Here is a 72089-nt window from a genome sequence, read left to right as displayed (position 1 = left end):
GTACAGTAGCCTGATGCTTGTGTTCTTTGTCTCCCTCTACGCAGCGGCTAGTGAAGAAGAGGGCGGAGACGGCGCTGTGGAGCAAGGCGGCGGGGATGCCCCCACGGCTGCAGCGGAAGGGGTGGGTGAGCCCCCACAGGGGCCTGCTACGGCGGGAGACGGTGAGGAGCCATCCAGGTTGGTGGTTTGCACAGAGGAGGAGGAGGCCGACACTGGTGCACACATGGGCCCTGGTGGGAGCATCCCTGCTGGTGCAAGTGGTGCAGTCCAGGGCCAGGGGCAGGAGGCAGCACAGGTCACCGTGGAGGGGCCTGTGCATGTCGCTGTCCCTGACCCTGTGAGTGCACCACCATGCACCAGCAGGGATGCCCCGTCCCAGGCCCGTCCGCAGGTAGAGGGGATGTCCATGTCAACTGACTCCCCTCCACCTGCGGCCGTGGGAACCCCTGGCCGCGTGGAGCAGGTCCTGATTGGGGTCGCGATGCGCACGGCTGTGATTCGTGATGCCGTGCGTGCTTCCCGGGAGGAGCACGCACGTCATCACGAAGTGCACCGTGCCGACGTGGCCCAATTGGGATCGGCCATGTTCGGGGGGTTCCTGCATGTGTTGGCCAATCTGACGGCCCTCTCCTCCTCTGTGCAGGCTATCCACCAGTCGTTCTCCTTGCCGTCTTCCGGCCCAGATGCCACCATGGCCCCCTGTGGACCTGCCCCGACCAATGCAGCCATCTCGGTGGGGATCCCATCCCTGCCACAGTTGGGAGTCGGAGGTCCAGCAGGGGTGGACGACACAGCAAGTGGACCCCAGCAGATGGAAGATGTGCCGGCATCATCGGGCAGGGCACGTGCACGACGGCGTCGGTGGTTACCATCAGCCTGGATGCCGTCGTGCTGGCAGAGGCAGTGGCGTCGCAGGCAGCAGCGGGCTCGACGTGGGAGGCATCATGGCTCAGGGCCATCAAGATCGGAGGGGCAGGCATCGGCCAGAGGGCAGGGCAACCCTGGCATGGCGGTGTGTTCCGTGTGGGAGGAGTTTGGCCAGCGGATAGGTGCGGAGCGGCAGCGGGCGGAAGAGGAGCGGCTCGCCATGGCCAGGGCGGAGATCTCCATGCATCAGGCATTGAGGCGGGCTGAGTGCCTCGAGGAGGCTCGCAGGGAATTTGGAGAGCACATGGGGTTGTCCCTGCGAGACCTCGGGGCCAGAACTGAGTCCCGCCTCCAGGACATTGACGTGGAGTTCGAGGATGCCCTGGCCAGCATCACCAAGTGAGCCGCAGGACTAGCCCGCTGCCTTTGTATATAGTTTTTTAGTTAGTTAGTGCTAGGTTTCCTTTATTTAATTTTTTTTTTTTGGACCGCTTGGACAATGGCCACTTCTTTGTACATATTTTTTTAAATAGTTAGTATTAGGTTTAATTTGTGGTGTTGGGCTCATGGACCCTTGAACAATCCTGTAAATATAGTTATTTTTTGTGAGATAAATTTTTTAACTTTCATATTGGTCACACCATGTCGTAATGGTTTATCTTTCATTTCATTCTACATGTGTTTACTTTGGACAAAATCTATTCATTTTTCTATCCTTTGTTTTTTGGTTTCTCATTTTTGTTCCCGGACATGGACCTTTTATTTGCTTTACCAGATAGTTGTCAGAGTTTACTTTATTTTTATTTTTTAATACATTTTGATATTATCTTACACTTGTGTCATTTTTTCTTTGGTTTCTTACATGCCATGATATGGGTTTTGACATTGACTTGCACCCATTGTGTATGTGTGTGTGGCGGACATGTGTTCTTTTGCTTACTTGCCTTTGGGGTTGTGTCATGTGATTGCATTCACTATGTGGGTGCATGCAATCCTTGCCTGGGTGTTTGTGCTGGGTATGCTGGTCATTACTGCCATTATTGTGTATCGTCAGGACCAGGGGCCAGGGGGACATGGGTGGGGGCCTGCTGGCAGGTTCCCCACAGTGCTGGGGGTGGGGGTGGTGGGAGACATGGGTTGGCCATGGGTGGGGGCCTGCTGGCAGGTTCCCCACAGTGCTAGGGGTGGGGGTGGTGGGAGACATGGGTTGGCCATGGGTGGGGGCCTGCTGGCAGGTTCCCCACAGTGCTGGGGGTGGGGGTGGTGGGAGACATGGGTTGGCCATGGGTGGGGGCCTGCTGGCAGGTTGCCCACAGTGCTGGGGGTGGGGGTGGTGGGAGACATGGGTTGGCCATGGGTCGGGGCCTGCTGGCAGGTTGCCCACAGTGCTGGGGGTGGGGGTGGTGGTAGACATGGGTTGGCCATGGGTGGGGGCCTGCTGGCAGGTTGCCCACAGTGCTGGGGGTGGGGGTGGTGGTAGACATGGGTTGGCCATGGGTGGGGGCCTGCTGGCAGGTTCCCCACAGTGCTGGGGGTGGGGGGGGTGGGAGACATGGGTTGGCCATGGGTGGGGGCCTGCTGGCAGGTTCCCCACAGTGCTGGGGGTGGGGGTGGTGGTAGACATGGGTTGGCCATGGGTGGGGGCCTGCTGGCAGGTTCCCCACAGTGCTGGGGGTGGGGGTGGTGGGAGACATGGGTTGGCCATGGGTGGGGGCCTGCTGGCAGGTTGCCCACAGTGCTGGGGGTGGGGGTGGTGGTAGACATGGGTTGGCCATGGGTGGGGGCCTGCTGGCAGGTTCCCCACAGTGCTGGGGGTGGGGGTGGTGGGAGACATGGGTTGGCCATGGGTGGGGGCCTGCTGGCAGGTTGCCCACAGTGCTGGGGGTGGGGGTGGTGGGAGACATGGGTTGGCCATGGGTGGGGGCCTGCTGGCAGGTTCCCCACAGTGCTGGGGGTGGGGGTGGTGGGAGACATGGGTTGGCCATGGGTGGGGGCCTGCTGGCAGGTTCCCCACAGTGCTGGGGGTGGGGGTGGTGGGAGACATGGGTTGGCCATGGGTGGGGGCCTGCTGGCAGGTTGCCCACAGTGCTGGGGGTGGGGGTGGTGGGAGACATGGGTTGGCCATGGGTGGGGGCCTGCTGGCAGGTTGCCCACAGTGCTGGGGGTGGGGGTGGTGGGAGACATGGGTTGGCCATGGGTGGGGGCCTGCTGGCAGGTTCCCCACAGTGCTGGGGGTGGGGGTGGTGGGAGACATGGGTTGGCCATGGGTGGGGGCCTGCTGGCAGGTTGCCCACAGTGCTGGGGGTGGGGGTGGTGGGAGACATGAGCAGGTGTGCAGGGTAGTTCCCTGTGGTGTGTGCTGCCTGCAGGGGCCGTGGAGGGTGTACAGGTAATGCCTGGGAGCTCACAGCCAAATCGCGTGTGCAACTTCCCGCTCACCCCTCAAATCCACGTTCCCTGCCATATCGCGTGTGGAACTTCCCGCGCGCCCCAGAAATCCACGTACCCGGCCATTTCGCGTGTGCAACTTCCAGCGCACTCCTGCAATCCACGTACCCGGCCATATCGCGTGTGGAACTTCCCGCGCGCCCCTGAAAACCATGTACCCGGCCATTTCGCGTGTGCAACTTCCCGCGCACCCCTCGAATCCACGTTCCCTGCCATATCGCGTGTGGAACTTCCCGCGCGCCCCAGAAATCCACGTACCCGGCCATATCGCGTGTGGAACTTCCCGCGCGCCCCTGAAAACCACGTACCCGGCCATTTCGCGTGTGCAACTTCCCGCTCACCCCTCAAATCCACGTTCCCTGCCATATCGCGTGTGGAAATTCCCGCGCGCCCCAGAAATCCACGTACCCGGCCATTTCGCGTGTGCAACTTCCAGCGCACTCCTGCAATCCACGTACCCGGCCATATCGCGTGTGGAACTTCCCGCGCGCCCCTGAAAACCACGTACCCGGCCATTTCGCGTGTGCAACTTCCCGCGCACCCCTCGAATCCACGTTCCCTGCCATATCGCGTGTGGAACTTCCCGCGCGCCCCAGAAATCCACGTTCCCTGCCATATCGCGTGTGGAACTTCCCGCGCGCCCCAGAAAACCACGTACCCGGCCATATCGCGTGTGCAACTTCCCGCGCGCCCCTGAAAACCACGTACCCGGCCATTTCGCGTGTGCAACTTCCCGCGCACCCCTCGAATCCACGTTCCCTGCCATATCGCGTGTGGGACTTCTCGCGCGCCCCTGAAATCCACGTACCCGGCCATTTCGCGTGTGCAACTTCCCGCGCACCCCTCGAATCCACGTTCCCTGCCATATTGCGTGTGGGACTTCCCGCGCGCCCCTGAAATCCACGTACCCGGCCATTTCGCGTGTGCTACTTCCCGCGCACCCCTCGAATCCACGTTCCCTGCCATATCGCGTGTGGGACTTCCCGCGCGCCCCTGAAATCCACGTACCCGGCCATTTCGCGTGTGCAACTTCCCGCGCACCCCTCGAATCCACGTTCCCTGCCATATCGCGTGTGGAACTTCCCGCGCACTCCTGCAATCCACGTACCCGCCCAGCCCATATCGCGTGTGGAACTTAACGCGCACCCCGGTATGCACGCACACGTTTATTTTTTCTCTCTGCGCGTGTCTGTGTTTGTGGGTACCCCTTTGTACGTCATTTGTCCAGGAGGGCAACAGTATTGTACATTGGTCATGTCTGTATATAGGTGCTATTTGTTGGCGCGCCTTTTAGCGCACATTTCTTGCAGGCGCAGACACGCTACCGCCTGCTTTCTTGTGGCGGTCGTGTTTGTGCCTGTTTGTGCCTGTGCGCTGCTTTGAGCGTGCGCTTTTTTGCCCTATTCTATTCCATGAATACGTGTTGTATGCGAGCGTGTGGGCGTTCCGCGCACTTGCCTCCTGAACTTTCCCCGTGCCGCCCACATTCTTCCCCATTCCGAGTGTTGTGCCCCATTTTATTCCCCATTCCGAGTGTCCCGCCCTGTGTTCCGCCTACTTTAGAGCTGTGCGCTGCGCTCGGAGTGATGGCGCAGTGGCCGTGGCGCACGACGTTGGTTGACCTGTGCGCCGGCCTGCGCCGCGCGTTATTTCCGCGCACGTCCTCTGCTTTTCTTGCGCAGGGACTTCCATGAATCGACGTGCGCTGGTTTCCCTGCGCTTTGCGCTGATTTTCGGCGCAGCGCACGCATTGGCCCCTCTGCGCCGGGATTTTCGGCGCACATTTATTCCATGAATCGTGCTGCTAGTCTTGACCGCCGCCATAGCTACCTTGATTGGTCTGGCTTGTCCAGAAGGTTTCCCTGTTCCAAGAACCTAGGCTGGTATCCTGAACCTCTGCCCACCAGGTCAGAGTTCAGAAATCCATCTTAACACAATGCATAGTGCGCATTTACTGAGAGATCATCATATTCAATCAGGTAAGCTATACAAATTGCAAGAGACTTGGCTTCTCATGGCCCTTTCACTGGAGAGCTATACATCATTGTTTACTCTGGCCTATGGTGGGATTGCTGGTCGTTCAGGGGCAGGCCTACTCACCTTCATCAAAAATGGCAATGGAATTATGATAGAATTATTTGAATAGCAAAATCCCTTTATTCAAGCCATCAGCGTTAAAGACGAGGTCTTTTGTTTAACATCTACTGTAATCCAGTGATAATTTCGTAAATGCTGTTTATCAACATGATGATGTCCGTATTAGACAAATGGACCCAGAATTTCAACCTGCATTATACAATTCTAGGCGGTGACCATAATTGTCCTTGTATTGAAAAAGAAACAGGCCCTTTCACCTAACGAAAAGGCCCTCCATAAGAACTTAGAGCTACTGACTGGCTTGAATCGATTCATTCTAGAGATCTTCACATCCTCAATGGCCAAATTTTGGGAGGCCGCCCGACAAGAGCAACTTGGTCCAATGGAAGTGTATCTAGTATCCTGGATTATGTCTTTGTTTCAGCCTCTCTTATCCAAGGCATTATCCCCCTCGAAATTACTGCGAAGACTTCCAACCTGGTGGGAGAGGGAAATAATATGAACTATTTCCATCTACTCCTAGAATTCGAGAATCATTCCAAAAAGCACATGTTATTTGTGCATAGACATAAATATCCGTTTGACGAGCAAATTAAACTGGTGAAAATACTTCAGAAAAAAGACATAAAACATCTAACTCACCACCAAGACATCCATCGCCTCGTATTGGAGAAAAAAGTCAACAAAATTGTAAGAACTGGCAGCGATTTACAAAGCTGACGTCTTTCAAAAAAAAGCTGAAAGCACTAGCTGCAATCCCTAAAAAAGATGCAAGATCAACTTCACAAATGTTCAATGATACTGGGATTTCACACCCCTCCTTAATGATAAATGTGGTCACTGAGGATGCATGGAGGGATTTATACCAACAACTTTTTAGCCAAAGAGATTGTGCCAACCAGCCATCCCCCACTAAAGCAATTTCAGTGTGGGCATTCCCACTGGACCTACTGGATGTTGAAATGCTAATCAAAAAGGCTAATCACTCTAGAGCCTCAGGTCCGAATGGCCTCACTAATTCAATGATCAAGGAATCCCCCAAACTTTGGGTCCTTTTTGTTTTTGAGTTATTCAAACAGAGAACGGGTGAGATTCCAAACTAGTTGAGATCAGCAAAACTTGTTGCTATTTACAAGTGAGTAGATTGGATGGATCCTGCCATACAGCTCCCGATAGCGGTCTTAGACCTATTGGGCAAATTATTTGTTACCTTCCTACTTAAAATACTGCAGAAGGGGATCAAAACCGTGGTAATAGAGGACCCCAGACAGACAGAATTTGTCAAGGATGTAGGCACAGATCTGAACCTTTTCTTGATAAACGTTCTGTAGTGAAAAACCTTTAATGAGAAGTCGAGGATCTATGTGTCATTTATCAACTTCAAAAAGGCTTTCAACAGTGTGGATCGCTAATTACTATGGAACAAAATGGAGTCGTTGAACTGTCCACCATATTTGCTAGAAGCAATTAAGACGCTCTATAAAGCCACTTCTCTACAAGTCCGGCTCAACTCGCAAGATCAGCTGATGAAGTACATTGACACCTTTAGCGACTTGAAACAGGGATGTCCTTTGGACCCTACATTACTCATCTTGTTGGTTTCAGACACTGTAGAGTCCTTGGATAAAATCAGAGGATTCTCACCCAAAGTAGGTGGCCGAGGTGTGACAAGACTCCTTTTCGCTGGCGACTTAGTGATGGTTGACATGACACCGATTGCCTCCAACGGTCCTTGGATGCCCTTACTGAATACATGGATAAAAATGAATTGGCGATGAACATTGCAAAGGCTTCCACCATTATATTGGGCCAGCAAAGACCAAGATCTACTTCCTCACTCAAATGCTGCACTAAACAAATACCCCTAGTGCAAACCCTACAGGATACCTATATGGGGAGTCTTGTTAACAACAGCAAGCGTGACATTCCTTGCCAACAAGCCTTGAATATCAACCTGAAAACTTTGATGGCCCAGGGTAGGCTGGTGCAGAAGAAATATGGTATATTTTCCATTTTGCCTGTTTTAACTTTTTCCAAGCAAAGGTTACTCTGATCTTAGTGTATGGAGCTGGGGGATTCCCTCTTACTATGTGGAAATTATGGTCCTTTAGAAGGACTTTTCTGGGGAAAATTCTGAAACTTCCAGACCTAATTCTGATCTCAGTTATTAGGTTTGAATTGGGCTTGCTTTCATTACAGGCAAGAATGACATGGAAGACGCTGACTTCATTTCACAAATGTCTCCTGCCCCAGTCACCAAAAGCCCAATCTCATTTTGAGGCTAGAACTGAAGAATGGGAGCACCTTCTTGCTAAATGAGTGGAGCAATAGCTGCCAGAAATATCTGCATCACCTTCAGATCGACTTGGACGATCTAATTAATAACACGGCCAAGGCAAAGTTGAAGCTGTGGCAGGATGATTGGATCAAAACTATTGATGCAAGGTCCTCCTACAAACTGCTCTGAAAGATGAACACAATCTGTGAGTTGTCCTCTCAAAGTATTGAATTAACATTCCTAACAGATGGTACAGGAACCAGTTCATGTGTTTCAGGATGAATTTGTTGCCAAACAACCAAATTCTAAAAATCTACAAACAAGTTGCTTCTGCTGACTACAGATTTTGTTCGAAAGAAGGAGGTACAGAATCATTGACACGTATTGCTCTGTTCTGCCCAGGCTTGACTGAACTACGAACAAGGTATTTGGGCCAGGCAGTTTCTGAAAGACAGTGTGCAGACGCGGATGAATTCTGGGCTTTCCTCCAAGCAGGAGAGCATTTCTCTACAACCTTTAGATTGATGAAGTTCCTAAAAGAAATCTTTTAAATAAGTGTAAACAAAACTGCTAATGGAGGCCATGAGATTTGGACAATGATGTGTCGCATTGAATTGAATTCATTTTATACAAGGAAATGCACACTGTTTTTATGATAAAGGATTGTAAAAATAAAAAAAAAATCAGCCTATAACAACACCAAAAATAATAATAATTATAATAATAACTATGCACATATTACTACACTGTATGTGGACAGTAGCCAGATTCTTTTCAGCCAAAATTAACCGCAGATACTGCTGCACCTGCACAGTTTCTTTCATCTATAAAAACAGCTCCCTATCAACTTTTTGCACTCCCTACCCTTTACAGGCCCTCTTTTGGGCACCAAATAATCCGAAATTTGTTTTCCATACTTTTTTCTCACTGCACTGTTCCCGGTCAGCGGCGATATCCGTGGACTCAGCGGCAACTGCAAACCTTTTTTCCACCTATATAAATAGTTCTATATCAGCTCTATTCCACTCCTTCACCCTTTCCAGGCCCTCTTTTGGCCAACCAAATAACCCCACATTTTTAATAGACTGTCATCTATTTCCTATACCTCCTCAATGCATTGAAATATTATTGCCTGTGTTCATTTTATTGTATTAGTCTGTGATGCAGATGGAGGAAATACCTCCAGATTCTTACCATTTATGTATGAATGTCCTATGTGCACTGTGTGCAGAATGTGAGGTCCTCCAAGTTTAAGCGAGTATGCATTTATTGGGCCTCATTACGACCCTGGCGCTAAGTGAAAAACGATGGCGGTAACTGGTTACCGCCATCGTTTTCCGCCAGGTCCGATCATGACTCGTGACCGTAAACTACGATGCCAATAGCGGCATCGTAGTTAACGCTGCCGCTAACTGCGCCAAGGGTGCGCGCACGCGACCGCCCACACCGTACTTAGCGCCATGGCGGAAAGGTACGCGAATGCCGACCCAAGCGGACATGCACCTAGCGCCATCACCGAGGCCGCTAAGTACCTTACCGCCATGGTGCAAATAACGCCATCGCGAACCAACCGTAAAGGGCCATGTCAAGTGTATGCAGCTGCCACAGGTGCACAGAAACAGCACAGGTGAAGGCAATACAGACTCAGGGGAGTACAAAAAGAGCACACCCCACCCCTAACCACACCCAGTCACACTCCACAATGATGCCAATACGACTAGCAATGTTGGGGCTGGAGGACCTGGTAGCAATGCATGTGCTACTACAACAGCAACAACAACAACAGGCAGCACAGAGGAGACGCAGGAGGAGAAGGAGGGCAAGGCAGGGCCAGCAAGCCCCACCAGCACAGCCAGTGCCACCACGCAGGCAGCCCCCAATCCCACGCATCAGAGCCAATCCAAACAACCTCACTGCTGAGCAGATCCACACCCTGTACCGTTTGGACCGGGACACCATCACTGCCATCGTAGACATGACGCACGACGACATCGTCAGCATGATAGCAAGTCCAACCGCCATCCCCCCCCTACTGAAGGTAGTGGCTGTACTCCACTTCCTGGCCACAGGCACCTACCAGCACACAGTGGGGCACCTGCATGGCATTTCACAACCATTATTCTCACGAACACTCATCCAAGCGCTCGATGCCCTCCTCAAGCACACAGACGACCACATCTCAATACAACGGACTGGCCAGGAGATAGCAAACACCAAAGTGGGTATCCATGCACTAGCCGGCATACCTGGATGCATTGGTGCCATCGACTGCACCCATGTGGAATTGGTGGTTCCACGTGCCATGGAGGTACCGTACCGCAACCGGAAACAGTTCCACTCAATCAACGTGCAAATGGTCTGTGACTCCAACATGATCATCACACATTGTTGTGCCAGATTCCCCGGATCAACCCATGATTCTATGGTCCTGAGGAACTCCACAATACCACGCTACATGGAGCGACATGCAGGCCCAAAATCCTGGCTACTCGGTGAGTGCAATGTCATGGAAGTGGGCATGGGAATGACGTACCAATGCATACTCCACCTGGCAGAAAGGGGGGGGGATGATGCATACTCCACCTGGCTGTGAGTAACACAGAGAACGGAGACAGAGGAAGGGCACCCACAATGCACACAACCCCACTGCATGCATAGGGTGATGGCATGCAAAACAGGCCATGGCAGCAATGAGCATATACTGGTTGCATTGTGTGAATCAATTAGTGCATGTAGAAGTTAGCCAAGGTAACAGTTCGATGCCAGCCAGGGTTGAACACCATGTTCCTGATCAGACAACATGACTGACACAATCATTCTCGCCTACATACAGGTGATGCAGCCTATCCCCTGAAGAGGTGGCTCCTCACACCAGTCCGGAACCCGCAGAACCAGCACGAGGAGGACTCCAAACATGCACATACACGTACTCGTGTGGCCATAGAGCAGACATTCGGCCTCCTGAAGGCACGGTTCCGAAGCCTCAGCAGGTCTGGTGGGCCACTCCTGTATGGCCATGAGAAGGTGGCAAAGATCGTCATGGCATGTGTCATGCTGCACAACATGTGCGTCAGACGGAATGTGCCCCTGCCCCCTGACGCAGAACTGCAACCACCTGACGATGAGGATGAGGAGGGTGCAGATGGGGCGCCACCACATGGAGGAGGCGATGCACAGGAGGGGCCTGCCATGCGCCGAAGTAGCATCGACCACTGCTTCTAGCACACACGGCTGGTGTTCATCGCATGGAGACTGCACTTGGGGCACTCTGGTACATGGACACTGTGGACTGTACACCAATAAAGCACACATACGCAATGAAAATGTCCACACATTACTTTTTAGGAAAGAAAAAAGTGTATTGGTAAAACAAACTGTCGTGTCACTACCCCTCCCACCTCCCCCCTGCACACCCCAACACACCCCCTCCCACCTCCCCCCTGCACACCCCAACACACCCCCTCCCACCTCCCCCCTGCACACCCCAACACACCCCCTCCCACCTCCCCCCTGCACACCCCAACACACCCCCTCCCCCCTCCCCCCTGCACACCCCAACACACCCCATGTAGGTGTCTACAGATGCCTGTGACAGTGTCCACAGTCCCTCACAAGGCCCCTCTCCCGGCCCCCGGGGCACCCCTGGCTGTGGAGCGCAGGTTGCGTCCGGACCGTCGCACGGGGCTGCTCTGCACAGAACTGGCAGTGGAGGATGTCCCTGGCTGCCCCTGTGCATGCTGCTCCTGTAGTGTGTGGTTGAGGTCAGTGACCGCACGACGCAAGCCCGCAAGTTCGGCACAGATGTCCCTTGACATGGCCTGCATGGCATCTCTCAGGGTGGCAGTGCTCTGCGCCACTTCGGCCCTTAGGGTCTCCGTGGCCTGTTCAATGCTGGGCCCAGCCCCCACACATTCTGCGGCATGCTCATCCAGCTTTGCCGACAGCTGATGCTGCCGTTGAGTGATCTCCTCTAGGGAGTGCTGGCCGTGCTGGCCCATGGCCAGTGCAGGTGGCGTGATGGAGGGGCTGCTCCCCTCCTGTGGAGTGTGGACAGGGCATGGGGTGGAAGGCCACTCCTCTGCCTCAGTGTGCCCCTGTGTGTCACCCTCATGGGGGCTGGCGTCAGAGAAACAGGGGGAATGTAGTTGGTCAGTGGGGCTTCTGACCTCCTGCTCCATGTCCGAGTCAGAACATGCAGCTGTTGCAGCTGTCTCCCCGATGTTGCTGCTGGCCGCTGACCCCCTGCCTTCTGTGGCAGGCAATGTCGATGGAGGTGGAGCAGCTGCTGCTGGCCTGCTGCCGACAGGGGTGCTTGCCGGTGGGACCTCCAGTATGCCTGCAGTGGGACCTGCTTGTCGTGGGGTCTGCCTCACTGCAGCTGAGGTTGAGGGTGCAGGGACGTTGATGTTGGACTTCGCCCTCTTCGGCGCAGGGGTGTCCTGGTCCTCTGGGTGTGATTCAGTGCCTGTGGTGGAGCAAAGGTGGGAGGCCGTTATTGATGGGTCTACGGACTTTGGAATGACAATGGTTGACATTATTTTGGCCAGTGGATGAGGCAGATTACAGGCAGTGCCATGCAGGGTGTCTCCTTCTAGTGTGGTGTGTGGACGCAGGTATGCGGGTGCCAGCAGTGTATGCAGGGTGGTGCTCGCATGTGGCTATGGCCAGTATTGATATGTGTTGCATTTACACTCTAGGGCAACCTTGTGCTACACATGATTGGACTGCTGTGACTGTGGCATGTCTTGTCAGAGGCACCTACCTTCATCGCCTGATGTCGGGGCTCCCCTTTCCATCCCTCCAACACCTTCGATGGACTCCATGCCGATGGTGGTAGCACAGATCTCCTCCCACGGTTGGAGTTTCAGGGGGGATTCCGACCCTCCACCGGTTCCCTGGGCAAGGTTGCGGTTTGCTGAGATGACCGCTCTGACCCGTATGCGCAGGTCATCCCAGCGCTTCCGGCACTGCTGTGGGGTGCGGGGTACGGTCCCCACCGCGCTGACGCGCTCAGCCACCAGGGCCCAGATGGCCTTCTTCTTCCCGATTGCTGTCCTGGTCATTTCAGGGGAGAACACAACACCTGCGTTGTCCTGCAGGGTCTCTGCAAGCATGCAGAGTTCCTCCCGGCTGAATCGCTCCTGGCGCTGGCGGTCACATGCTTTTTTGACGCATTTCGGCATTTTCAGGGAGTTGGATGGGTGGTTGTTTGGTTGGGACAGGTGTCAGGGTTGGGTCTGGTGTTGTTTGGTAGGATGGCAATGGATTGTGTTTTTAAAGATGGCCGACGGGATGCTTCCCGTTCCGGCGCGATGACGCTATTTCCGGTTTGGCCTTTTACGGCCAACGTAATTTACGGCCGCCGCTAATTACGGTGGCCGCAAACTACGGTGGACGCTACTTACGCTGGCGGAAGGGCACCTTGCTCACTCAACGATGGCGGTAGGGGCCTTTTACGCCATGGCGTTAATTGCATTACCGCCATGGCGTAATGCTCGTGCGCGATGGGTCGTAATGTGGCGCTCTTTACGCCATCGACTCACGGCGTAAACGCTCATTACGCCATGGCGGTAATGACGGGCGATTAGCGCCAGGGTCGTAATGAGGCCCATTGTATGTCTGATGCTTCCAAAGGTCTTTTTTGTCCTTTTCTTTTTTTAAATGTTATTTTGTTATTTCACCCAAAATTTGACATATTCCTCAACAAATGTTGTAACACTAAGGGCCCCATTACACGGTAGGCGGTAAACCATGGTGCTATTAGCACCATGTTTGCCTCCGGTACCATACCGGTACCACCATGGAGGAAAGGGGAAGTACCACCCCATTCCAAGGTTGGCGGGGCGGTAATTCCCTCTTCCTCCATGGCCCTTCCTCCTTCCCATTTTTGCCCTATAGGGCTCAATGGGAATGGGAAAGGAGCTAATTACGGTACCGCAAATTGCGGTACCGTAATTAGCACCAAGGTCCCTTTGCGGGTTCCAACTTTAACGGCTGGTCTACACCAGCCGTTAAGGTCGGGTCCCGCAAAGGGACCTCGTAGTAAGGTGGTAAGGGTTTACCGGTACCGGTGCCCTTACCGGTACCAGTAAACCCTTACCACCTATCGTGTAATGAGGCCCTAATTGTCCTACTACATATATAGCAGGCTCTTCTTACTGATTTGATGTTATACCAATGTCATTCCATCTCTAATGGTGTCACTATTTTTTTTCTCCAATGTTTAGTTTGATGTGTTTTATCAGTTAAATATAACCTTATAACACAAACAGCAAGAGCTAAAATATGACATACATTAATATTACGCAATCAATGTATACCTTTACAAATGCACATACTTATTCTGAATATACAAACTTAAGTAAATTCATTATCATTACTTCAACATCTTCATAAAGATGTTTTTGCAGATATAAAAAATAGTAACATTCATGACTAACTTTCCCCCGCAAATATCAGATCCAAAAATTGATCAGTATGTATTAATTATAATTGAAATTTTTAATGTGCTTAATACCAACAAGTGGCTTCTAAGCATGGGATTGTGATTTGAACCTGTGTTGCACTGCATTGTCTTGCTTCCAAGACAAACATGTTGCTCCTGAGCTATCCTTCCTCCCCAAATCGCAAATCATCCTATGATAGGCTAGAATAACCCTTTTCATAAATGTCAAATAAAGAGTTGCAGTCCATCAATAAGTGTCTAGGTGTCTCAATTTCTACTTTACATAACATAGTTGTTCAGATACCGGATTCAATTGCCAGGGACCAGTTCTTGAAAACATGGGAAGCTTTCCCAGGGTTGCGCACATTATGAAATGTCTAACTTTAGCATTTTCAAGTTCATTATATGGGTGCACGAGGCACTGTCGTTACTGGGGGCCCCGCAGCCCCCGCGGTGCGGGCGGCCTCACCAGCACATGTCCTGGGAGGAGGTCGCACTTAAAAAAAATCAACAACAAAAAAATATTAAAACAAATATTTTTTTTTCTTTTTGATTTCACTTTGCATTCATAAAGAAATCATTTCTGTAACAGAAATAATTTCTTTATGAAGGCAGAGTGACTACAAAAATAAACGTCCTTTTTGAAGTACGAGGGATACCCCACCCCATGCAATGGAAGATCCTAGGGTGAAGGCCTCCATGTCATGGGGTGGGGAAGCCCTATGATTTCAAAAAGAAACAATGGGCTTCATTATAAGTTTGCCGGTCCGGGGACTATGGTACCGGTAAGCTTTCCGGTACCGTAGTTCCCGGACCGGCAAACTACGAGTTGTGCTCGCAGGTGCCTTTCTGCCCACCAGGTCTGACCTGGTGGGTCAGACCCCAGGTCTGACCATGCAAATGGGAAATTACTGGGTCCGGCAGGGCCATAATGACCCAGTAATTTCCCATTCGCAAGCGCCAGTCATTTTTCGGAAGTTTTTACCGCCAAACTTCTAATGAGATCCAGTATCTTTTTGAAGTCATTCTGCATTCATAAAGAAATAATTTCTGTTATGGTTCGGTCCTTAACGGAAATAACTTCATGACGTCAAAGTGACTTAAAAAAGAAACAGTTTCTTTTTGAAGTAATAGGGCTCCCCTCAGCCCCATTATGGATGCGTGTGTGAGTGTATGGTGAAAGGGTGCACACTTAAATGTATGGGTGGGTGCCTGGGGTGTGTACCTGTATGATGAAAGGGTGTACACTTAAATATACGGGTGGCTACCTGTGTGAGTGTATGGTGAAAGGGTGCACACTTAAATGTATGGATTGCTGCCTGGATGTGCCTGTATGGTGAAAGAGTGCACACTTAAATGTATGGATGGCTGGGTGTGCATGTGTTTATATGGTGAACGGTGTGTGTGCTTGTTTTCAGGGGTGCAACAAAACCTACATTTCGGGGGGGCTAACCGTTCAAATGTTGGAAGAGGCGCTAACTTCACGGGCGGTGGGGGAGGGTCAAACCTATTTGTGTGGGGGCATCTAATTTCTTTACACATTTTAATGAGACAATTCTAGTGCACCTTCAATGTTACAAGCAGTTTCTCTCCATTAAGGTTGAAAGCTCCCACTTATGGACTGGTGCAAGAATTGAGTGGTCTCCTGTTCCCTCTTTACCCTTCCAATCACTCCCCTGGCATGCTAGTACTAAACCCACATCACGGTTTCAATTGACTAAAATATTGTGATTTGAATGCAGGTACTAACAGTAAAATGCTTTCTGTTAGTAATTGATGGCCTCTTGTTAACAGCGAAACCCATAACCCTGGTGCTGTTTAACATTGTTGTCCTGTTCTGTCCGGCAACTGCTCTGAAGGTCAGCCAGGTCGAATCAACATAGCCCAACATTTCGGTGGGGGGGGGGTGCTGAATCCCAGTCAACTCAATAGTGTTGCGCCACTACTTGTGTTTAATGTCTTGATTACTTATTGGTAATCTTCATTACTCCTAGCCCTATTCTTCCTCATCCAAGTGCGTGTGTATGAGGCACTATACCTCATACACAAGTACTGGGATGAGGTAGAGGTTCATTACTCCTAGTTCCACTCTTCCTCAACCCAGTACTTACCTATGAGTCAAAGAGCCTCATACGTAAGCTCTGGGACAAAGTAGAGGGACGTGGATGTAATTCTGGGCCAAGAAGCTGATTTTGGAAGTTGGGGTGGGAGGGTGAGGGAATGTTTGTGGGAGGGGGGGCAGGATTGTGTGACAAATCATAATGGTTGTCCATGTCCAGACTAAGCAGGCATGATTTGTGGTATTAGTGGCTAAAGAGGCATCTTGTGCAGCCAATATAGTAATTCCTCAGTTTGATATGACTTTTTTTTTATTTATAACTGGGCATTTCTGATGAAGCAGTCCTGCTAAGTGTAATTACCTGGCTAGACTGGCATTTGGGTGCTGCCAGATTAGTTGTTTCTTACTGGGGCATTGTATATTTTTTCTGGTTATCTGTGATAAAATGATATAGGTCATTTATAACACACCTGTACACAAGTGTTTCTAGGCGCGACAAGGTACGGGAGGGAAGATAGAGGGAGGACAAGACAAACAATCTTACTAGGCCTTGTATCATTCAGATCGTGCAGGTGCGAGAATAAGAAGTGCAAGGGGAAAGCGAGGGGGGAAAGTGCAAGAGAGAGGGGAGGGAAAAACAGGGCAGCAATGGTAGCCCAGCAACCAGTCGGCACAGCAGACAGGTAGGTCAGGTATGCCAGCAGGGGAGGGAGAGAGAGAAAGCAGAGGAGAAGAGGAACGTTTTTAGCTGCATCTGGATCTTCAGGTGGTCCGGCTCAAGTTTGAGACGGGCAGGGAGGCCTTTCCAGAGGGAGGCACCTGAATAGGAGAGAGATCTACCCCCCACACTCTAACTGGGGAAGCGTCTAACCCTTAGAGAGTTGGAGGAAGCTGAGCGAAGGGCTTGAGAAGGAAGGTATTTTGGAAGAGATCCTTGCAGCAACCGGGAGCCAGTAGAGAGATTTCAGGGCTGGAGAGATATGATCCCTGGGCTTGAGGCCAAGGATAAGTCTCGCAGTCCTGTTCTGGATTAGTTGAAGATGGCAGAGAGTAGAGGAAGACAGGTTGAGAACGAGTCTGTTGCAGTAGTCCAGCCTAGAGAGAACCAGGGCTCTGGAAACAGTGAGCGTGAGCTACTGGGGGAAAGTGAGAAAGGGAAGAGTCCCTTTGAGGCGGAGCAGCTGGTAGTGGGAATTCGTGGCAATGTCCTAGATGTGAGGAGAGAAAGAGAGAGTGGAGTCAAAGATGACAAAAAAGTGTTTTGCCTCGAAAGAAGGCGAAGGAAGAGGGCCCAAGGTGGGCGGCCAGAGTGCGAGAGGGAAAGCAGGGCCAGGGGTCCCAATAAAAAGGATCTCCATCTTACTGGCATTAAGGGAGAGATCAGTGGATGTGCACCAATCCAGAATCACGGATAGACAATCAGGAATGAGAGAGGAAGGAGAGGAGTCTGAGGGAGCCTGAAATAAAGCTGAATGTCATCTGCATAAGAGGAGAATGTAGAAATCATGCGGGCCAAAGGGCCCAATAAGAGGTTCAAAAACCAGGGTGAGAGGATAGAGCCCTGGAGAACGCCACATGTATAGAGAGATGTGGCGGAGAGAACAGGACCAAGTTGCACCTGGGAGGGACAGTCCAAGAGGAAGGAGGTCAGCCACTCAAGGCCTGATCCGTGATGCCCAGCTTCTCATGACATCGATTGATCAGGATGGTGTGGTTGACTGTGTCGAAAGCAGAGGAAATATTAAGGAGGATGAGGACAGAAGGAATGCTGTAATGTAGGTTAGAGAGCAGATCTTCACGGGTGTTCAGGAGAACAGTTTCCGTGCCTGTGGCAGCTCTGATGCCAGACTGATGGTCATGGAGACAACCAACAGATTCAGTGTGGAGAGTAAGCTGGAAGATGGCCAGTTTTTTCCAACAGTTTGCCAGGGAAAGAGGTGATGGAGATAGGGCGATATTTTGCGAGGCAGGCAGGAAAGGCAGGCGGCTTCTTGAGGAGTGGGTGCACACGGGAGTGCTTAAGGGGGAAAGCGGAACGTTCCAGTGGTGAAAGAGTGATTACCGAAATTGGCCAAGGGTGGAGCAAGGGTGCCAATATGGTCCTTGATGGTTGTAGAGGATCAGGGGAGCACCTGTTAGGACTACACTTTCATAGATCAGACTTGTCTAGAAACCTCATCAGGTATTGTCAGAGAGAAAGAGGAGAAAGGAGGAAGAGAAGAAGAGCTGGCCAAAGGGGGGCCAAGGGAGGAAGAGGTAGAGAAGATGGGGGACAGGATGTCCTGAGTTTTAGTGGAGAAGTGAGAGAACAGAGCCATACAGAGGGCCTGAAAGGGAACAGGAGAGGTAAAGACTGCAACAGGATTGACCAGTTACCTGCAGATTTTAAAGAGTTGGAGGCCACAGAGACATGGGCTTGAATATGTGTTCTCTTCTTGATGAATGTTATTTCTTCGACTGGCATTTTGGTGCAACCCGTCCAGGTATGTCTAAATGTGGCCTGCCATGTTTTACACTGTTGATGACTTGCACGTATTGGATTGGTGTTACCCTACAAAACCATTGCAAACACTCTGGCTTTTTAGCCAATTTTTCTCAGAAAGTGTGCTGTATATTGCATTAAAACACATATTTATATCTTTCTCCTAGTGTGGCATACCGGTTCAACAGCGCATTCATGCGTATTGCACAAGCGTGATAATATAGGCCGGCCTAGATTGTGGCGCGACCCGTGATTTGTTGCTGAGTTGGGAGGGCCCCCTCAGTATGGTTCGCAGGGGGGCCCCCACATTTTGTGTTACGCCACTGGCACGGGGCATCAATGGGAAAGCTTTGAAGTATGTAGTGCTTAAATGTAGGTTTCCCAGAAGGTTTAGATATTTTTACATTTCGGTCCCAAACAGCCACTTTATCTTTGCTCTCCTTATATTTTAGGCTCAAATTATTGTCAACATCCAATGTACAGCCTATGTCACTTAGAAAAGTCTGCATCTCCTCGAGCCACACTCTTAACGCATGTAAAGGAGAATTAAAATCTATTTGGTTTACAAAAAGTGACTAAATATAGTTACAATGATTATAATTGCCTAAAGATTTTAAATAAAATGTGCAAGTATCGATCCTTCTCTGTGTATCCAGACTGGTCATTCCCAACTCATTACAGATCACTTCAATATGTACTGAGTTGGGCAGGCCCAAAGCCCTTAGCCAAAGTTTGTCTTCCAACACACTTAACCAGGCTACTTCTTTTGCAACAAAGACTTCAAGGCCATATAGTATGCTAGGTACAATATAGGTTTATACAGTAACAATAGTTCATCAATAGAACATCCACCATTCCTTTGGATATATGATCTAATTGCTTGGAATTTGGCCATAGTCTTATTTATACCTGTATTTGAGAGTATCACCCTATCTACCATACTAGTTATAGGTATACCTAAGAACATATAAGTAGATACGTCTTTTATGGATTTTTTTTTTGTAGCACCCAATTGTACTTTTTGATGGTATTTCTATTTATCTTACACGTCAGCACCTTGATTTTGCTTAGATTAATCATCAATCCATGCGCAGCTGAGAATTGCTCGAGGGACAAAAGGCTGCGTTGAAGTCCAGTAGCTGTTTGGTCCAAAACCACTATATTGTCTGCATAGGACAACCGAGCACTTGGGCATTGTCCCACATGGGGAGAAAAGTTCTCACAATTCTTAAAAACCTTCTCAAGATGCGCTATATGCATATTAAGTAAAATATGAGCTAATGTGCAGCCTTGTTTCATCCCATGATTTACCTGATATGTCTCACTAGTCAAACTTTCCTGATAAATACTAATTTGAGCCATAGAATCAGAGTAAAGTGTTTTAACAAATTACAATATTTGTGAATGTAGTCCCCAATCTTTCATTTTCTTCCATAGAACAACGCAAATCACAGTGTCAAAAGCTTTAGTAAAATCATTACAACATACATATAGAGCGGCCGTGGCCAGCTACGTAACGATGCTGACGTGAGCCTTCGCGCTCCCGTGCCCGCTCTATACATCCTGTCTAAAAAACCCTGTCAACTGTGTCAAATTCCCAAAATAATCAGATCCACGAAGAGAGAAACCGCTGCCACACATCACGGGACAATATTGCATCAAATAGTGGAATATTGAGGCGGAGAGAGGACAGAGAACTACCCGAGGCGATCCCGGGAAGAGTTCCCAAGATGGCGCCGAACTACGCGATGTGGGCGTGAGCGGTCCGACGCTTCGGAAGGACCCGCTCGGGAGGTGGGCTCAGTGGAGAGGGTGAGAAATGGGAAGTGAGGACCCGGGGCGACCCCAGGCGGGAGATAGGTGCAATCGGCCGTAGTACACGGCAAAACGCAGGGCGGAGCTGCGTGGAGACCACTAGGATACGGAGAGCAACTTCACCTCCGGCCGACGCTGAGCGGAGTGGCGTTTCCTCCCCTACCCGCCAAGGACTCATGAGACAGAGGTGCTACCACAGCGGGGACTGCCTCTGTCTCCATCCAGAGCCACAACCCCTCCAATTGCCATCGAGGGCTCACGAACCGAGCGGAGGTAGAGACACCCCCTTCAGCAAACTCGGCGACCAGGCTCGAGCAGAAGGACATCCACTACGCTGACACAGGTAGGGCGCCGGCTTGAGGCGGGTCAGAGGTGCCTGAAGCCAACGTAAAAGCCTTTATACGACATCATCTCCTACCACGAGGTCCGCCGCTACAAGCAAACATAGTGGCTGCAAGCTCAAAACACGGTGCACGCGCGAACGTAACGAGGGAGCGGGGGACACCAGGACTGAGCACCCCAGTGCCTGGGGCCAACGTTTGCCCCCTAGCCAGGCCACAAGCCCTAGCCGCCACACAATCAGAAAGAGGAAACCGCCTTCATACGACAACATCTTCTACCTCAGAGGGCCGCCGCCACAAGCCATCATAGTGGGTGCATGCTCAATTCACCGTGCATACTCAATCGTAACGAAGGGGCAAGGGACGCCAGGATCAAGCACCCCAGAAGAGGAAAACTGGGCATCGACAACAGAACACACCAAAGACCGCGACGAGTGCGGCCCATCGGACCCGCTGGAAGCATTAGGACAGGCTGGATGCACCGGCAACACATGATACGCAACGACCTTCTGTGGAGGGTAGCAAGACGCTAGTATTTGCCAGTGATAGGCGATAACAAAACACAGAATCCCGATCCGGACTACACCCGCTGGTCACACTCACAGGCCTCTGATATGGGAAAAGAAAAACCGAAAAAGGCGGGAACACAAAGCAAAATCGACCATTTCACTACGGCCGCAACAAACGCGCCGGCGGTGCATGAGCAAAGGGAAGCAATGGAAGAGGAAAGAGAAGTGATATCCCTGAAAGACATTATGGCAGCAATCGCCGACTCACAAGCTTCCATGGAGCAAAAAATAGATGGAATAAGTGTGGATGTCTCACTACTATGCAACGATCTCCAAAAGTTAACTTCCCACACCGGAGAGGCCGAACAGCGCATTCCTGGGACGGAGGATGGGCTGAGGAACCTGGAGCAGCAGCTAAACAGAGTTACTTCTCGCCTAAAGGTACTGGAAGCGAGAGTAGATGAAGGAGAGGGCAGATCGAGATGGAACAATGTGCGGATCCTAGACTTGCCCGAAAGGCCCAAAGGCAACTGTATGGAATTGTTTCTGGAACAGTTGCTCACCGACCTGTTAGACCAAAAGAGTTTCTCTAAATTCTTCTCGATAGAAAGGGCCCACCGAGTACCCACCGGACCCCCACCACCAGGGTCCCCACCGCGCACGGTAGTGGCTAAATTTCTAAATTACAGAGACCGGGACGCTTTGCTCCAGATGGCACGCACGAAATGCACGATAACACATAATGGCTCCAGGATTGCCTTCTTCCCGGACCATACAAGAGAAGTGCAAAAGGCAAGGCAATCATTTGAGCAAATCAAGAAACACCTCCGTGCTCTGAATGTTAAATACGGTAATCTTCCCAGCCCAGCTGAAGATCTTCCATAAAGGGACAACGGTCCACTTCACCGACCCGAAAGAGGCATGGAAGTGGGCAGAATTACACATAGATGGCGACTGGAGACCGAACCGGAGAAACAGAAATGTGCACCCTGGCAATCCACCGGCCAGAGAACCCCTCCACGACCGACCACCGGATCGGGATGACATCTTGCCGCCACTCGAGGGGGAGGGCTAGGATAGCGAACAACCCAGCAGCGACTATCCAGACAGCGGCGCTGAACTGACGTGGGATCGGCAATGATCGAAAGCAACGCAGCAAGGTATTTGACATGGATGCAAAGACATTTAGCGCCCGTTTCGGACGCACACACACCCCCAGTAGTTGTGAAGTTGTAGGGGTTGTTAAGTACAGTCTCAGCAGACCCTAGTCAAGCTCGGACTGATGTTCGGGCGACAGGTACTTCAGGTTGGGGCGGAGTATGGGGAGGGGGCGGGGGAGTTTGGTTTTGTGCCAGAATTTGTTTGTTTAGTTCATTGTTTTAGGATGGCCCTGGGCTTTGCTATGGCGCAGGAATTAATGCACACTTTGGGTCGGGGGCTGGCTCCCACTGGGCAGACAAAAGTCACCATTCCGAGACACATACAGCACCACTCAACACACCCAATTCCCAACCAACATGACAGAATCTACCAACGAAAATAGTACCAAATCCATTAAGATTATGACCTGGAATGTGAATGGGCTGGGCAGCAGTATTAAGAGGCGCCTGGTACTACAATATCTGAATCGATATGCACCCGATGCAGCCTTCTTAACAGAAACGCATCTGGAAGGCACGAACTGCAACCTCTTTAAGCGAACCAATTACCGAATAGCATTACATTCGGACTTCTCCATGGGAGCCCGGGGAGTATTGATCCTAATACACAAACGACTACCACTGAATCTCCTATCCGTTACACAGGACATGGGGGGTAGATTTGTGCATATAACAGGGACTCTCTGGGAGCTGTCCATATCCATGCTAGCCATCTATGAACCACCAACCTTACTTATAATCGCGGCAGATCCCTCAAACTTGATAGTGGTGGGGGGAGACTTCAATGAAGTCATGAATCTGGAGCTTGATTGCACGCATATCCGTACAAGAAATCCCTCAACGCATACCAAACTGACCACATTTGTTGACGCGATGGGACTAAAGGATGTGCCGAGACATCTACACCCTGGCACAAGAGAATACTCGTTTCTCTCTGGAGCACATGCCTCATTGTCGAGGCTTGACTATTTTTTTCTCCCGGCATCCGAACTACACCTAGCAAAAGATGCACAGCTCCTACCCAGAGGCATATCAGATCACTCCCCGCTCATGCTAGAGCTTAATACCCATAGACCGGTCCCTCCGCCCACATGGAGGCTAAATAGTTACTACCTGGGCTTTCCCAATCTAGTAGAGCATGCCCAGAACGCCACAAAATCGTACATTGAATTGAATATATCTTCTTTGGATAGCCCAGTAACACTGTGGGAGGCATATAAACCAGTACTGAGGGGGGAACACATCTCCCAGATCACAGCCCATAAGAGAAAACAAACTGAATCCATCCGGGCAGCTGAAGTGCGAGTGCAAAGGACAGAGATAACTCATCTATCCCAGGGTCTCCCAGAATCTCACCGTGCACTACAGCTAGCACAAAAACAGCTACACAATGTTGCCCTGGGCAATGCCAAACAGGCACACACAGCGATGCGTGTCAGAGTGTACGAGACTGGGGATAAAGCGGGCAAAATGCGGGCATGGCTGGAGAAGCGAGATGAGGGGCTCCGACATGTCAGAGCAATTAGATCGCAGGAGGACAAACTAATAACGGCGGATCGGGACATCGCGGTAGGGTTCGCAGCCTACTATAAGGAACTTTATAAAGCACCAACCTCCCCCATTGATACCACAGCCATATCGGGAATCACCCTCCCCTCTTTGACACCCGATCAAAGAGCCCTGCTAGAAACTGACGTTACGGAGGATGAACTGTCTGCAGCCATGGCAGACTTCCAAGCCGGGAAAACCCCGGGACCCAACGGTTTCCCCGTAGAGGTGTGCAAGAAAATAGGCACAAATTTAATTACACCACACTTACTGAAAATGTATGAAACCTGCCGAAGTGAAGGGACCCTCACACAAAACCTGAGAGAGGCCAGCATAGTGGTAATACCCAAAACAGACAAGCCCCCAGACAGATGCAGTTCATATAGACCTATCTATCTCATTAACACCGAAACCAAAATCCTAGCAAAAACACTAGCCAACAGGCTCCAGCAAATCATACCCTATTTAATCCATCCGGATCAATGTGGTTTCATGCCGCAAAGATCCACACGGATGAACATACATCGATTATACACAGCTATAGAAAATGCGACCACAATCCAGGGCCCACTAGCCCTGCTGGCAGTGGACTTCGAAAAAGCATTTGATTCGGTCAACTGGGAAGCGATCTGGGAAATAATGCGAAGAATGGGATTCGGGCCCCAATTCATGAGTTGGGTTAAACTACTGTATAAATCTCCACTAGCAGTCACAAAAGTAAATGGTCACGTATCAAGCCCCTTCGAAATAGGTAAAGGGACCAGACAGGAATGCCCCCTTTCAGCTATGATATTTGCTATAGCAATCGAACCACTCGTGCTAATGTTAAGAACCAATGAAACATGGAAGGGATTCCGATGGTCAGAAACCTGGGAAGACAAAGTGTTCTTATATGCAGATGACTTGCTGGTATACCTGAGTGATCCGGTCAGATCCTGTCCCATAGTGACCCACCTACTGCAGAAATACGGCTCCTTCAGCGGCCTAAGGGTTAACTGGGCTAAATCCACTCTGTTCCCACTAAGGCAGGAGGAAGAATCGATTCCCCCCCAATGACCCTACCAGGAGGAAAAGGAACAATTCAAATACCTAGGTATACTAATAACGAATAATCTGAACGATTATATTCCCAGAAACTTGTACCCAGTGATGACAAGACTCGCGGAGGACACCCGACACTGGTCATCCCTTCCTCTGACACTACTAGGTAGAGCAGCACTCTTTAAAATGATGTCCCTGCCCCGACTCCTATATATTTTGCAGAATGCCCCACTATATATTCCCTCAAGTGCATTCAGGAAAATGGATCAAGCACTCCGTAAACTGCTATGGAATGACGGCCACCCGCGCATAGCACTCGCCACGCTCCAAAGATCCATATGGGAGGGCAGAATAGGGCTGCCCCGAATGCAGACATACTACTGGGCCGGCCAATTGACGAAAGTGAATGACCAACTGCACGGGGACACAGCTGCGCCACATAACAGATCATTAGAAGCCAATACTCCCGAGAAACCTGTCATGCAATACCTTTACAAGAAAAGGGCCTGAACAACCACCTCCAGTATGCGAGCACATATAACGCAAATTTGGGCAGAAGCACATATATTTGTGGGATGGGGCGATAAACTATCACAGGCGCAGCCTCTGTGGAACAATAGAAACCTCCCCGGTGTATATAGGCTCCCCTAATGGCCGAACTGGTCTCAGCTTGGATCGCTCACATTGGGTAATGTTGTGAAAGAAGGCAATATAATCCCATTCACGGAACTAGCACTCCGCTTTGCACTTCCCCAAACAGAACAATGCCACTACACCCAACTGCAACACGCACTACAGGGCATCCTCCCTGAGGTAACCTCCCTGCCGGAATATACCCCCATAGAGAGGAACCTATTTCCTGAACGGATCACCCACAAAGTGACATCAATCTTGTACAGTGCCATATGTTCCTTTGGCACGACAGATCTGCTATCGCTATGGACCAAATGGGAGACTGACGTGGGTGCTATACTACCGGAGGAATGGGTTATGGCACTGATGTTCCCCAGGGAGGTAGCCATATCATCAAGACTTAGGCTGATTCAACTAGAATACTACACAGAGTATACTACCCTAGAGTTGCCCTCTACAAATAGGGAAGGATAAATGATCCAAATTGTCTGCGATGTAAAACGGAAGAAGGTACCTTCTTCCACATCCTGTGGGAATGCACACGCATCCAACTATTCTGGGAGGCATGCTGTAATGAGCTATCCAGAGTCATGGGCAAAACGATTCCTAGAGATCCTAAGTTATTACTGTTGGGAATGGACGATGAAATGGATCTGTCTAGATACGAGAAGCTGTTTTTGTTCACTTCTACTGCACTTATGAAAAGAAACATTGTTCAAAAATGGGGATCGGATCTGACACCGAGTTAAGAACAATGGAGGACAGATGTGGACGTTTTTGTTGCAATGGAGCAAAGGGTATACTCAGCCAGAGGCTGCCCGGCTAAAGCGCAGAAAGTATGGAAAAAATGGGAAGACGCCCAATGAAAGCTAACTCTGGATAAATGGACACCAAGATATGTCGAAGCACCCCCCGACACCCATGGTGCTCGCAAGACATGGGAAAGCAAGGTAGATCCTGCGTTGGGACAAGTGGACTCAATTCTAAATATATGTGTGTATCGGGGGGAGACAGTCATTGACCCTTACCAGCAGTGTGCTTGTATTGTTTGTTCTTTTGTTTAGTTGTTGAAATACCAATAAAATATGTTATAAAAAAAAACATATATATAGAGATTTACATTTTGACACCAAAGTCATTCGTATAAAATACATTACAGTCCAGAGATTTGATATTGAGCTAAAGCCCTTCCTAAAGCCTGTTTGTTGACATTCATGTACCTCAAAAGCAACAGTGCAAATACTTTAGCACTCAAATCAATAATTGCTAAAAGCCTGCAGTTTGAGGGTCATTCGCGTAAACCCTTCTTATAAATTGAAATTAGCATCAAACTCTTCCAGCTCTTTGGAAGCAAACCAGTTTCCACAATTTCCTTAAAAATGACAAACAATATTCGTGAATGTTTCTTAAATATTACATGTGGTAATCCAACTGGGCCCGTAGTCCTAAATGGTTTTAGTCTCAGAATTATATACTCAGTATCCTCCACTGTAAAAGTGAATAACCCTTTATCCTGTATATCTTGATAATTGCATGCTTAATCTGGCACACCATTTCGATAGTTCATGTTCAAAACATATTTTTTCCATATTTCATTTCTCGTTTGCCCCATTTAACATTGTTATGCGTGTGATAAACGTGCCAAAACTTGCACAAATCTGAATTCCTGAGCGCTTTATACCTAGTTTGCCACTGCACTGAAGCAATGGATCCCTTGTGTAACCCTATGCAATTTTTAAATCTCAATTGAAATTTTCCAATGATATTTTGCTGTAAGCAAAGATTTTTACACTTTTTTTCTGTTTCCCTGATAGATTCCTGTAGTTCGGTTTTCTTATGAGTTATAATATAATCATAGTCTTTATATTTATTTTTTGAGTTAGTGAAGGCTTTATTTTGCAAAACTTTCAATTTCATTGTAAATGGAGAATATTATATGATAAAAAAGTGTCCACATATTCTATTCCCTGAATTGCTAAATGTGAAATGACCCTCAAAGTGTTCAAAGTGATAGTTGTGACGACAATCAAGCGATAGCTCCACTATAACATGATCACTCATATTGTTAGGACTAAGTGCAAAATGCTTTACCATGTCATATCCTGTTTAATTGGTTAGTACAAAATAAATCCAAGAATATGAGCACCCCTTGGTCCAAGTGTATGACAAACCATCCTTATCTATTTTAATCAATTGAATCAGCTGCCACAAATAAATAGAGGATAACCAAATATCATTTGCATTCAGCACCTCATCATCATCAAGGGCAATTGCTTGAACAACATGGATATTTCTGAAAATATGTCCAGCACAGACACTACCATTCTTCTTGTTAGGAGTCATCAAACAAACAATGAAAGATTTGGTCACCTAAAACAAAGTATTGACACTTTGGGTATTCCTTTAACCATTTCTCTATAAATATTTCAATGTGAGCAATTATTTTTAAAGATTTTACCTTGTTTTCCAGGGGGGTTATAAACATTTATAAGTAAAACGTTGGTTTTCTATTTATCCCTTTTAAACTTCAGATTTACCAGAATTACATTTAAACATTGATGCAAAGGCAAAAATTCAACAGCATCCATATGTGAGGCAACTTCAATAATGTCTCTCTAGACTGGACTTCTGCAACAGTCTCTTTCTTAATCTTCCTACTCCTACTCTTTGACCTCTTCAACTTATCCAGAGCAGAAATGCAAGACTTCTACTTGCCCTCAAGCCCAGGCACCGCATGTCTCCAGTACTGAAATCTCTCCACTGGCTCCCCCTGGCTGCAAGGATCAAGTTTGAATCCCTCTGAAAGATCCACGAGGCTTCTAGGGCTGGGGCCTGTACTATCTACAATGCTCTGTTCCTAAATACTCTCTTTCGAGAGCCCTCCGCTCCGCCTCATTCAACTCTCTGCGGGTGAGCCATTTTTCCAAACAGAGATTTGAAATGAAATGAAATTATTTTGTATTTATATCAAAATATTTATTTATATATTTATATTTCAGGGTAGATCCTTATGCTCTGCAGGTTCCTCCATCTGGAACAGCATCCCTGCCTCTCTCTTTCTTGAACTGGACCTCCTTACGTTCCAGAAACACCTCAAGACCTTCCTCTTCCCTTCCTATTTCTCCCTCCCTCTCCCCTGCTAACCTCCTTCACTGTCTCCTGCCTCCCTCCTTCTTTCACTTCCCAATCTGCTCAGTTTGCTCACTAGTCGCCTGTTGCACCTCCAGAGCCTCACAGGTCCCAGGCTCTCCCCTCGAGTCCTGCACTTTCCTACAGGCCTCTGCACTCTGCTTGGCACTACTGCACTCGGAATATGCTCCTCGCCAGGGGATACCACCCTGCACTTAACTCAGGCCCTTGCTGGACTGAGCGCACCCGCCCCCCTCACACTTATGTCTGCGCACTTGCACAACTGTGAACCTACTAGGCCTCGCAAGGTTTCTGTCCTGTCCTCCCTCTGTCTCCCCTCCCTTGCTTGGTTGTACTTGAACTACTCGAACATAGGCATATTAGTGATGACCATGCACCAATCAATTTGAAATGTCACCAGGTGGTAGTTTATTGTTCTATTTGTCCTTTTCACTCGCCCTCACTTCTCACCCCACGCTTTGTAATGTACTTGCACTATCTGACTAGTCGTTAGGCATAGTATGGTAGTTCATTGATTGTATGCTTTTCTCCCTCCTCCCTTATTCCTTCTTGTCATGCACTTGCACTAGTTGAAATGCTGCTGCCCCCAATTTGATCATTCAACATCATCATATTCATGTGCCCTTCTTTTTAATTTGAGTATTAGTTTTTAAATGTACCACCACACAGATATTAGTAACAAAATCCTTAATGGCATTAGGAGTCATGGTATCAAGATGATCTTCCATACCTGGTTTACCAATATCCAGTCCCTTTCGTTCTTGTTTCATACATTTTACAAACTCATAACCCATCTTCAAAAAGCTGGATGCGTGAGACATAATGAGCTCTGTAACAATAGGGGAGATGAGATGAACCACTGACCAATTAGCCGCCCAAGAACATATTGGGATTTCTATTATTGTGAGGTCATGGTAGTGGCCATTTTTAAGGAGGGCGCTTGATGCATTGGCTCAATCACAGTAAATCTATTAAAAAAAGGGCGGGCTGCAGTGGCATGTACATCCAATATCTTTATCTGTTTTGTCATAGTCTTATCCAAACCTACAGAGAGCAATACAGTTTCCCCCATTGTTCTCTGATCTAAGGCATTACATATTTGTTTTTCCAATTTGCATTTAACCCATTAGATGTATGTATTTGCTGGTTTACTAGACAGCCAGCTTCTTCATAGGCACCTTTTTAATTATCCCGGGTCATGTATTTCCTCTTGCCCACTCAAAACTTTCTCTAAATCAGAATGATTGGCTATATTGGAGCGTTCAAAGGTTGCAGGTAATAACATCACATGTTCCCCATGTTTACATTTAACCCATGTGCTGGGATTAATGCCTTGTGTTTTCCTAATAACTGGCTTTGCTACAGCCTTCAACACAGTTTCAAAACCCCCATCAATTTCTATACAGATCGAGTTGTTTGGGAATAATTGTCTCAACGCCTGGGTTGCCACGAGGCTTCTATGTGAGTCTTCTTATCTGACCTTCCAGATTTTGATTCCAGGTGTTTCATCTTTTGAGTCTTCTTATTCCCTACCAATATTCTCTTTATTCGACACCCTGAAGAAGAGGTTTCTTGGTTGTTCATCATAGCAGTCATGAAATTTGAGACCTCATTTACTTTACCCTTATTTTGAATCAAATAAGAATGGAGATCTTCCTGGACCAACTCAATGTCTGGGCTTTACAGGAATGAGTAAATTCAGATTATCATTCTGGGAGGTGTTTCAACACTCAAGGTAAGAATACCCTTCTATGTACACTTCAAAGTTGCCAGCCTTAAGAACACGTTTGTTCCTACACAATCTTAAAAAGGTCCTTCACTGACCGTCAACTGGTGTTCCTCGCCATCCTTCGCGAACACAGCAAACTACAAGTAACCACTTGCCTTCCCACTTTCCAATCCATGCTATAAATGTGGTTATAATGGTGAGTGGTAGAAATGCTCTTCCTGTCAAGCTGATTGGCCCTAGAGGACCGCGTACCTGTAGTCTTGGTGGATGGTCTTGCAGAGGCCGCCAGTCTGGAGTCCGGAAACTGATGAAATAGCGGCACGAGGAATCAGCCCCTCCACCACCCAAAAGAGGAACTGGGTGAAGGATGGACCGACCCCCAATGTCACGTTAAGTACTCTCCAGAAAAGCGTGACAAGAGGATTGAAGGCTCAGCTGGGTGACACCACAGTCCAGGTAGAGTTGGTTGTCGAGACCATGAATCTTCCAGGTCCAGTGTACAGCGAGGTATTTGCAGTTGATAGAGGAGTTCGATTGGTGCAGATGGTTCCAAAGGTTTGCAGGATAAAGTTCGGAGACAGGCAAGACAGGAAGAATGAGAACAGCTGAAGGCTGGCTGACTCAGGGCAAGACCCAGGTAAGTACTGGAGGTTGGCAGACCCAGGACAGGCCACAGGTAAGGGCTGGAGTCAGGCAGGCCCAAGGTAGGCCACAGGTAAGGGCTGGAGGCAGGCTGGCCCAGGACAGGCCACAGGTAAGGGCTGGAGGTAGGCTAGCCCAGGACTGGCCACAGGTAAGGGCTGGAGGCAGACTGACCCAGGACAGGCCACAGGTAAGGGCTGGAGGCAGGCTGACCCAGGACAGGCCACAGGTAAGGGCTGGAGGCAGGCTGACCCAGGACAGGCCACAGGTAAGGGCTGGAGGCAGGCTGACCCAGGACAGGCCACAGGTAAGGGCTGGAGGCAGACTGACCCAGGACAGGCCACAGGTAAGGGCTGGAGGCAGGCTGACCCAGGACAGGCCACAGGTAAGGGCTGGAGGCAGGCTGACCCAGGACAGGCCACAGGTAAGGGCTGGAGGCAGGCTGACCCAGGACAGGCCACAGGTAAGGGCTGGAGGCAGGCTGACCCAGGACAGGCCACAGGTAAGTGTGGAAGCAGGTTGGCCCAGGACAGGCCACAGGTAAGTGTGGAAGCAGGAACAACGAGGCGAGCAAAGCGAACCGCGTTGAGACACGACTCGCTGAAACTCGCGGCCTCTTTTATGGGCCGCCGGCGCCCGAGAGGCCTGGAACGCAAGCCGTTCCGTTTCCGGACGCCGGCGGACCCATAACGAGGCTTGGAAAGCAAGCCCCACCAAGGAGGTGAGCCCGGTCCACGGCGCATGCGCGGAACCGAGAGAGAGGTCTTCCGCGCATGCGCCGAAGGCCGCCAGCCCCGTAGCCCGTCGCTCCCCTCCCGGCGAGTCCCCTCCCGGCGAGTCCCCGAAAGCAAACGCGCGGGTAGACTCGCCAGGAGGAAATGGGAGCGGCAGACCCCAGTCTCCCGCGTGACATGACACTTCCTCCAATAGAACAGCCACTGGAGATAGACTCTCCAAACACAGCTGGCCACAGGTAACCACTTGCCTTCCCACGTTTCCACTTCCCACAATATCTTATGTTTTATAGTGTCTACTTGTGTCCAAGTTTGTGGTTCTCTTAATTTGTTCTTTTATTTATTCATCAATTAACATTTATTTGTGGACACCTTTTGATACTTGTTTTTTTTTTATTTTTTATTTATTGCTGCTTGATACTCCATGTTCATTTTCATGTGTGTGAATGTTTAATTTCTTTTATCGCCTATCATTGTATGTTGTTTGTCCCTATGGTGTTTTTATAATTGATTGTTACGCAACCTGTTGCTTGCTATGCCATTTCTTAATGTAAGCAGCCGTTGCAGTGCGGATTATATAAATTATGTTGTTCTACTTTTGATAGCCATCTTTCTTCTTGACTTTCCATACTTCACTTGATTTGTACTAGTATCAAAAGGATCTGTGATGTACCATTTACCACACACCAATGGTGCACATTTATTATTTAGTTAATTTCCCTTACGGCTTTCATAATATATATTTTGCGTGAGTGAATATATAATTATTGAAGTGTACTAAATGTGTGCTTGTTTTTCGATTTAAATGTTCATTTAGTTCTAAGTTGACTCTCTCAGTTTTGCTTGTCTAGTCATGAATTATAAGTTTATCATTCCACGCATTTCAAAGTCATTGTTTTCTGTTGGAAATGCACCAACATGCTTGCATTTCTGATGGTTGGGATATTCCTAATACAAAGAAATGCTCAGAGAAATTTTATTTCACCTTTGCTGAGAAAGTGCCAAAGTATTTATGATATTTTTTCTGATTGTGTTTGATGTGATGGTATGTTTTGTAGTGCACGCTGTCTTTCCTGTTGGTTAGCACAATGATTTAATTCGAATACTGTTATTTTTTTTTCATCCCAGGCCCTTTAGAAGGTCACTTTGAACACATTTTTGAGAAAATATTGTTCTTGCAGTTTGTACTGGGTCATTCTTCTTGTGTAGCGAAATCCACCTTTCACGAACATTTACATTAAACGGTAAGGAATGAAAGTATGATAGATTTTCCATAAGTGATTAGGTATTTTGCATGTAGTATTGTAGGGGGTAGTTAATGTCTTTTGGTTTTCCTTGTATTTTATGGTGCAGTGGTACAGCTCAGGGGCAATGCGTTTGTCTTGGAAGCAAGGCAACGCAGCGCAACACAGGTTTGAATCCTGATCTCGCATTTAGAAGCCAATCTCTGGTATTAGAGGGGTCGTTCTCCACGAAATTGCATCATCCCAATGGATCGGGCATGATCTTACCTTAGTTTTCCTCACTTTTATATGCATGCCAAAACTCCCGCCATCTTGTGGAAATCTTATCTGTTGATCTATTGCTCTAAATTCAAGTAATACAGATCACCCGCCACCAAAGCTGACATCACCAGTCAATCAATCAATCAAGTTTATTCAGATTAAAAACGTCCATTAAACACAGAAGCATCACATATGCATAAAAGGGATCACCATTAGCCATTACATCACACTATAAAACATAACATTACCATTTTCAGGACATTGCGCAGATAGAAATACAACCAATTAAGACCAAGTTTCGTAAAACAGTTGAAACATTTGCTGATCACATTAAAAAAAAAAACCTTTCTCAGGTGCATAGCTCTTTTCAAATAAGACAAGAAAGCCCAGGCTGGCCGCACAGATTCTCCGTCAGAAGGAAGAGTAAGGCCGGCCTATATATGCAGATATTGGTGAGTTTAACCACCTGCAAGATGGTGGACCATCTGACATCTCTATACACCGGGCGAAACAGTTCAAAATATTTCAGGTCTTCCCTCGCCGTCCCACAGTCTGGACAGCTGGGATCATTTGGGAAGCCAGGCCACTTTTTCGTGTTTCTCATTAACTGTAGGCAGTCCAACCTTGCCCGTGTTATGAGCCATCTTTCCTTCTTTATCGGGATCCACCGAATATAGGGCTGGATCTCAGACAACCTACTTATCAGGACGTGTTGACTATCACAGTAGGTTGCGCTTTCCATGTATCCCCTCTTTTTCCTGTGCCCTCTGATTCAGTGGCATGCAATTGAAAGCTAATAATCTCAATTGCATGGTTAACAACAATGTGCCCGGGAGGAGCAGGTCCTGAATATTACTGGAGCTCAAGGACTCCTTCACGTATTCCAGCCAGGGAATTTTGCACCAGCTTTCCATACCCATAATATTCCTAATGATGAAATGGCATAAGGTTGCGCACTCATTTACCCATTTGTGTTACCAAGAAATGCTTGGAGTGGCAGCCCCTTGATCCACCCAAATCTATATCTCCATCTCCCTGTGAACTGAGGCACTGGAGGTTGAGCCCGTATTTCACATGTATTTCCGCGGCATGCGTGTGGCCCCACAATGGAGCTCCATATAATGTGACTGCCTTTGTCTGGGCGGCATAAACCTTCAAAACTGGTTTCAAGGGCTGAACATGGCACCTACTTAAAAGAAAATGTTAAATCCTGCTGTGTGCTGGCTCATTTTCAGAGATTGCTTTTTAATATGCGTGTTGCCGTGACTGCCTCCGAAAATCTGACCCTCAAGTAGTCAAATTCTTTGACCCGTGGGATGATTTCCCCATTACAAGCAATAGGGCACATCTTAGCCAGGCTCTTCCTACCCAGGCACCACATCAATGCTGACTTGATGGAATCCATTTTTAGCCGCAGGCTATTCATAATGGCCGTGTAAGCATCAATCAAGGCCAGTAGGGCCCTTGGGGTTCTGGTCTTTAAAACTGTATCATTGGCGAAAGCCAGTACTGGCAAGACCCTCCCACCCAGACTCAAATAGTCCACTCCAGTGCCCTCCAGGGGCTTAAGAAGCCCATTTATATGTAGCGTGAACAGTATTGCCACCAACACACAGCCCTGCCGGACACCCAACCCAACATCAAAACACTCTGTACACTTATTAAGGGCTTGGCTACCGCCAAAGTCGTAATGAGGCCCACAGTGTTCCAAGGACACTTAAGAGTGTCAGTACAGGTAGAGCAATTCTCAGCCTAAGGGTGACAACAGATCACCATAGGAATTTATTTGAACACAAAGGTTTTTAGTTTCTTGCGAAAGGTAAGGTGGTTGGCCTCCAGCCAAAGGCTCAGAGGGAGTTTATTCCAGCTTACCGCAGCACAGTTGGGGAACGCTCTTCCCATGCTGTTTTCTTTCTTGTAAAACATTCCTGTTATTAGTCCTTGGGCTTCTGATCTTAAAGCTCGGTAGGGTTATATAGGGCGATTTTGGATTTCAGATACACAGGTGATTTTCCATACAGGCACTTGTGTGTCATGGTCAGTGATTTAAAGTGTATGCGGTCTTCGATCTTCAACCAGTGAAGTTCGCGCCTGGCTTCACTAATATGCTCAGTTCTTGTTTTTTGTTTGATTGTTCTGATCATGTTATTTTGGATCAGTTGAAAGGTATGCATACTTTGTTTACTGACCCCTACAAGGAGTGCATTCCCATAGTCCATGGTGTGATAAGATAGTAGCTCTAGCAATTGTAGAGCAGTTTTTCTCACTTAGAAATGGTTTCATTGCTTGAGCAGTCTGATATAGCATGCACAGTTTTTACTTACGTATGTTGCTTGGGCATCTGAATTCAGTGATGCTTCTAATGTCATGCCCAGCGTTTTGACTTTGCATGAGACCTCAATAAGTGATTCTTTAATTTTAAATGATTGGTAATCTGGAGTGAGTTTGGCCCACGCCTGGATGGAACCGAAAACCCTCAACTGGGTCTTATTGCTGTTTAAGCACATCCAGTTTGTATCCATCCAATCTTCTAAGGTGTTGTAGAGGTTGTTTATTGTAGCACTGTCATAAATCCCACAAAGTTTCATGACCAGCTGAGTGTCATAAATATGTAAACTATGAATTCCATGTATAATTTACATGTACAATGTCTATTTTTTGCGTTTAATTCACCCTTCATCTGTGACATCGTTCATCGTGTAGCATATGGCACTTGCCATCCTCACTTGCCCAAATATTAATTAAAACTTTGCTTGGGGGTCAAAGCCTAGAGGCGGCTGCAGTAGTGGCTGAGGGTAAAGTCGCCGCGGCTGGGGTTGATTTCGCTCATTCACCACGAGGAAATCTTCATCCCCTTTTTCCGGCCTGTCCTCTTCCTCTACCAATGGAGGAATAGAAATTGAAAAAATGACCCCTCCTGGAAGATGAGCCTGAATAGGCTTGTTGAGGTTGTCGAATGGAGACACTAAGGGATTTAGCTGCCACCTTGGAGTTCTGTAGCTTCTTCAGACTCTCATCCGCCTTGCTGCCGAACAACCTTGAGCCATCAAAGGACATGTTGAGCAGTCTGGCCTGCACGTCCGGTGCAAACCCTGACTTCCTCAACCACGCAAACCTGCTCAGTACGGTGCTAGCAGCCATGGATCTACTGATGCTGTCAGCAGTATCCAATGCTGACTGGAGACATTCTCCCATTGACTCCTTTCCATCCTTAACGATTGCCAGAAAGATGTCTCTTTCTTCGGCTTCTGGAATGTGATCAGCTGTCATTACAACACAGTCTCACATGGTATAAGAGAAGCTTGAGAGAGTACAAGTGACGTTAGTAGATTTCAAGACCATGCAGCTTGATGTGAAAACTTTACGTGCCCAGGCATCTACCTTCTTGTAATCTCTATCTGTGGGTGATATAGGGCAGGTTGATTACCTGTTTGATGTGGCAGCCTGTACTACCAAGCTCTCAGGTGTGGGGTGCTTGGTCAGGCATTCTGGATCGCTGCTTGAAGGCCTGCACTTCCTAGTGAAGTTTGTGTTAACTGATTCTGGAGCTTCCCAATTTGCAGTAACCTTCCTCTGAAGGAGTTTGTGGAAGGGCTAATTGGATCCTTCTAAGGGTCTTGTTCTAGGATGTCTGTCATATCATCCTGTTCATACGTAGGGGAAGCTCGGCTACAACCCATATATTCTGTGACCCTATTCATGAGATTTCTATAGGTGGAATGCACATGTTCAGAAGGGTCAGGTCTGCCAAATTGCAGTTCTGGCGAGGTGTCAAGACGACTAGCCGACTGGAGAGAATCATACAGGTCTCTCATTTTAGACCCTTGATTAATGAGCTCTTCAGGCGCATTCTGAGTGCCAAATTGTAATCCAAAAGGAGGGGAATACTCTTCAGAGGGCTGCTCCTCCTCATATATTGAGGACATGGACTTAAAAAAGTATTTATACGGAACAGGTTTGTAAACCTTATCCTGAATGTGCAAAGGCTTCGACAAAGTCGAAGTGGTCATCGTCAGTGTCGAAGTCGGCTTCGAAAATGGCGCTGTTTACTCGGTATTGCCTTTGACTTCAGCGTCGACATGTTAGGCTCCGGTGGAGTAGACAAAGTCATCGAGTTCTTCGATTATTTGTGTTTCTTCAATGGTATTGAAGAAGGACTCAGTTCACGAATCATTACATTCAATGACTTGTCGTCAGGTTGTGCACTCTCTCGATGTATTGCCGGCTTCATGCTCGGCTTCGAAGTAGTAGCCTTTGACTTCCCTGAGTGGTCCGAAGGAGCGACCAGGGCATGGCTCTTGCATGATTCTTTCGAGGGGATCGAGGCCGCATTCTCAAAAATCTGCATCATTTCAGATCTAAAAGCATCCCATTTGCTTGGGGAATCTGATTTTGTCGAGCATCTGATTACCTCAGTAGAGGAATTGTATGATGAGGAGTGGGAACGATGGCATCCTTTCTTTGCCTTCTTTGAAGAAGACGAAGACTGCGTCGATCGGCTCCTCGAACGGGACCTCTTCCATTTCTTACGCCGGGAGGAATCTCTAGACTCGCCGGACTATTTTTCTTTCTTCGAAGAAGACTTCGAAGCCACCCTCCCCACCACCAGTTGACCTCTGAGAGCTTTCTCCGTCATGGCCTGTCAGGACCCGCAGTCATCAGTACAGTGCCTGGAGCCCAGACACCACAGGCAGACACGGTGAGAATCCGTTATAGGAATCTTTTACCCACAGTCATAGCATTTTTTTAAACCAGACTTTGGGGTTGAAGGAGTCGGATATGAGGACATTTTCTATGAAGATAAATTAAGCGCACCATTAAGCACTCCAAAGGAAAGCTTTTGCAAAAACGGAAACAAAGTCAATGGGCGCTGCATGCACTATTTATACTGACAATGACGTTGACGCTCGACGGAGGGACATTGATGCGATGGCATCACAAACAGCACACTTTGCCAAGTATTTTTTTTTTCTGAAACAGCAAAGCAGGTGAGATATTATGTCACAAGATGAGGAATATGTCGGAGTACACAATCCATTCTAAAATAAATTCTGTAAATTGAATACATTTCTTTTTCTGATCTCAAACCCTAATATTCATCTTTAGAATCAATGTCCAAACAATTACCTTTCTTTCACTTTGAAGTTAAAAACAATATTTCCCCCTACTCCCAAACTTGATTTGATGGAATGGATGTTCACATTTTCCATTGAACCCCACTTGATATCACAAGCACTGTCAGTACTTTCCATGAAAATGTACCTTTTAAAGCATCACAACACCTTACCTTTAAAAAAAGTATTTCAAACATAATTCATGCAAGTATTGGGTTCATTTAAATAAACCATTTCTGTATCTCTTGCATAGGTGGTACAGGCTTATGGCTTATCATGCGTTTCCATGGTGGATTCATGGAAGACTGGGATTCCGTGTTTGACGAGTGATACCTGCCTGTGTGGATCGCGCCATTCGTGAGAAATTCCCCAGTGACTCCGGACCATAAAGCGGTTTTATGCAGACAGTACCTCGACCGCAGCAGTAAAATTTGTTGTTTGTCATTGCCATCCACTTTACAAAACTAAATTCTAATAGATAACAAAATTAGTTGATATAAAAAGTTGTTTGAAATGAGTTGTAAGTCCACTATACGTAGAACCATCTAAGAGGTTCATGAAAGATTGGTGTGCTTCAACAAGGTCAGTGGCCTATTGCGCTCACCTCATCCAGATCCATCCATCCCCCTCCACCATCAATGGCAGTTCGCACCTGTGGCCATGTGCTGTCAAGGGGGCTGGGTGGGTGGAAAGGTTCAGGCTGCCGAACACCATGCACACCTCAAAGGACTCTTCGGCACAGGGACCATTGACACCATAGCCAGCCCAGAACAGTGTCTTCAGAACCCCCTTTGAAGACCCTGTTCCTGCAATCAACATATCTCTGTGTCCTTAGTGTTCAGGGCCTATTGCTCTTGCCACTTCCACATCCATCCTCCTCTGGTATCAATGGCAGTTCGCACCTGTTGCCGTGTGTTGGCAAGGGGGCTGGGTGGGTGGAACATCTCAAGCTGCCGAACACCATGTATACCTCAAAAGGATTCTTTTGCATAGAGGCCATCTACCATATGGCCAGACATTTTGTCTCCAGAATACCCATTGAAAACCATGTCCCTGCAATCAACATATCTCTGTGTCCCTTGATGGTGTTTGAGGCCTATTGCACTCACCTCATCCACATCCATCCCCCTCCGTTATCAATGGCAGTTTGCACCTTTGGCTGAGCACTTTCAATATTCCCACCTCCAAATTGTCACTGCTTTGGGAGTCTATCACAAGATGAGTAATACGTTCGAGGACACAATCTATTCGAAGAACAAGTTACTTACCCCTGATAACATTCTTTCGATTAGATGTTCCTCCCACATATTCCACATCACCACTCCCAGCCTACCCCACCGTACAATTTACAGTATCACACTACGCTTTCTGAGAGCTTGCGGTCTTGGATACACCTGGTTAATTCCTCGAAAAGGAGAACAGAAAAACAGAACTGAAGCCAACGGGTGCTGCATGCGCTATTTATACTGACAATGTTGTTGATGCTTGACTGAGGCCCTTGAGGGACATCGACGTGATGGAATTACATACAGAGCCCTCTGCTGATAATGTTTTTTTCCGAAGCAGCAAAGCTGGCACGATATTATATCACAAGATGAGGAATACGTGGGAGAAACATCTAATCAAAAGAATGTTACCAGAGGTAAGTAACTCGTTCTTTCGTCAGTTACCCAAAGAGGTTAAAATGATACAGGGGAGCAACATGCAATGTTAGCCGTCTCGGTTGTCAAATGCACTACATATATTAAGTTAACTTACTCATTACTTGGATTACGAGGACAAACTGTAGATGGAAGAACAGACATAAGGGCCATCAGCATTCGCAACACAGATCTTGTAAGGCAGGCTGCCCTGAACTCATGCAGCTCGGTAATGCATAGCGGTGGTGTGTCTTCTTCGGCAATCAGGGCCAAACATACAGAGTTTTCTGTGCAACAGCAGTTCTCCTCCACAGCTCGCATAACCTCACAATGATAGCAGGTACACCTGGTGGAAACATCTTCCATGCGACTGGATTGAGGCTCTGGTGATTGATCGTCACGACTAGCATCTGATTGCCCATGGTTTTGACTTTTTTCTCTTTCGCAGATTTCCACTTCCGAATATTCTGGCTCGTACATCTAGGGCTGAATAGTGGCCAGAGTTCCCGACTATTGAAGAAGTACAGAATCAACAGTGAGATAAATAGAAATGTTTTTGTTTGTATGCAGCAACAAAATGAGGTCTCACATTTAAATTCAATGTAAGCAAATAAAAGGCATGTTAGAAAAAACAATTGTGCAAACACAAGATTAATAGTGAAAACACGTAAAAAGTTTGCAAGGATACATGTAAATAACATGCCATGTTAAAGTAGAATTTAAATAAGGTTTGGTAGAGACATGTGTATAATAATATAAGAAATGGTAGAATAAAAAGCAACTGCTGAGTTAATTATCAGCAGCAAAAATACATGCTCTCAGTGTGTCATACTTGGCAGATAGCTGAACAGAGCAGAAACAAGTCAGGGAGACTCGAAAGGAAATACACTGATGCAAAGGAAAAATAAACTGCTATGTTATGTAATCGGAAATGGCTTATTTATGTTTGTCGAGGAAAGAGGCATCTTGGCATTTTTATGGAGACATGTCAATAGATTGTGCACAGAGCACGTTCACATGAGATGTGCATTGGCATTATGAACAGGGCGTAAGTGTATAGTGATGTCAGCTTTAAGGGCGGGTGATCTGTATTACTGCCGCAAGGGCACTTGAAGTTAGGATGATAGATCAACAGATCAGATTTCGACAAGATGGCGGTGCCCAGGCAGGCATTCGCAGGTTTAAAAGTGAGGAAAACTAAGATAGGATGCATAGAATTATTTGAAGATGGATCAATGTATGATCGAAAATACATACCCGATCGATTGGGACATAACATTTCTGAGTGAACTACCCCTTTAAGTGTGTTATAAAAGTATAATTATATTTCTAGCAAAAATCTATTTTTTTAATATAAAGAAAGATTTTAAAAAACTATAAGAATAAATGTCTATGTCTCTGTAAAGCAGTATGCTGTCAATAAATCTATTTAGGCGTTAAATAATTGTGACATGCACAATGCTGATAATGATACCTATACTGCGAAAGATCTTCAAAGCAAGGTATCCATTGAGAAAACCCTTTAAGATATATCCGCGTAGAGATGGCTGTCTCCTGAGAGAGACTCCCGAAGAAGTGTGAAGATACGAACAAGTGAGGCTAGTGACATCACAAGAAATGAGAGTGAAGCACTGAGAAGAATGACCAGAGAAGAGAATGTAAAGACCTTATGGAGTCAGATGATGAAATAACAAATGGAGTAACTTTTCTTGTGTGGAAGGATGATTGCACGTGCGAGAATACTGAAGAAAATATAAGTCGCTTTATAAATGTACAGATGCTGTAACGCAAGTAGACGAAGTAATCGTGAAGGCTGGCTATATGTAATGAATAGAATGCAGGCGGTGCCACCAACACATTACACAGCCCACGTTAGTGATTGTGTAGTTATGGTTAAGTTGCTAATCCCGTAGGAAGAGCACTTTTTTGAGCGGCTTATAACTTCGCTTCCCTGGACGAATCCTCACCAAACTTTGCAAGAAAAGTATATTGCCCACTCTGAAGCTTTCGGGAAATTTTGGTAAGGTTTGGTAAAGGAGTTGGCAAAGTTATAGGGGGGTTCAACATTTCTTTTTTTCCCATAGACATAATGGGAAAAAACTTTGCGCACACCTACAGCTCAAAAGGCTGGACAGATTCCACCAAAGTGTGCTTTTATTAATTTGGTGTAAATCCTTCCAGTAGTGTTTTTTTAAATGACCAAAATGTAAGGCAAAAGAATTAGTGATATCTATGTCCGCTCTGCGGACACACTTCCCTGTTTGCTGCGTGGACAGGACACCATTTGGATAATAGGCTTCCGTCATGTCTGCAGACACGCAACGTGTCCGCCGATTGGCTGGAGTGAGGCGTGAGGTGCCTCACATTGTTTCAATGCGCCCGCCTTCTTGGATCCGCCGAGAGTGCAACGATGAACAGAGGCAAAAGACAGTTTTGGGGAGTGTGTTGGTGTGCAGAAGTGCTTGGGGAGGATTTGGGATAAAGAGATGGGTCAAATACTGTATTTGTTTAGGTGGAAGGTCCCCCTGATGTGTTTGCCATGTCCGCGGTCTTTGCGGCTGTCCGCAGACATAAATGCACTACTAGCTATTTTACTTTGGTATGATGTTGGTTTTGGGTTGTTAGTAGAGGATTGATTGTAATTAATATCCCCTATAAGCAGCCCACATACCACAGTCAAAATGTTTGGTAGTATAGTTGTGTTATGCTGCGGTGGTTGTGGCCAGGCCCTAGAGTCTTGGGTGCACGGCCAAAGGCCTTAGGCCATGCACCCAAGACAGTAGGCCCTGGCCACAACCACCGCAGCATAACACACCCATAGAATCAAACACACATCAAATATCCAAAACCCAAAAGTTTGTGTACTGTTTCATTTGTAGAGTTTGCATGTGACGTTTTGGCTAGGCTATGCAGTTAAGATTCTAGAGTTTGTAAAAAGGACTGCACTGTTTGTGAGTCTCTTTATTTTATATTTACTGGTTGAGTTTTTTGTGGTTATATGCAGTTTTTCATGACATGGGTAACTGGATCAGACATACTTTTTCGATCTCTGTGATAAAAGAAAAGATCATATGTTAGAGTCGGTAGTTCATAATGAGTTATTGCATTGCATAATAGACATTTCTGTATTTTTTTTACCCTCATATTTAGTACTTTACAAGTACTATAGTTCAAACCAGTGTACTGCGCAATTTTCTCAGTTTCTGTGTTTGTTTTCTAAATCATTGGGTCTGTGGGAAAAAAATAAATCCATTCTGGATTGAAAAAAATACCTTCTATGTTGTGGTACAATATTTTTCTTTCATTGTTTTAGTGTTTATTTCTTGTTTCTTGCTAATCTTCTATCTGTTGGCTTGTTGCAGATTGTTGGGGCAATTAGATACCTGTTGGCGTATTCTAATTGTTTATTTCTACTTTTATGCTGTTCATCTATCTGTTGGGTTGTTACAGATTTTTTGGGGCAGTTAGATACCTGTTGGTGTATTCTAATTGTATATTTCTTTTTTGATTTTAGTGGTATTTATCGGTTTGCTTGTTGCAGATTTGTTGGGGCAGTTAGATACCTGTTGGTGTATTCTAACTATGTATTTTTTGTTACATTTTAGTGGTATTTATTTATCTGTATGCTTGTTGCAGAATCTTGGGGCAGTTAAATACATGTTGGCGTACTCTAACTGTGCACAATTCTGAAGTTGAAGATTTGCTTATGTTCATACACAGATTACATATTAAATTTTGGTTTTAAGAATATTAAGTAAGCGTTTACAAGATATGCAGGCAATCTCTGCTTTAGAGTAATGGTACTATCATTACATTCAAACAATCCACAATTCTTTTGTATATATGAAGTGTAGGGACCTGCATTGGTTGTGGCTCTTGCGTGGTATTTTATACCTATCATTGTGAAGGTTATCTTACCAAGTGATACTTGACCATGTGTGAATCCAGTCAGCGTACAGTTGTACCATCTGCATTGTAATGTAAAAGCATTACTATTACGCATTTACTATGTGTCTTTATTTGTAAGGTGGAGCAATTATCTGAATTGCAGGTAGTACATAATCTGCCATGGTTTGTATTTTGTAAAAGTTGCTGAAATGGAATGGATTCACAGTTAGGTATGGACACATACACAAAACGTTCATCAGAGACGTGTTCCTGTGCCACATGGTTGCAGAAAGTGCATGTATGTTTCCACATGTATGAAATCTGGAAGATTTCATCTATAGGTATGTTTGTTTTTTTCCAGTTCTTGTAGGAAGTACATTAGAAATTCACAAGAACGGTCTACAAATAGACCTGACGCGAAATCAATATCTAAGGCGATTTTTCAAATAACATCTCACTCTGGTGTAGATACCTTAGCAAGCAATATAAACCTGACATACCTTGCAATGTACCAGCCCCAGCTCAACCAACGTGTCAACCAAAGAATGGCCAATCCACAAGCGATACATCTACGACGCCTACAGTGTCCTTTGGAATCTTCCAAGGATTCGTTAAATCATCAGAGGAAACGGTAAAGAAGGTTGATAGTATTCCAAAGCGATCACTGGCTCAAACAGTGCAAGGAAAAGGAGGACTGGCCACCAGGAAAGGTGCACGGTCTCAGAAAACAGGAAACCTCATTCGAAATGTACCTGCACACGCCAAGTCAGGTTTATTCGGCCGGGCCGAGACGTCTAATCCGAATGCCCCGAACACCGCAAAGGCCGAAGTAAATCTAACAAAGGACCTCGGATTACCGGCAGCCCCTCCTAGAAAGTGTCAAAGAGTCGACTCCGAACTGGAAAGCATTACAAGCAATTCCTCAAGATCTACGTTTGACATCTGTGATCTTTCCACATACTCTGACGACATTTCAAATGATCAATCAATATCCAATCCCGGTGCGGTTCGGGATGCTCCACAAGCTAGACGTCTGCTGATTCCAACCTCTGAGTCAAACAGGAACAAGAAGCCTGATCCTAGGCCATTGACGTCTGAGCAAAACTTGGAAAAAATGTCGTCGCGATTGAACCCAAAACACACCAGGTTTCAAGGAAACAAGTCAGCACGTTATATCTCACGTGCCTCTACATCATTGAGATCTGGAAACAACTTCTCGACTTGCAAATTGAGATTGCAAAATCTCCATCAGGACGACGACGACCTGAACCTGAATCGCAAAAACGTGATGAAATTACTTACTTGCATTCCATCACTTCGAACAATCACGTCTGACGACATAAGAATTGTGGAGTATGCAACTGAACGGTGCTGTGACCAAGTTCTATTTCACATCTCTTCAGCTTTAGTTCGTAACACCATCTTGAATGCTGCAGACGAACTATTGAGTTTTTGACATTTCACTTGAACCATCTAGTTCCGGGACTGTCATGTCGAAGCCCAGCCCAAGGAACACTGCTTTCAACAATCCGGAACAAAGACGCGCTGATCTACGCCGGAAAATGCATAACTCAGACTCTCAAAGACTGTGTACATATCAGACCTCCAATCATAACATTCAAAATGGCAAAGCAGGTTGGCATTAGCCACCAGCAATCGCAAATGAATGTATGCGAGAATTTCTTTAATGGAATACTAGAGGGTTCACCCATTTATTCAACCAATTTGACGTGGAGATGGGAAAGGTTTTTGTCATCTGCCTGCAAGAGACATGGTTAAGTGAGCCCCCGGTCAGAGATGGATTTGTGATTCTATTAAACCCTGCAATTAGAAACGCAAAGGGGCGTCCTTCCTCTGGCCTATTGATGATGATCAGGATAAACACATGGTGGCAGCTCATGGAATCATTTAGTCCCAACCCGTTCGCGCAAGGAGCATTATTGCAATCAAACAACAAAAATATAGGTACAAGGAAGCACTTGCTCATCTTAAATGGGTACAGGAACCCGAATAAAATCAGCACAAAATCATTTCTTGACTCAATGATCTTTATCATCGACAAAGCTGTATTGAATTATAAGAATCTCTCAATCATTTGCGCTGGTGACCTGAATTATACTTGGTTCAAATACGACCAAGAAAACGAGGTATATAAACTAGCTCCATCCAATGAAATAGCTAGTCGTGGGCATCATTGGAGTCAGGCGTTACGTATCCGGAACTGTCAAATGGTCAATGGTCACGTGTCAGGAGACCAACCACCCAGGCAAACGTGGTCGAATCACAAGGCCCACTCAATCATTGACTATTTCTGGGTTTCTCAAAATCTACTTGGAAAAAGATTTGACACTAACAATTTTGCCCATGATAAACAATCTCATGCGGCTTACCTGTACAGTGGAATGGTCAACAGAAATCAGATCTCACGATATTCCTGTCTTTGTGAACGCTGGTGGAAATCGCCTTAGGATTGACAGTTCCAAAATACAAAAAATTAACCAGAAATTTACCACTGATGTGGAAACGTCGGTCGATTATGTTCCCTTGTTCTCAGATTTCATAATTGTAAGAGCTGCAAACTCCATTATGGGTCAAAAACATAAACATCTATCATCGATGATATTGACGCAAGCAAAAAAAGCGATGCAACGGGATGTGAGGAACCTGAAGAAGTCGCAAAACACTGCTATCGACACAACCTCCATTAAAACTGCAATTCAAAAACGTCGCCAAGTGTATCGAAACTGGATAAAATCCCAGAAACTTATAATAGAACAAGACAAAGCAGAGTTACTAATGAAACAGCTAGTCCAGAGGAACTCACGTGAAATATGGGCAATCCTCAATAAAGGTAACTCTAAACATCAGTCCACGTTGTCAAATGGGATTGACTCTTCACAATGGGAACTTCATTTCGCAAAAATGTTTAGCAACGCACAATATGAAGAGGAAAGACCCATTGAACAAAATTTGCCTTTGTGGGACATGCAAATATCAGATGTAGATATAAAAGCTGTAATCAGATCCCTGAAAAATTCAAACGCCGCTGGTCCAGACTTAATAACGAACATAATGTTGAAAAACAATGAAGCGGAATGGGCAACCTTCATAGAATCCTTATTCTCAAGATTATCATCAACAAGGACGATACCTGCATCTTGGCGTGAAGCAATAGTCGTTCCCATTTACGAGAAGGTCAATCGGGCAGATCCAACCAACTATCTCCCGATTGCCCTGTTGGATACTATTGGTAAAATGTTTGCGTCTTTTTTACGTCAAAGGTTGGTACAATGGTCAGTAGTGGAACAAATTTCCGACATACGGCAAACCGGGTTACCAAAGGCGTTGGGGTTGAAGTGAATTTGCTGTTAATGACCATCCTAAAACTTAAAAGTATAAGGGCAAAAACTCGACTGTATGTCGCCTTTATCGACCTACGTGGCGCTTTTGACAGTATCAACCGATCCAAATTATGGCAAAAACTAAAAAATTGGAAATGTCCAAGTAATCTGATCGAACCTATAAGAGCGTTACATTCAGAAACAGTGATTAGTATAAGACTAAATAATCAAGGTACCTTATCTAATCAAATATCCAGGAACATGGGCGTGAAACAAGGCTGCCCATTAGCTGCCGAGTTATTTAAATTGTTCATTGCTGATATTCCAGCATATCGTAAAAACGTGAGATGTTTTCCTCCTATCTTAAACAACACAGAAATTGGATGCCTCATTTACGCTGATGACGTGGTCCTCTTAGATAGGGTTTACAACGACAAATGACAAACTTGCATGAATATCTTAGCAAAAATGACTTGGCAATAAACACTGAAAAAACTAAGATTGTCATCATCGGCAGAACAAACTTCAAAAAACAACATCCATTCATGTGGCAAATTGACAAGAAACATCTTGACGTAGTGGACTCAATAAGATATCTGGGAATCTATCTCCTTTAATAACTCACTCTGTGAACATCATTGGAAAACTGATCTGACAAGTCGAATGATTCAATTTAGTATACAAGCACAGTTGTTGAACAAAGATTACGGGAAAATTACTTTAACTCCCATAATGACATTCTATTCTCAAAAAGTAGTTCCGGCAATCACTTTTGGATCAGAATCGGGTTGGAGCATTGATGTCACATTTTGGCAGAAACTGGACGGCATCTTCTGGCGGCGTGTCTTGAAGCTGTAAATTTACATCTCAATGAAGCAGATAAGATACGAGCTTTCATTAAACTCTTTACACACCAGTGTCATGTGGAAATCCTTGATGGCACTCCGGAAGATGATTACGACGCCCATTCCACCAGCTTATCAGATTTTTTCCACAAGACCAGGCACAGGAAAATCAATCTTCTAGAAGAGTGGAAACAACGCATGGAACAGACTCTAGCCCATGCCGATTTAAATATTGACGATCTGATAACGAGGCGGCAATCAGTGAAAAAAAAAGTTTGAATTCTCGTGTTGGATACAGAATAATGACCAACGTGTGAAGATGGCATCTACACTAGATTCCGGAATAGGCGAACACAAGTTGGGTGTCCCATGTAGCTACCTAACAAACTGTCTGTCTCGACATCACTGTGATCAGTTCTTGCGAATTCGCCTAAATGCCATGAACACCAGGGTGACGCAGTGGCTTCGTCACTCAAAAAAAGTAACTGACAATAAGTGTTGCTTCTGTCTGAACGAAACTGAATCATTAGAGCATCTCTTAACCAAATGCACGCAGATCACGTCAAAACGGATCCTGCACCTCGGAAACTTTAGAGCTGCGAGCTCAGAGTCTCGAGACTGGTGGTCACATGCCATGGCTGGCAGCTCTGTGAAACTATGCTGTGCTATAGTTAACTTTGTAGATTCACTGGAATTGGAGGCAAATATTTAATTGTTACAACTTCTGTCGCTTTAATTAAGATGTTGGTGAGCGACTGAGTGAGTAATTTGCACCGGCTGTTTTTTAGGAAGATCAACATGATCATAATGTTGTAATAAAAGTCTGATGTCACAGTGATAGCGCTGTGACATATTAGACTGATTTTTCAATTAAAAAAAAAAAGAAAATTAGAAATTCTTGTGAGTTTATAGTGAATTTGGCAATTCCAGCACACTAGTCCAATTCTTGTCTTATTCCATGAACACTCAAAGTGTTTTCAGGATTGTTGGTTGCTTTTCTATGAAGGAAAAACATTTGCCAACACAATTGGTCTGGACTGTGTAAGTAAATGTTCTCAATAATTGGTGGCAATTGTAATAGAATATTTATTGCTACATTTGCATTGCAATTTACAGCAGTTATATTTGAAAATTTCAATGGACCTGACAGTTCTGTGTCGAAGTCATTTGTTCGGAATGTGTGTTGCTTCTTTGAAGAAGTAGTTGAGATTAGAAATAGCCCGTCAAGTGTACTTAAGCGTGATAGTGCTACATAGCTCATGCCTTCTTTAAAGACTGCACTACCAATATCTAGTAATGCTTTATCTACGGTAAGACCTTGTGATTTGTGAATGGTAACTGCTTGTGCTAGAGTTATTTAAAATTGTTCTCTGCGTACGTACATGTCTTTGAAAAGAAGAAGGAAGTGGGCTGTTGAGCATCCTATCCTTTTAACATCTGATAGTTTGTCATAGAGAATATTGACAAATTGAATGCTGTTGTCACACAGGTATGTTTGAAAGCCAATAACTGTACCAAGTGCTCCATTAACTAGTCCTTGCTCCACGTCAAGGTTACCTTTAAGCATTACTCTACAGTTTAAAGATAATTTTAATATTTTCTCCAAACCAGCTATGTTAGAGATAGAGTTTTCTAGGGTATTTAGTCTTGTTGGCATCAAGGACATACAATTGACATTTTTGTGTGCTAATTGTTCCATGACATCAGTAGCACATGAGTTATAGGGTTACCAGACATTTGGTAAAAAAAAATAGGTCGACTGGACAAATGGTCGAACCAATTTGGTCAAAAACCAAATGGTCGAATTTTTTATTTTTTTATTTTCACCCCTTTTTTTTTTTTTTTTGGGGGGGTCCCCCTCCAACCCCCTTTTTTTCTAAAAAAAACCCCTTTTTTTCCCTAAATAAAAACCAAAAAAATATATATATAAATAAATAAAAAAATTCGACCATTTGGTTTTCGACCAAATTACGTCAACCATTTGTTTTTCGATCAATTTACAGTTGACCACTTGTCTGGACACCGAGTTATAGCCATAGAGTGCATGGATGTGCCTGGTTTTTAATATAGATTGTGCTTCTTGAGATAGTACACCAACTCTAATACTTTTTTAAAATGTTGGCGTATGTGAGGTCTGCAGACTTGTGCATGTTTTCTGTTAATTCTCTGTATTGGAAATGTTGCCAAAGGTTGACATTTCCTATGCCGCCAAGAGTTTTATGGCACAGTTTGTGCCCTAAGGTTTTAAAAATAGGTTCAGCTTTCACTGGTGTCAATTGAAGACCTCCGAAAACAATAATGTGTTTTCCTCCAAAGAGCTCTTCGTAGTCAGACAATGTAAAGTATGGAACTGGTAAGGGGAAGCACTAATACTACATCTAATGGTAACGGGTTAATACACTTGTTTGTTCTACAATACTAAAATGCTAGTGTGTTTGAGTAACAGTTAGAACATTATGCTAGTATTCTACTTACTTTTTTGTATGGAAAGAGTAGGTTTCCTTGTTGGTACTTCAGACGCTGCTGCTTTTCAGGTGAGTGGTCTTCACTGCAATTGCAAAAGAAAGAAGTTAGTGAATATGTGTGTTTATAGCAATTTTTTTAATGTAGACATTGTTATTTTTTGTTTACATTATTCTACTGTTATTTCTCCCATCTTATAATATGAAATAATATTTTTTTGGATAGGTGTGTGTGTAAACACACATTTGGAGAGCAGAAAGGTATGCAATTAACACTTCATCATAGCAGATGGCAGAAATGACAGTAAGCTAATTTTACAGTTTTTACAGAGTAAGTGGCAGTTATATTTTTATTTATTTTATTTTACATTTTTAAAGCACTCACAAAGCCTGTGGGCTTTGAGGTGCTGTTACAGGAATTGTTTAATTTGTAGTTGCGTAATTATTTTATCTTAGTGGTGTATTTATAATGCGCTTAAACACCCAGAGGTTTCTATGTGAGGACCCGGGGATCGAACCTGTGTTGCTTTGTGTCGTCTTGCTTATAAGGCGCGCACGTTGCCGCTGAGCTATGCTCCTGGGATGTATGGTATTCCTAGAAGAGCTGTACATGTGCTGTGTAGAAAATATTCATACCTGTAGTTTGTGTTCATGTAAGTGGATGTGCGTGAGTCTGCAAGTAGTAGTCTTGGGGAGTTTAATAGTAGTTGTTGCTGTAGGTCCTTTGCAGTCACAGCCGAATTGTACTGAGAGTGATCCATCGTACATCTAAAGTGCTGATCTGTGATGATAGGGTTAGATGTAGAGTTCTTGGATGTGATTGGTGGATGATTGTGTGACTGCTTAACAGTAGCCAATGAGGGAATGGGGCAGATAGAGAAGTGGAAAGGGTAGAAGGGCTGCCCCAGTGTTACGCACTCCACGGTCACTGCGGTTTTCTGCAGACCGGGCATGCCACATCCGGGGTTTCTCAGCAAATCCAGCAAGGAAAAGGGACTGTAGGGATCAGCCAATCATATGTTGAGGTTGTAGTTTGTTTTGAATGAGGCTATGTGTAGTGAAGATGGCAGAGGTGGAGAGAGTCAGGGTGTTGGTGCTTGGAGATATGTTTGTTGATAGTTTGGAGCAGTATGCCAAATGTTGGAATGTGGCAAAGAATTTTGAAGCAAAAGGAGTAGAGGTGGTGGGGAGTACTGTGCCTGGTTTTCATTTCCAGGCAATTTTGGAAGTTTGTCAGGATATGGCTAGGTTCAATAGTCCAGTTGAAGTTGTCCTGCACTCTGGTGCTGTGCAATATGGGCTATGTCAGTGCCCCTACTTTGTTGCAAGATCTGCAAAACTTGGTTCAGGCAATCATGAAAGTCCATCCAAATGCCAAAGTTATTTTTTCTGCTTTGTTACCTAGGGCAGTATGGGAAAATAGTTTTGTTTTTTGTCCTCAGCAAAATATTGCTAGGTGTGCAATCAACCGAGGCATGTTTGCTTTCATGCTTAGAGTTGGTATGTTATTTTGTAATAATGAGAATATTAATTCTGATAATTATGTTTATATTTTAAGAAGATGGCATTTATTTATCTTTTATGGGAAATGCCATGCTGTTTTGGAACATAAGGGTTGCTTTGGAGAAGCTAATGTGAAGCTTTTTGAATGAAAATAAGAAAAGAAAAAAAGAAAAAACACAAAATAAAAGATGTTTTTGAAGCATCTGCAAAAAAAAAAAAGATTCCTTTCAGAGTCAACCTCAAAGGGAAAATGGGGCACACTATTTAAATTTTCATTCCGCACGTTCAGATTTTTGACATCAGGGTTGTCTGCGGACAGCGCGTATTACATACAGGGATTTTGGGGTTGAGAGGCATGCAAATGAGAATGAGCAGAGCAAGGGATTGGTTAAGAAGGTTTTCTGGTTCTGTTCTGTCAGTAGGTCTTTTTCTTGAGAGAAGAGCAGATAGCTATGGCTGTGTGTTTCAGAAAGCAGATTGTCTGGATTTTGGGAGATTCTTGGATAAATTGGTTGGCGGTGCATGCAGCTTGCTGTGGAGTGGCTGCACATCTTGGATTCTGTCATGTGGAAGTGCACTGGCATGGAGTGCGTGGGATGAAGTGGGTGGATTTGGTACCTCTCTGTGCTTCTTTGGTGGCACAGCGTCATCCAGACATTATTATTATTATTCATTGTGGAGGGAACAGTTTAGGACATGTCTCTGGAACCTCTTTGCAATTTGCAATGAAAGAAGGACTTGGGAAAGTCACGGACATGTATCCAAACTCCAGAGTGATTCTTTCCTGTATTGTGCAGAGACAAATGTGGTTGCCTTCTTTTGTATTTGGCACACAAATGGATTAAGCAAGGCACAATGTTAACAAGGCTGTCTGTGCCTTTTTGAGAGTTGTTGGTATGTCCTCTTTTCAGAATGAAAACATTATGTTTTGTAGCAGACACATTTTTCGCAGAGATGGAGTACATCTTACTTATGCCGGCAATCAGATTTTTCTGCGAAATATACAAAATGCATTGCAATCTTTTTTGGAATTACAGCAATCCATTTTCAGTAAGTGTTGACCATTTGAAGTTTTTGAAACACAAGAAAACACCACAAAAAGGCTCTTTTCAGAGCCACCACTTTCCCCTATAGAAAAAATGCAATGGTTCTGATAGAACAGTAATCCCAATAAAACATGTCCGCGGACTGCTCATGGACTTCTAAAAAATGCACAGGGCCCCGAAATATTTATTTGTCACTACTAATTTTAAACTGTAAAAGGCGGCTTTGTTTTTTAAAAATATTTTTTAGTTTTTTTTTTAGGAAAGGAGGGGAAAGGAGGGTAAGGAAGGGACACCAACCACAGGGATAAGAAAGGACAGGTGGAGAGAGGAAGATGTAGGGTGGGCCTCATTGAGGTAGGTCACAGACCTTCTGATGTTCCTTGACCGCAGTCTCAAAATCTGGTTCTCCCCCCTGCAGAGTACTGTGTCTCAGTATATGCACAATGTTGTGACCTTTAAAAGATAAGGGTCAACAGCATCATGGATAGCTTGTGAGGCAGCTGGAGGGATGCGCTGTCCCACAGGAGTGTCTTTTGTGGTGACAGGAGCAGAAACTTAGGATGCTGCACAAGAACTGAACCTATTACGTTTATAACAAGGTACAACCTTACGAATAGCCCCATCGTGGAACGACTTTAGGTGTCACTTCATTGATGTAGTACCATAGCTATACTTGCCACGACTGAGCACCATGCGGCACTGAGTGCAGATCATCTTGTTTGCATCAGCTTTTGACTTTCCAGAAATGGTGGTAAATCACGGCCACACCCAAGACTCACGATGAGTGCTAGTAGTAGTGCTAGTAGTAGGGACTTCCACTACCTCATCCTCTTCATCCCTCTCCTCAGCATCCTCACGCCTGTTCCCCTCTGCAGGCCCTTGGGGACGTGGTGGTGGTGGAGGGGGTGGGGGTGCTGATGCCGAGGAGTAGCAGCAGAAGCAATTTGGGATGCCATCTGAAAGGTTAATAACCATGAACCAGGAACCAAGAACAGCAACCTGCACAATTGTCCTGTTGAATATCTTTGAAATCCAAAAGCAGAATGAGGATCAGTTCTGGGGTGTGACCTTTTATAGGGGTGTTAGGGCACGCTTTGCGGATCCCCGCACCGTCCCCGAACACTCTGAACACCAAGAAAGGACTCAAAAAGTTCCAAAGAGTATGTAGATTGACAGGCACATTGTCTGGGATGGTGAACTTGTACTGTAAAATACTTTGGGGTGCTCAAAAAAGCACTTTTTAAATGATCGGGGACCCAGACAGTGTCCGCAAATCAGGACATACGCCCAGCGTGGGTGTGGTCATATGATGACGTCGTGGACACGTTCACGAATGGGACGGCTGCCCACAGGACACCAAATTCACAGGGACGGTTGTGCGCATGAACGCAGGTGTTCTACGGACAGTGTTCGGGTCCCCGAACTAATTAAAAGTGCGACACATATGCGGCGGACAGTTACAGACAGTCGCAATGTTCGTAGGACCCAAGGGAGTGGTGTGCATGTGCGTGGGTGTTATACCAACAGTGTTGAAGTCCCCGAATAAAATAATGTGCGTCAAAACTCTGCGGACAGGTGGATGGGATATCTGTACTATGGATATATTCATTCTGGTTGTGGACATTACGAACATAGCGTGTTGTTAGAACACCCCCATTTTGGGTGATTGAGGACAGGAGGACATCATGTATGTTCTAAGCACAGCTCCATTTTAATTACGAACAGTACAAACAGGTATAGTGTCCTTAGGACACACACATTTGGGTTAATTGTGGACAAGCAGACATCTTATGTGTAATAAGGACACCACCATTTTAATTATGCACAGTACCAACAGATATATTGTCCATACGACACCCCCATTTTGGTTAATTGCGGACAAGCGGACATCTTGTGTGTTTTAAGGGCACCTCCATTTTAGTTATGAACAGTAGGAACAGGTATAGTGTCCTTAGAACACCCCCATTTTGGTTAATTGCAGGCATAACTGACACCCACGCTGTCCGCAGACACCCTAACTGCCTTTTAAAAAAAACAAAAATAAGACACAGGCATATACTAAGAATATACAAAAATGTTCTTATTGTTTAACAGTAGAAACATTACGAAAGAGAGGGGGAAGCAGAAACTGAAACAAATACAGGGGAATTGGGGGTTTGGAAATGATGTATGGAAGGGGAGGAAGGGATGGAAGTCTCATTGTAACGTTTGTCTTGCTGGGGAGGGTTTGGGGATAGTTGGCTGGGACATGGAGAGGGGGAACAGGTAGATGTGGGACAGTGATATTTAATCGTTTCTTTAATGTGGTCCTCAAAAAGCTGTTTTAGAAGATTGAAACTTTTCAATCTTTTTTATCTTTATAACTTTTTTTTATCAACATTACGATAAGAATTCCTTATACAGACTTGTTATGAAAGGTAAATGCAAATGTGATGTCATCACTGATGTCATCAATGACATTTGTGATGTCATCTTTGATGTCTTGCGTGTTAGTCTTAGCAGATCACGGTGGTGGCGCGAGTTATGGTTGCTTAGCGTACCATAACTAGCGAATTTCAAGGGGTTTTCAGTTTTACGTGGAACCATAACGTCCCTTTAACAACGTTTTTTTCACTGAATTTCTTAGCTTTTTAGTAGCGCAACTTAACCATAACGTCCCTTTAACAACGTTTTTTTCACTGAATTTCTTAGCTTTTTAGTAGCGCAACTTAACCATAATGTCCCTTTAACAAAGTTTTTTTTCACTGACTATATATATATATACATGTATAGTATCTCGATATTCGATGTTGCATCTTTAGTAAAACAGGACCCATGAAAGAGAAGGGCAGAAATTATGGTAGAGCAGACAAAATGGCTGAAAATCGAGAATGGATGATGACTCTCAGTGGGGAGTAGATTGTGTCATTCTTACTTTGTTCTACATGGAGACTTGCTGCATCTTGGACATTGTAACTCTCATTGCAGCTGCTTCCATCTATTGGGAAATTGCTGGTTTAATTGGGAATGTATTTTTTTAATCATTGACTTTCTTTCACAATTCAGGACCGGCATACGGATACTTACGGAAATTGATCTTTCATTAAATTACTGTTCTGATTGTGTTTAAATATTTAGGTACAAAACAATCACTTATTTGCTCTGTCCTGTGAGCAGAACGTGTCGTATTGTAAATGCCAGGCATATCCGGTGGATCACATATGCAGCTGTTTGTGTGTCATCAAAGTTTGAGGACAAATTCCTTCGGGAAGAAACACAGATATTTTGATAGCAGTTCCAGGATCAAATTCACACCCAATCCTGTGAAGATGTCAGGTTCTTAAGTATTTTAGTTAGAATATAAAAGATGCAAGCACAATTATTTTGGGGCTAATTCATGGAATTATATGCCCCGAAAAACGGGGATTTGTGCGCCATTCTGCCCGCAAATCCCTGTTTAATAAATGGGGATTTGCGGGCATAATGGCGCACAAATCCCCGTTTTTCGGCGCAAATAATCCATGAATCAGCCCCTCTGTGTCACAGATTTTAACAGGTCACACATGTTAAATACTTTTTGCGGACACGGGTTCAGCCTGCATGCTGCGCATTCAAATTCTGTAAGTTTGGTAAATGTAATACCATTAACTTGGGTGATAATAAACATAGCTATATTTACAGCACTGAGAAGCAGATGGAAGCAGCATGAAATGATACATTACAGCTTGATATTAATTTGAATATTATTTTGCAACAAGCTAATCATGTTTGAAATAAGAAGTTTGGGCTCCATTATTTGTACACAATGTGTGACTGCTGAATGCTCCATGGTCCAGTTTCCTGGCAAGAAAGAGTCCTTCTGCACAGATGTGTCAATTAAGTAATGATTTCACGTGCGCCTCGTGGAGAGGGATTCAAGATTCCTCGGGAAGCAATTAAGGAAAGCTCTTGTTTATTGCTACAGTCCTGACAGGCCCTATTGGTGTACAGATATCCCGGAGTCGATGGATTGGACACACTGCAGTTGGAACTATTAAAGTTGATGCCCATGAAACTGTCCCAAAAATGAGTTCAAATGTAGACTGGATAAATATAACATGGCTTGCAATCTTTTTGAGCGGTAGATGACGGTGTATGTAAAGTTTGTTAATACGGAAAGATATTTCTTATCTTTGTCAAAATGAGGCACATTTTAGATAATAAGTGACATGCACAATGAAGAAGACATTGGGCCACATTACGAATGTGGCGTTAAGGCAACAACGGCGCTGGTAGTGCTACCGGCACCGTTGTTACCGTACCGCCACATTATGAGTTCTGCTCGCGGGTGCCGCTCTGCACGCCTGATTAGACGTTATAAACGGTGCCGCTGCAACCATGCTCCCCACCCCCATACTGCCCTAAACGGCAGAATGGGGATCGGGAGCCGGCCATGCCAGCACCCGCGAATGGGCAATTAACAGCCCATTCTACTCGTAATGGGCCGGTAATGGCCCATTTGCTGGTGCCAGTAGCGTGTTTGGCGGTAGCCGTGCCCTTTTTAAGGGTACAGCTACCGCCAAACTCGTAATGAGGCCCTAATGCCAACTTCACCTACTCCCGTTTGACCGCATCTTTTTGACCTAATTCAGTAGGCGAAATGGTACACTTTATTAAAAAATAGTTGTGGGATGGTGTAAGGGAATAGGTTGAGGTGGAGGCCAAGTCGGGGGGTCTCCCCCCGCATTAGGCGGGCTTGCTGGGGGTCTCCCTCTGCAGTAGGTCAAAATAAATTAAGTCAAAAATATTGGGACAAAGGGGCAGTAGGTCAGGTTTTTTAGGTCAAGCAACCCATATCCTAAAAAGAGCACTGGCAAAGCCAAAGCTTTTGGCTTATGTGAATGTACAGAATAGTAATTTGTCAGGCGATGCCATAACGGTGTTACCCAGCTATACGTTGGCAACAGATGGAAAGTACCTGGGTATATACTGTAAGTGCCTGGCAAATGGCTTTCTAATGCCTACAAACAAAGCCCAAACTGCTGGCTTTGCCAATGCATGTTCTCAATAGGACTTCAATGCAATAGTGTGAGGAGACACATATTTCTTTCAAATCATGCGGTGAAGGCAAAGTTGGTTAAGACAGTTTCATTACACAAGGAGCCCATTTACAGCTGCAAGCAACCACTAACTTTCAGTGGCCTGCTTACAAATAACGCTGGGGTGGGGTCCCATGGACAACACATAATTTGATGTTACTGCATAATAGAGCTAGACTAAAGAACTGGGTGTGTTTTAGGGAGGAGAGGATGGAAGTGGGTGGGAACCAATGGGTGTATAAATAACAAAACTACTCCTACAGGCGGTATGACCATCCTCACAGCCCATCTCACTCCTATCTGTTCGCTAATGCAATAGCTGTGTCTTTTAGCTGGCGCTAAACCACCACCTAAGAGCCAAAACTAATGACAGTACAATTGTGCAAATCCAGGAAGCACGCTTTTAAGATACACTGGGCCTCATTACAACCCTGGCGGTCCAGGAACTATGGTACCAGTAAGCATGCCAGTACTGCTGTTCCCGGACCGCCATACTACGTGCTGTGGTCGCTGGTGCCTGTCAGCCGGCCATGTTTTTCTTGACGAGCTGACAGGCACCCGCAAGCACAGCACGTCGGATGCACTGGCACAACTCTGAATGTGCCGGTGTATCCGACGTCCTCATCCCTATTCAGCCCTATGGGGCAGAATGGGGATAGGGACGCCCTTGATTCCGGCACCCGAAAATGGGCAAGTACCGGGTCCGCCTAACTCGGCATGACCCGGTTCTTGCCCATTCACGGCTGCCGGTTAAAATGCAACTCTGGTGGCAGCTGTGCCGTTTTTACGGCACGGCTACCGCCAGTGTTCAAATGAGGCCCACTGAGTTGAAAGTTTCTTGATGTCAAGTGAGTTGATCTCAGCTTTGTAATCAAACTTGTAAGTGAATTTGAAAGGTCACATCGAACATACAGTTGATATTTGTGAGCTGTTCATTAATGGAACGAAAGACATAGTACCCACCACTCCCACCCCCCATGCTCAGCCCTTCTGGCGAAACATCTGCTCGAAAAATGACTAAGGGTCATCCCATGAACGAAAGACGTGCCTTGAAATATAATACAAAGACCTTCCATTTCGCAGCTGTCATGACGAGACTCAAACTGAACCTGAGTCTCGTTTACGCAAAAACAGAATTCATGTGTTTTTTTTCTTTTTTCTTTTTTTTCCAGCACCTTTTAAGTTGGGAATTTGCAAAGACCACATCATTCAACAAACTGTGATAAGATGTCTGCTTGGACAGGTATCCGCCAATGAGATTTAGCGCTCTTTTCTGGACGTTCCATTTGGCTCAGCCTATCAGGATTAGAAAGCAGCTCCAGACACTAATCCCCTCTATCCACTTGCAACTTCTCGTTCCTGCCCACTGATCCAAACGGAAGGTTTGCGGTGACTGAGCCCTGCCTTGCTCGCTCAGCTGCTGAGTCCCCCTGCACGCCATACAGTCTCTACCTTCACCCAAATCCCCACCACAGCCTTGTGCCTCCTCCAGACTGCGCCCCAGGCTCCGGCCGACTTGGTCATCTGCACCGCCCCTCTCGCCAGGGTCGGACTGCGGCATAAAATTGTCTCGGGCACCAATGAAAAAGTGTGCCAGAGGTGCGAATGTCAATTCATTCCTTTTGTGACAGACCGTTTCAACAGTACCCACGGGGGAGTTTTTTTCAGATAAAATGTGATGCAAATTGAGCAATTTAAATAATATTTATTCAGCAACAATGGTCAAAACTACCAGCTGCAGAGTGAAGTAACCCCGCAAACTGGTCCACATTGGCCAAACAAGTTGCCCACTTTGACCCAAAAACAGGCCCACCCTCACATTTTGTTTTTTTAAAACATTTTTTATTGTATACGGTTTATAAAAACCTTTACAAAAAAACATAAAAGAATACGTATCAATACAAAAATGTACACACTTTATCAAGTTAATAAAACCAATTTGATAAAATGAATTTAACAATTTGTCACAAAAACGAGATCGTCAACATAAAACAAAATCAACACATTCTAAAAAGTCCATCTATCAGAGCATATAGTTCTAATATGTTGAAAACTGATAACATTTTGTATATATAAATATATGTATATATATATATATACATATATATATATATATATATATATACATCTTCCGCGTACTTGAGTACATACTTTAAACAAAAGACCACTTCATTTCACAATACAACTCAAACAAGATATGTTTACCCCAATTCAATAAGCTCGTTGACCCAAAGTGACTTCAATTCACAGTACCCTCTGTCTATAAACATAAATACGATATTCATTGCAGCTTCGATTGTTATCACCATATGGTTAATTCAAAAGGGTACAAGGAAAAAAACATGAATAATTTCAACATGTAGAGAGTTAAGAGTCAATTAGTGATTGTTTTTGTAGTTCAACAAATTCAGTTAGACAGGAACTTGATCAGCTTCAAAATTAAGTGTTGACTAAAACCCTCCATGCATTGTTTCCATAAATAATCTCTTTTGATTTGACCTTCGAGCGACATCTCTAGATCAAAAATGCGCGCACGAGGGACTTCAAAAAATTGACAAGAGATAACCAAATGTTTTAAGGTTTCCTCGCATTCATTCCCAGTACAAAAGCGACAGAAACCTGAACCCACTTGCTGCTGACTCCTATACCAATACTTAGTTCTAGCATAAACAGGTAATTGATTGAGTCTGAATCGAAGGCACGATTTCCTTGCAGAGGGAGAAGGGAATTGATTTAGATATTTAGGGCGGTCGCCCCATTTCCTCCGATATAAATTATACTCGGAGAAAGAGGGGTAACCACCAATCAGATACAACATAATACACCAATGGTATCACTCAAATTTTAATTTTTGACTTGGCAATCGCGCACACATAGATTCCGGGGTTTTATTAATATCATTAAGCAACAATTTTTATTTGGACATCAATTTGTACAAAGAGGGAATTTTTGGGTCATCCAAGATTTTATTTAAATTCTCATAGAGAGTGTTTTTGGGAGGGTCAACCATTTTATTGAAATTAGTTATACGGCGCCAGTTAAGTTTAACTGAAAGTGGTAACACATTCAGTTCATGACACATGATAACATTTGGAATCGATAGAGCAAGGCCTAGAACAGTTTTCCAAATTCTACCCTGTAAACTGTCTAGATGGGAATCCATCTCAAAAGTACAGATGTCCAATGAATAGAGAATAATAGGCTCCACTTTCAGTAAATAAATTGAATAAGAGGGAGAAGAGAAAGCATACAATACTTGTGAAATATAATTTTCATCATTGAAATCAATGATTTTGCTTTGACATTTAGAAAGTTCTTCCACATAGACAATGAGTAGGAATCGGTCAATGGATAACCCAGATATCGAATTAGGGGGACGTGGATTATGAGGGTCTCATTAAGAGACCAAGCAAAACATGCTGCTTTACGTTTACCATCTCTAAAAGTTATGATATGTGATTTGCTTGGATTTATTAAGAGGTTATGTTCTTTGGCAAAACTGTCAAAGCAGTTTAATTTCTCTTGAAGACCAAACGGTGTTCTATCTATAAGTAAAAGATCATCAGCAAGCAGATCAATCCAATCTAATAGACCCAAGTTTAGCAGGAAATATCACTGAACTATGCCATAACTCATCAAGGCCAAGGAGATATAAATTAAAAAGTACTGCCGCTAGGGTACATCCCTGTTTCACCCCAATTTCAGTTGGAATTGGACAAGATAGGGCCCCCTCACGATTCAGTCTAATACGATAGGTATTATCACAGTGTAGTAAGGCAATTAAGGCTATCAGATAAGATGGAATTCCTAAATTTAGCATTTTGGACCAGAGAACTTCTCGAATCACGCTATCAAAAGCTGCGGTCAGATCGAGACTGGCCATGTAGACAGGCCCCATTTTAGATGACAAAGTTTGAGCTTGAAGGTGAGCTAAGATAGTAGCATTCAGGGGGCACCCTATGTATTTGCGAAACCCTACCATATGTTTGTAGTTGATTCAACAATAAGAGCGACAATATCTTTGAGGAAGCGTCAGTAAGCGCAATTGGGTGGTAATTGAGAGGGGATTCAGGAGGACCCTTCTTATAGATTGGAATAATATGTGCAGAGCACCAGGACAAGGGAACAGTCCCAGTTGTTGTGATCAAATCAAATTGAAATTTAAGAATCTGAGCCCAAAGATTAGGATCAGATTTATACACACAGGGTGGGAGACAATTGGGGCCCTAGAATTGTTTAGTTGCCCAAAGGCAGATATAATATCTCCACAGGACCACAAGGATTGCATACCCAAAGGTAACTTAGGTTCCGAGCCTTTCAACACTCTGAAACGGGCAGGCAGATAGTATTTATTCTTTATAAAGCTTGACCATTTCTCAGCAGAAATTACCGACTCCACTACAGTGGCAGGGTATGAGGTTAGTGTACGCGAAAACAATCATACATTCCTTGTGTCATGTCTTAAAAGATGACCATATTCTGATTATCAGTAATGTGCAGTTGTGTACACAACCATTTAGTTTTGTTTTTGTATGCTTGTTTGATTTTTCATATTTGTTCGTTCAACATTTCACAATGAAGGTTATTTTGCTTTTGTTTAAGTAACTGCTTTATTAAAACATTTTTCTCTTTCTTGCAAGTGGCAAAACAAGAGTTGTATGAGTGTACATGATTCAAGTACAGATTAGTGCGGTCGGATTTTTCAAGTGCAAGCCGCCTTACATGAGATTGAATACACAAGGAGTTGTTAGTGTCCAAGTCAAGAAGAGAATAACCATGGCCATGACAGTGAGTAATAATTTCCTTATCTAATTTAATGTTCTTAATGAGCCTACGACAAGTAGAAGGGTGCCATCTTATGGACAAAGACAGACGATCTGGTTCCACTAAAGGTAACAAGTGGTCATTGGAGAATAGAGCAATTGGAATTAGAAGCAACAATTCAATCATCATGTGGTCTCCCACTTCAGGATTAAGAATGTTTACTGGAGTAATATTTTCATATAAACCAGAAGAAATGAAAAAAAAGTAAATTAGTGAGAAGCTAGTTCGCCTGGACCAAGTGTAATTAAAGGAGTCAAAAATCATAGGGTGTGATTGAATATCCCAGGTCAGAAGTAGGTCAACCCACTCCTGACCATTACGCCTTGCCTCTGAATGAAGAACAGTGTCATAACAAAAAGAATTAACGTCACCTCCTATGATTATGCTTATTGCGGGGTTTTCTATGAAGGTCAATTCCAATATCGCAGTCAGTTCCTCAAGAATGGAAGCTAGAGACTTCGAATACTTATTCCAATAAGTACAAATGAGCAGGAAGACTCCTTGTCAGTGGTTAACTGAATTACCAAAAACGCATCAGAACTGCTTATTAATTTAGTAGAACATCTAGATGCTGTGTTGATTAAAATAGCCAGACCTCCTGAGGGTCTTCCCAAGGAGCCACGCTTTGCTGCCTCACTGAAGGTATAACCCTCAACTGTAAAAGAGGCCAGACACATGGTTTCTTGTAGGAACATTATATCTGGCTTAAAATTATTGCTATTCCTGCACCAATATCTAAAGTTATTTAAACCACAGGAATTTCAGGAAATGATAGAAAAGTTAGCAGGGCTAACAATCGTTTACCTTATCAGATTTCAAAGTAGATTGAGCAGTACAAGGATCCATCCATGGCATCCCTTTTATGGCTGTAACAAAAGCCATAAGTTGTTTCATAGTGTGTTCATCTATGGTGGCAGGATTACCCTGAGACGTTCCTAATGCTGTTGTAACTACAGGGAGTAGTGGGGTTTCAACAAAGCGAGTAGCATCCTCAATTGTTCTGAATAAGTGTGGCATTAGACCAATAGAAATCAGATCTTCTCTGTACTCCCAGAGAGTTTAAGGATAAAATGAGAAGTCAATTTGCATATCATTCTGTTGTTATTCACTGAGGCTAGTTTGATCCATTCTAAATCATTAGATCTTATAAAGCGTAGTGCTGGGATCTCCTGCAAAACATTTAGGAGAAACATCCGATTCAAACAGGCTTTTCCGTGACATTTCGGATCACTTTGCCAGTCCATTATTGAGACAGAATTGAGCTCTATAGGTGTAGGAAGAGGATCATTACATCCTATACCTTGTTCTTGATCTTCACTGCACCTGGAAGGGGGGTGGGGGATAGTTGCCTGGACATCGGATTTAGCAGAAGGAGGCACTTCCCCAATGAGTACTCCTCCATTATTAAGACCACCCCCAATATTTACCATACAGTCAGCAGAGGGTATTAATGTATTGATGCACTGTTTGCTCTGGTTGGTGCCATTTTGACAGAACTTTTAGCACTTTGTTCTTTTGTTGCACCAATGATTACTTTGTCAGTTTTCTTGATGCCCAAGATTGGGTAGTAATTTGAGAGAACAGATTGCTTTGTTTCAGATATTTCAGAAGGCCCATGAAGTGGAGCGGTTCCTTTAATAGACCCTTTAGAGACAAAACTAGCCCCTTTAGATGATTTATGTAGGCCTTTGTTATCATTAGAACCTGAGCCCTGAATAGATGAATCTGTTAAAACATTAGTATCTTGAAGAGGTGGTTTTATTTTTTTAACTTTTTCTTGTTTTTGAGTCAGTAACAGAATTGATAGATAACTGAGCCTGTGGCTGGGGCACCGATAGATTAAGCAATAGCTTACTTACACTCTGCGTTCAATTGATTCAGGTCAATAATTGCATTACCACCAGACAGATTACAAATATCCTTCATGTGAGTGTTGTGTCTGTCAATTTTCTCAGATGGGAAATTTTTTTGTTTTTTTTCTGTTTTAATCTTAGATCTCTTTTCAAAAGCTTTGCGTTTCTCAACTCGGGCAATAGCTCTTTTTTGTTTACGCATCAATACCAGTTTAGAAGTCTCATTAATACAATAAGCATTCTCAGACAGATCCGGCCCTACTGTTGGCTCTATGATGTCATCGGAAAGATCAATGAGATCTGTGAGGGCCGTAGGGTTATCCAAGTTCTCAATCTCTCGAGAGTTATTTGGTCCTCCAAGTCCCATTTCGTCGGAACAAGAGTTGGGCAGCTGAATTGGACCCGCTGCATCAAATTTCAATGACAATTCTGCAATTTTGGCTGCGTTAATTGCAATAAGTTGGGAACGTAGCGAGTCCAAACTTTGGGCTGAAGGCAACTTATTATGGGGATTGCGTGCCGCTATTTCAGCAAATGTTTTAGTCTGAGTTGCTGCAGAATGAGACTCTGGCTTCTTGTCGCACTTCTGGGTAAGAACAGAAATTGTGTCACAGGAAAATAGCATCCCCTCTATTTTGCTGAGTTTACCTATCATTTCGGACATCTGCATTTGGAGCATCCTAACTTGTGTTTGTTCATGGCCCCTGTCCAGTAAATTGAGTATTCGAGTGAGAACCGGAAATGCTTCAGGACTCACTCGAACCTCTTCTAAACTGGCTGTTGTTTCAGGGACAGGGTCGTTATTATACGGTTCAGCATCAGATAGGTGATGAGCCAATGATTGTTCAAAGATGTTAGAGCTCTTAGGATGATGAAATTCAGATTTTTCAAATATAGGGGAGCTGATTTGTTGTCTAGCTGCAGGAGGTATCATTGGAATTCTAGGCGTAAAAATACCATCGATACCACGCCCATCACTACATGAGAGATTCCGCGATGGAGCACTATATGAGTAATTAGGCAAGTTATTATACAGGAAAACATTTTCCATGCCATATTTCCTTTGAGTAACGGGAGTCGAGGGTTCATTAGAAAGCCTGATACGCTTGATTCAATTGCAGGAGCAAGCATTGAAAGATCAGTGTGATGGGTAAAACGACCCCCCACTCCCATTAATCTTTTTATGGGTTCCCTCTCAGCATTACAGTCCAGCTTTTCGTCCTTGTTATCCCATCGTATGGGCGAGATTTTGTCTGCCTCTTTTAGGAGGGTTAAAAAGCCTAAAGCATGTTTGTAGACTTGAGCATTGGTGCGATTCCCTGGAGTTGCATTAACTTGCGCAGAAAGAGTACATGTCGCCTCAATTGTTGCCTTAGGATGACATACTTCACCAACAATAGGAACTACACTATGGACGTCAGTCGCAGTTATAAAAACTCCTGGGATAACACTTCTATCCAAGTGAAGTGAATGCTGCAAGGGCACTTCATTCTTTACACAAGCTTCAGGATTACTAAATACACTTTGTTCGCCCATACCTGAGAAGGCCACTAAGTCACTATCAATCATTTGTTTCAACTGTGTGTCCTATGGCACACAATTAGTGTCAGAAACAAGACAGATATTATCTTCCATAGTATTGTCAAGAACCCGTGAAGGCTCGTCTGTCAGCATATTAGCAATAGGGCCAGCGTTCCCAGACTCAAAGGGCGCGCAAGAAGTAGAAACTTCAACATTTTGAGTCGGGACTGGCTCTTTGGGCATAGAAGCTATAGTAGCCTCGGGAGCAATGTAATGAACGTCTGACATCGCGGGCAAGGTATTGCAAGCAAAATTAAAGGTTAAAGTAGATTTAGGTATAACCGTAACAAGTTTTCGTCCACTACGCAGACCGTTTACCATGATACAATAGCGTTAACCCTCAGCGCAATTGACAACAGTGAAAGCGCTTTGTGAAATAATTTGATAGTGTTTAGAGAGTGAAGTGCAGCAGCATACTGCAATAGACTGAACCCAAACAAGATGATATCAATTACCTTTACACAGTATCAGCAACAGCCTGGTTGTAAAGCCACAGACTCTCTGCAGTCAAAAATGCATTGAAAAGTAAAACATAAACTAGGACTCACCCACATCCCAACATCCTAACAGCCTTACACTTCCAAGGCACTTCCAATGCGCGCGCCCAATGCGCACATGCCCAAGTGTAAGTAGGCTGGCTGAAGGGGTGGAGGGATAGGGGGTGGAGCCACAGCACACACAGAATCTGCAGAAAAGTCAGAAAGAAAACCTGACGTTAGCGTAATTGTGCGCAGTCGTAAGCAACCTAGGCCAGCACAACATGGAGGAGGAGCAAGTCACCCCACCCCCAGAAGCTCCACACCCATAGCTCCACACCCAAAGCTCCACAACGGAGATACGCAGGTTATGTAAACACACGACAAAAGTGGATATGATAAAAAGGATGTGATTACTCTGGGCAACGAAGTCCAATTTTGCATTAACTGTCCAAGTCCTCACGGCAGTCGCGTTTCGCTGCTGTGGAGCGTTCAGACCTTCCTCTTGTCCTTACAACCTCGGTCAGGCAGCAAAAAGGCAGAGGGAAACGAAGCAACAGCGTCCTAGCCCAACAGCCTTACACTTCCAAGGTACTTCCAATGAGCACCACGAAACCATATTTTGTGGTTTTGGCCTGGGCATTGGCCTATTACCATATAGGCCCGTCTGAACCTGCATCTCCCTACTTTTATTTTGTGTGATGTCACCCCACACCCATTGCACACCCCTCTTTTCCGGCATGCAGTGTCACACAGATGCTTCCATACAGCGCTGCTTCACTGCTGGTAATGTTATGGTCTGTGCTGGCACATCAGTTGTGAGGGGACCCACCGGGCAGTGATTTGAAAGCAGACTGGCTCTGGGCAAGTTACCCAATTTATGATAGCATGATAATACATAATCTGGTGGAGGCAGACTCCACCCGCTCCTCCATTAACCATTGTTTCCTTTGGTGGGGTGAGCCAATAATTACCAATCTGGGAGGTGGGGGATAAAAGCTGAGAGCCATTGGGCCTCATTACACGGTAGGCAGTAAGGGATTACCAGCACCGGTAAGGGCACCAGTGCCGGTAATCCCTTACCGCCCTGCTACGAGGTCCCTTAGCGGGTCTCTCCCCTAACGCCTGGTTTTACCAGGCGTTATGGAAGGGACCCGCTAAGGGACTTCAGAGCTAATAACGGTACCACAAATTGCAGTACAATTATTAGCTCCTTCCCCATTCCCCATTCCATTGAGCCCCATAGGGGCTCAAATGGGAATGGGGAATGGTTCCCGGAATGGGGACTTACCGGATCCTCCAGGGTCGGAATGACCCGGTAAGTCCCTATTCCAGGAACACGGACCTAGAATGCGGTAAGGGGGTAGCCATGGCATTAATAGCGCCATGGCTACCGCCTGCTGTGTAATGAGGCCCATTGACTTTGTGAAAATGCAATGGCTAACAGCTTTTGACTCTTTTGATGTGTCTGTCTGAAATTTCCCAAAAGATGTTTTCTGGCCTAGGCCTCCCGAAAGTTGAGAGCGTGGTGCAAATAAGCCCAGTGGTATAAACATTATAAAGCATTGAAAAAAGGGGTATTTTTCACCTCGTGCATTGGTTTGCCCATAGGAGAAAATGTGCATCCATTGAACAGGCGCACAGTGATAACCACTGGATGGATTTACAGCCAATGGACGTAAAGTGGCCCCAGGACCTGGCTGCATACCAGGCCAAATGGCTGCTTTGGATGTGCAAACAGGTCCGAAGGCCATTCCGCGAACAGTGTGGTCAGGGCGACCATGAGTGCATAGCATGGACAGTTGCCTATATACCCTCTACACAGAGTACCCTGCCAATGTGACCAAAGGCCATAGCTGTCACCAGTCTGCTTTTCTTTGACATCGATGATGTAAACAATGATGTCATAAGTCATGTCATCAATGAGCTCATGCATTCCGCTTGCCCCGGTAAGGGGGTGAGGGGGGCGTCCTCAGAGTTAAGGTGACAGTGCATCCAAGACCTGGCAAATCTGAATGTTTTTGTTGCATCAAACTATCAGTTTAACGTGTTTTCATAGACTATATCTAATGCCCCTTTTCAGTTGCGTCTTTTGCACTTGCAGGTGGCATGCAGCAATGCCCTGCCGAAATCCTATTGGGACTGGTGGCACTGGGCATGCGTTGATTTTGCATGTGTATGTTCTATACACGTTGCAAGGCCCTTCAGAGCTGATTCAGAGTTGCATGATGTAAAACGTCAGGGTGCAAGCAGCTGCGGTTGAGCATGAGCGCACCAAAACGGGTCTGTACTGTGGTGCGGGGGCCCAGGGCCTTGAAGCCGCAAACGCCTTGAACATCCTGCTCTATTGGTAGGATAATGGGTTCACCCTGTGGACACAGTAAAGGTTGGATAGTGACACACAATTCATGCCAGCTACCTTTTTGGGGTACAAGTGGTTTTATGGAGGCTGGGTCTCCTTAAAGCCAGTGTGAGGTTGCTCTTGAAACACCTGCATACCCTCTACCATCCAAAGACCCCTCACTAGGGTGTAGATTGTTCCTTTGGATAAAATACAGTTGGATAGAGAACCCCAAATGTGCATAAAGGGAGCCCCCTGCTGTTCTTTGTCCCCCCACTTTTTATGGGGGTACGTTGGTACAGTACAACAGGAACATACTAGACTGTCCATCTCAGAATTATAACCTTCTATAAGAAAATACTATGTATGGTTATTACATTTTAGTATAATTGCATTATGTAATAATGCATTTATTTATGTAATCAATAATAAGCTGCTTTTTCAAGCCCAACACAAGATATCTGTTTTTTCCTCTTTCATCAAAGGCTAGGGAGGGACAAGATAACTCAATCCTCTCCAACATAGAGAGAGATACATAGAGTGGGAAAGAGGGAGAAAGGGGCAACAGAGAGAGTGGGGGTAATTCCGAGTAGGGTGGTAAGGGTTAACGGTCACCGGTAACGAGACCGGTGCCGTTAAACCCTTACCGCCCTATTCCGAGTTCCCTTTGCGGGTTGGTACTTAACGCCTGTTTTTTGCAGGCGTTAAAAAACGAACCCGCAAAGGGACCTTGGAGGTAATTACGGTACCGTAATTTACGGTACCGTAATTACCTCCTTCCCCATTCCCATTGAGCCCTATGGGGGCAAAAATGGGAATGGGGAAGGGCCCATGGTGAATGGGGAATTACCGCCCCGCCAACCTTGGAATGGGATGGTAATTAATACCGGCGTCAACCATGGCGCTAATAGCGCCATGGTTAATGCAAGCGTCGGAATGAGGCCCAGTGTGTGATATACAGAGTGAGAGTGAGTCCTGCATCAGCACAAGGTACGCTGGATACATCTAGATACATTATAATCAACTAGTTGTAAGGTCTCACTGATCATAAGATAATTGAGAAATGTAAATGGTGTCATACTAGGCATAATAGGATTGCAATGCAATGTTAATGTGAAGTGTGTGTGTTTGCCTCAAGGTGATAAGATCTGACCCTTGTAAGGAAGAGAAAAGGTGTTCAAGAAACATCCAACATCCAGCTCACGAAACATATAGGATATGATGCTACAGATGAAATGTGAGGACAACCTCCTGTCTCTGATCCAGCCCAAGAAACATATAGCATATAATGCTACAGATTGAATGTTGGCCACACCCCTTGTCTCTGATGTAAATCCTAAACCATATAGCATACAATGCTACATATTGAATGTTGGCCACACCCCTTGTCTCTGATGTAGGTCCTAAACCATATAGCACCTGATGCTACAGATGAAATGTGGGGACTGCCTCTTGTCTCTGATCCAACCCAAGAAACATATAGCATACAATGCTACAGATTGAATGTTGGCCCTATCTGTTGTATCTGATATAGGTCCTAAAACATTTTGCATATAATGCTATGGATGCAATTTTGGGACCTTCTACTGACTCTGATCCAGCCCAAGAAACACATAGCATATAACGATACAGATTAAATGTTGGGACCATCGCATGTCTCTGATCTAGGTCCTAAAGAATATAGCATATAATGTTACAGATAAAATGTTGGGACCACCTCTTGTCTCTGATGCAGCCCCTGAAACACATAACATCCTGCTACAGATAAAATGTGTGGACTATCTCCTATCTCTCATCCAGCTCCTGAAGCATATAGGATATCGGTCTACTGATGACATGTTGGGACCACCTCTTGTCTCCAAATCCAGCCCAAGAAACATACAGCATATAATGCTATAGATGAAATGTTTGGACAATGTCATATCTCTGATCCATGCCCTGAACCATATATCATATAATGATACAGAGGAAATGTAGGGACCACCTCCTGTCTCTGATCATGTCCGGATCTTCACACAGGGCAGAATATTGTGATCATAAAGGTGCATAGACTATTGTGTCACTTCAGGATGTCTGTTTTGTGCCTCAATTCTGATAGTGCCAAGATGTCATGTCTGAATGAGCACCAACATGTTCATAATATGTTTTGCAGGTGTAATCTGTATGTGTTATCATTTTGCAATACTAGTTACAAATAGATAGTAAAACGTGCTCTATGCATAGCCTTTAGAAAAGATTGAGAAATGGCAACATGTCATGGCTCTCTCTACCATGCAATCACAGGAAAGTCTCTCTGAAATGAAACCATGCACCACAAGAACTATCTGCACTACGTGTTGCAACCATAGTTGCCACCACCAGCCCAGTGCAGCAATTGTGCATGGATTTAATGTGTGCTTAAATAAGTGGTGTAGTAGCTGAATAGGCTCTCTCTGTGAGTGCTTCAGTAACTAAGGACTACTGCAGGTCATACCGCGAGATCCGCAGCTGCAACTCCCTTCTCTGCAAAATGGGGAGACCCAGTCATCGAGAGAGAGAGAGAGAGAGAGAGAGAGAGAGAAGGACTGATATGAAGAGGAACTGGAATCCTGTCCTCTCAGACATAGACAACCTGGGGCCAGATTACAGAAACGTT

Source organism: Ambystoma mexicanum, chromosome 14, assembly GCF_040938575.1.
Source record: "Ambystoma mexicanum isolate Mex_15411 chromosome 14, UKY_AmexF1_1, whole genome shotgun sequence".
In the NCBI taxonomy this organism is placed as follows: domain Eukaryota; kingdom Metazoa; phylum Chordata; class Amphibia; order Caudata; family Ambystomatidae; genus Ambystoma; species Ambystoma mexicanum.
This window is presented reverse-complemented; position numbering follows the sequence as displayed.